This window comes from Rana temporaria, chromosome 3, assembly GCF_905171775.1.
Source record: "Rana temporaria chromosome 3, aRanTem1.1, whole genome shotgun sequence".
NCBI lineage: Eukaryota > Metazoa > Chordata > Amphibia > Anura > Ranidae > Rana > Rana temporaria.
The window spans coordinates 426,282,543-426,354,631 of NC_053491.1; the positions used below are offsets into that span (position 1 = coordinate 426,282,543).

Here is a 72,089-nt window from a genome sequence, read left to right on the forward strand (position 1 = left end):
GTCTTTTGGGGTGTGTCTCTACCAACCGTGTACTAGAGGTCAACCCCCCCTGCTTGCTCCTGTCACTCTACCACACACTTGATGTCCTCAGTACAGATGGCACTGGTTGGCTCTGGCAGTTGGCACTGGCACTGAATGGCAGGTGGAACTGATTGACACTGACAGGTGGCACTGGTTGGCACTGACAGATGGAACTCGTTGGCACTGGCAGGTTTCACACTGAGCCGATGGTGTAACTGTGTGTGAAACTGACATGTAACTGAATGCAGAGAGAGACCAGCTGTCAAAATTTAGCAGTGATGTCGGGGTGGGCGGGACCACCCAGCAGCTATCAAACACCAGCCAATGATTGGGCTGCTTAAGAAAGAGGGCAGGGCCACATACACGTAGTGGTCTTCCCAAATCCCATTGGCTGGTGTTTGATAGTTATTGGGTCCCGCCCCCACCCCAACATCAATGCTCAATTTTTGACAGCTCCTCTCTATCTCTGCATTGTTATATGTCAGTTTCACACACTCATCGGCTCTGACAAGCACCGCGCTGAGTGTGGAGAAGGGAGGAGGAACACTTGTGGATGTGGTCAGTGTTAAATATCGGCCTAATTTGGATAATAATCGGCCGATGAAAATGTATCAAAAATGGCCAAATATCGGCCGATATATCAGCCGACCTCTACTTTGTACATCTAGAATGAAATTTTTGCCCATTCTTTGCAAACTAGCTAAAGCTCTCAGATTGGACGTTCAAAGCTTGGGATGTTTTTATAACCTAACCCTGCTTTAAATTTCTCCACAACTTTATCCCTGACCTGTCTGGTTTGTTCCTTTTTGACCTTCATGTTGCTGTTTGTTCACTAAGGTTCTCTAACAAACCTCTGAGGGCTTCCCAAAACAGCTGTATTCATACTGAGATTAAATTACACAGGCATACTCTATTTTCTAATTAGGTGACTAATGGGTTCCACTAGATTTTAGTTGGGAGTATCAGAGTAAAGGAAGCTGAATACAAATGCATGCCACACATTTCAGATATTTGTAAAAGATTTGTAAAATCATTTATCATTTTCCTTCCACTTTACAATTATGTTCCACTTTGTGTTGGTCTATCACATAAAATCCCAATAAAATATGTTTACATTTTTGGTTGTAACATGACAAAATGTGGAAAATTTCAAGTAATTATACTTTTTTTTCAAGGCATTGTAGCTACTAATTGTTCACGTGGCATGTAGATATGCATTGTCTCATAATATGTACCTCATGCATTGTCTCATAATATGTACCTCATGCATTGTCTCATAATATGTACCTCATGGAGTATGGGAGAGGGAAAATCATAATACTGTAATGACCATTTTTGGACTCCTAGTCCGAATGATATAACTGAGGTAGACAGGATTTGTATTAGCCTTTGAGTTGTACTGATGTTTTGTGTTGATCGTCTGTTTTGCATACCCGGTTGTCAGACTGTTATATATTCACCTATTGTGAAAACCTTTTAAAAAAAAAAGCGCAGTAAGGATGTGGAACTTCCTTCCACAATTGGTGGTGTCAGTAGGGAGTGTAGATAAATTCAAAAATCTTTTTTTAGGCAAACGCAATGTCCAGGAATCTTGAAAATGGTAGTGACACACACACACACACACACACACACACACACACGCACACACCTGAATAGACTGTGGTCTTTATGCAATCTTACCAACTATGTAACCAATGGGTACACATTTTGCTAGTTTCAATAAAAAGGAGACCCAGGAGAGTTTATAATATATTTATTAGAAGACAGGACAGGGGTATGAAGACATGCCTAAAAACGTGTTCTAAATAACCACATACAGTATGATGATAGTAGATAACTGTTGATGTAATGCTGACATAAAGGCATATTTTTACTTTGAAATATTTTATGCTTTTAGAGAAGTCATTACAGAAGACCCTTCAGCTGGTCCATATGGAGGCTATGAATTATCTTGTCTTTATTTCCAGGGAAGCTACATTTTTTAGACCTGCCCACAAAGATGGCAGCCATTAAAGAGCTTATGACCACCTAAATGTTTCTGATTTTAATCGATTATTTTGCTGAAGATCAAGGCAAATTCTTCACACAATACATTCACATACCTCATTATTTCTGTGGACAATGAAATGGGAAGGGCTTTAAAGGGGTAGTTACCTATATTATACAAGAGTTGGGTGGGTTAGATTGGGTCCTAACCGTGTCCTGTTCTAGTACCTGGTGTCGTGAAACTATAAATTATAATTTGGTGCCACATATACTGACTGCAGTCGCCACGCAAGGACGTTCCCCAATATAATAAAACAACAAAAACATCTGATCGTCTTTAACATTAAATACAAAAATAAATTACTCAGCTTGATCATAAATATTAAATAAAATATAACAATATGGGAATAAATAGTATAAATAGAGTTCGGAAGTAAGGACAGGGCAGAATTTGTATCTGGGATAATGTTAGGAAAATCAGAAATATAATTTTATTTTTTGGGTCCCAGCTATTGTAAATCATTAGAGAATACTTTTCTGCAGGTTTGCACTTCTGTTTAACAGAAATCTGCCTTTTCGCCCATCTATGTAGTAGCATAGGGGTCCCATTTTCCCACAGTGCCAAGGATATAGGTTGTCTTGTTGGAGCCGGTTCACACGGGCAGCACGACTTGCCGAGCGACTCGGCAAGGCGATCTGCCCACGACTTCAGAGGCGACTTGCAAAATCACTTCTGTATTGAAGTCAATGCAAGTCGCCCTGAAGTCGTCCCAAAGTAGTATGGAACCTTTTTCTAAGGCGGAGCGACTTGGGTCGCTCCTATTAGAAAGGTTCCATTGTACAGAGCGGAGCGCAACTTGGCAACTAAGTCGCGCCTGTGTGAACCGGCTCTTAAAGTGGAAGTAAACCCATTGATTTTAACAGTTTAAAAAACATTACATTCCGGGAATGTAACTGCTCTCAACCAAACTGTCAAACCATCCAATGGCTGGTGTCATAACTGATCACATGTGCAGCATCATGGCAGTTGAACAAACAAAAGCCATGATGGCAGCTTCCTTGGCTGAAAACGATTGGAGGGTGTACTTCCACTTTTAAGCACAAGATTTTCTGATAGTAGAAAGTGCTCATTATTACCCAATAAAGAAGACCTTCGTTTTGCTATACATGGATTGGAGTGTGTATGGGGTACCCTACTAAGACTTGGATCTGCATCTAAAGATTCCCAATGCAACAACACCTCCTGGTTGAACTCCGTATTGCAGAGAAACAAAAAATATATAATCATCGTATCTGATTGGTTAAACGATCTGTAAGTAACAGGAGGGAAACATCTAGTTTCCTAAAGAGTCTGTGGGAACTTGGAACGCGTCTGTTCTAAGGTGATAATCTGATTGTAATTGTTAGTACAGCTTTTCTTGGTAACATTCAGGAATAAATTTAGGTTTTGAAAAATACTAATAAGGAAAAAAAATGTCAAAAGCTAAAAAGGATCTGGTCTTTATAATAAATATGCACAAAGTTAAACATTTATGAAAAATAGGAAATAATTTCCCAATGCTAGTATTCCTCCTCACTGAAGGGACTTGCAGTGTAGCGTAGCCAATGGCATACAATTCTTTTCTCAGCGATTTCTCTTTTGAATACATCTAGCCTTGCAGGGTAATAATAAGCGACCCCCCCCCCCCCTCACTGAATTAAATATTGGTATAATGTATTATAACAAAATAACATTTATAAAACTTGACTTTGGGGAGCGTCCTTGCATGTGGCAATGTATATGGCTTCTGTGGTCTCGCATGATCGCCAGTGACAAAATGGTTCATGAAACTGATCCTTGCTGTCTGTCATGCCTCATATATAGGATCTGGTACATTTGTACATAGACGGTAAGAAGGTCAATTTTAAATATAAATTGCAGGTTGTACAGGGGTAAGTTATATCTGTAATGTACCTTTTCATTTTTTAGGGGTGAAGGCTAAGAAAAATGTGTGTGGTTATAGCCAAGAGTGTCCTTGCTTGTCAGATATACAGGGAATTGGTAAATTTAGGAAATGGGTCACGCTTGCCCTTCCACCTTCTTTTTTTTTTTTTTCTTTTTTTTTTGGAAGAGGTATGGAAAAAACAGGAAATCACAAATAAAGACAGATGTATGATATATTTCCCATGAGCTATTAATATGTATGTGTTTTCACAATACACATTTTAATAATAGGCTAAATAAGCTGAACACCGAATTCATTTTGGGCCAGTATTACCTGGAAATATGATCATAAATGTGGAATATCTCTTCACTAGCATCTAGGTCCTTGGTTGCAATTTAAAATTTACACATTTGTTCTATTTTAAGTGTATGTGTTGTTTTTTGTTTTTTGCTTTTGACTATAGTAGGGAGGTTACCTGTTAGTTTATTGTATGCCGTGTCTCGTTGGGGAGATTTCCCTTCACGTCTTGTTGCATCTCATCTCTACAGAAATTACCCTCTTAGACAGTTGTCACCAGAATGTGTATCCTTGTTGGAAGATTTCTACTTATCTCCTTTTTTGGTGACAACTGTAACATTTTTGATTTCCCATTACTTTCTGTCTGAGTGACAATGGTCACCAGGACAAATAGAGGGTTAATCTAGTTGCAGAGATAGCATTAAAAGAATGACAGAGGTTCTAACTCTTCCAAAACAAACAAAATAAATGGCTGTACTTTAGGAGATTTGAGGCCCATTAAACCTGGGACTTTGGGTCAAATCTAATGACTTCTCCACATTTTATTTATGTTGAGCTTTTGTAGTGCTTTTTAATTGCCATAATTTGTAGCAAGAATATCAAGTACTATTTCTAGAACATGAAGCAAAACAGTTCGTTCTGGTAAGGTAGGTTGAAAAGATGTTCGATAAGGCATGTATAAGAACAGTAATTTGTAAAAACTACAATATAACTTTTTCTGATCATTAGGGCATAGCCCCTGGACTTGGCATAGTAATCATTTAAAAGAAAAATAGTTTGCTTAAGGAAATGCCCATAACTTATAGCAGATGGTGATCGAGGCTGTTGACAAAATTCTGAAAGGAGTCTTAAAATGACAGATGAATGGATGATGATTGTCCCAAGTCGATGAAGGGTGCTGTGTTAGCAGAGAGACACATTAGAGGACATGGCCACTCGACTCCGAAGATGTTTGGCAAAATCCACTTGTGTCTGGGAGAGAACCTGGTTGATGATAGACTTGGGTAACCACCCCTAGGAGAAAAATCAAACATGAAGTGGAGTTAGAATTTGAAGCAAGACCAAGCAAAGTATGTTATGGGTGTGAAGTAGCCCCTATTTGCAAAAGCATATCTTATTTTCATTAAAATCACTTTTGTCCCATTTCCCTATTTTCTTCAACCTGCCAATTACCCATCAAACCCTTATGGCCCCTTCATTTCTTGGATGAAAATTACAACTAATGTATGTTGTAGGATGAAGGTCACATGACCTGTAAACAGTAGCTGTTCCTATACAATACTGTGGCAAATATGTGCTACTGAGAACCCTGTATTTAATTTATAGGTTCAAACTCTTTAGGTTCTCTTTTCCTAATTTTGGTCTAGTAGTTCTCTTTGTCTAGTAGGTTTAAGTCCTGTGACGTCGTCATATTGAGTTGTTTACTATCCACTTATTATTCCACTATGCCAGTTACATGTTGATTTAGTAGCCACATTTAATGGTGCAGGCAGCAAATCTGGTTGTGTATGCTGCTATACCTTAAAAGTAGATGGGGCTAAGCTTTGTCTGTTTATTTTGTATTTAGCCCTGTTTGAGTGCTCCTATATATATGCAAATGTTTGCTTTTATAGTTGAGTTATCTTTGTTGGCTAGCATGATTAAGTGCTGGGGATTTTTTTTTATTGTTCACAGAAAATAGGTGCCCTTCTGCTGTTATGAACCATCTAGCACACACCTTCAGGTCAATACTGAGAAGCCAAGTTAGTTTAGTCTTTGATGGATCTTCAAGTACCGGATGTAGAACCATACATGTAGGTCCGTTCTCTGCCCTGGAATCAAACACATTATACATAAGTTAGATACTTTACTCCTTGTTTCATGAGTCTAATATGCTGCACATTATCAGTGTGCGTAGTGTTTTCATTACAAAAATAAATATACATAAATCCGACACACAGTTAAAGACTAGATGATTGGTTTCTATGGGTTTAGGTTACTATTCCTCATTGTTATTTGCCATGCATTAAATAAACCCTAAAGGGAGAAAAGTGTAGCATAATACACAATTATTTAAAATCAGTGAAAGATTTAAAGATTGGTTGCTTTGTGTTTCCTACAAATTGCAGATTTCTCTGCTGGGCATTCCTTCCTGAACGCATAGGGTCCTAAATGCAAGTACCAGTCATTATTCAGCCGCAGCCTGCCATAGACTTGGATGCTGCATCTGTCCCTACTGGGCGTACTAAAACCCCAGGAGGGATGCACTGTAGCTAGACTGCCCTGTGCGCAAATGGCCTTAGGGTGTTAAGGGTGATAGGTTAAACGATTGTCTACCAAGCCCTGTAAGTAACATTAAGGAAACATGTTATTTCTTAAAGAGTCTGTGGGAAGTTTAAATGCATCTGTTTTAAGGTGATAATCTTATTGTAATTGGTAGTACAGTTTTTCTTAGTAAAATTCAGGAATAAAAAGGTTTTGAAAAATACTAATACATAAAAAAAAGTAAAACCCCAGGAGGGATGCACTGTAGCTAGATGGCCCTGTGCACAAGGGGCATTAAAGGCAATAGCACTCCTGTTTATACTGTAAGATACGAGACAGCACTATTAGAATAAAAAGAAAAACAATGGGGCAAATTTACTAAAGCTGATTGGTTTCTATGCAGAGCTGCACCAGATTTTGCACTCTCCAATTTTAGTAAATAATCCCCAAAGTGTCCCAAAGGATTTCACCTATACCAGATCTATGAGTGTCAAGATTTTAGTACCAATGACCACTGGTTTTCATTATAGTAGCAGATAGCAAGGGCAATAATTCCACCCTGCAAAAGCTCAAGAATGAAAACCACAATGACTTGCGCTAGTAACGGCGCTTGGAATACAGCGCTCGCCCACTCACTGGTGAATGGGAAGGAAATATGTGTGTGTGTGTGTGTGTGTATGTGTGTATGTGTGTGTGTGTGTGTGTATATATATATATATATATATATATATATATATATATATATATAATATACACAATTATGTGTGTATATATATGTATGTATGTATGTATGTATGTATGTACATATACGGTATGTATGTGTGTATGTATGTATATATATATATATATATATATATATATATACACACTTTTTTTTTTTTTTTACACCAGAGTGGTTGTTGCACTGTCTCTCTCCCTCCTACCTGAAGAATTCCACCTTGCTTTGCTTACTAATATTTATACCTAACCTTCCTGTGTTGTGTACATTTATTAAAAATTTATTTTTATACTTTATTTTGGCAAAAATGAATTGTAATTTGACTATTTTATTAAATGCAAGTACACATTACCTGATGTAGCCTTTCTGTTCCGGCATTCCTCCAAACCTTGTTGACATGCCGGCCAATATGCAGGTGGAGCCTCTCCTCTTGTTGCACCGAACACTTACAAAATCACGAGGTCCAATGATATTCCCAGCAGTCTCTGCTGCTTTCTCGTGCGTTATCACTGTGTCGTTACCAATTCTTTGAAGAATCTGCACAGAGAAATAAAGTGTTTTAAACAGCAATCCTACTACTCATGATTTTTATGTTGAGAGGATAAATAGTACATTTTTTAGATAAAATATAATCTTTTTTTTATCTTCAATAAAAACTAAAAAATGTTATACCTGTAACTGTGAGCAAAAGATCATCAGATACTATACTTACTATAGAACGATTGAGGAAATATGTAAGCTGCCATTTCTAAAAATGCTAGTTTTTTGGCTGTCATGCTTATTCAATGTCTTCAGTGGTTTGAGTCACTGACCAGGAACAGGTTTGCATACTAGGAGTTATGACTGTACTCTAACTTTGTTAGGTGCTGCTTTCACTGGGTCAGTGGCTCAAAAATGCTTGAAAGCAGAGCCAGGTAACCTAGCATTTTCAGAAGGAGGTAAGTTGTGGAAGCCTCCATATTTTCCTCATTACAGGTTTTATTTAAAGCAGAACTCCAAGCAAAAGACAACACCTCTAGCATCTCAGTTATGTTTTCAACAAGTATGTCCTACTGTTAAGTATACTCCATGTGCCCAGCTCAATAACCTCTCTCTGAAAATTTGGGTCACCTAAATAGGTGACTAAGATATGACCGCTGATTTCTTCCTTGGAATATAAATCCCCATTTTGTGAGGAACAATGTACAGTGTTGGGGTACCCTTGAGTGTAAGGTGCAAATCTCTTATCTGTAGCCAGGGTTGGAGAGTTCCATTTATATTTTGGCTCTTGTGGCCTGAGCACAGTTCTAACTCAAGTACTAAACCAAGGTAGCTGTGAGTACTGTAGTTGTGATGCTATAAGTAATAGCATATTATGTCAACCACAAGTTTGAGAATTACTCGTAAATCAGAGCTTCAGCCAGAGAACTACATGCTAGCCAAAACCACTACATAATCTTAAAGCTGTAAAAAATTCTGTAAGTGGCAATATTCTTCCAGCAAGTTGTCACTTTATACAAACAGCACACATTACCCGCTGACTGGTAAAAATGCTGAGCCACTGTAAAGATATTGATGACTGAGATTAGAGCACATCAGACTCTAAGAATGTTCTTCTGTAGAAAATGAAGCAGATGCCAAGGCCATTGTGATAAAGGCTCAAGGAAATGCAGGATATCAGACTTGCTCCTTCAAAAATAACTAGCAGGGGGCTGCAATAATTTTCAGTATGTTGGAATTGGCATGATTAGGATAAGAGCCTCATTATGACAAATAGCTGTTTGAGGGTGGTTATGCAAAGGCCAGTTATATGCCAATTGGTGCCATCTAGTGCTTCCCCTTAGGAAGATCGGAAGTGCTTCCAACCATTAGAAGTGCTCATTGTAATACACACTACTTGTTTGCAAACTCCAAATGTCAAAGCCTTCCTTCTATATTTATGGAGGAAAGAGACGAATGTGCCAAACCGATATGCCACTACTTCATGTTGGGTGTTTTGCGCATATGATTTGGCATCTCACTGCTTTTGTTTTTGAATAATTATCTCCCAGTCCTAAAACTATGTATGGCTACTTTAAAATAATTTCCCAACAGAGACAGGAATTATTTTAGGATTATGATGGACCCTTGGGAATGAGTATTTTTTTTTTGAGAGAGGGCTGCAGTGGTCCTGAAGATACTGCAATATAAGGTTGATGCATGGAATTGACAGAGAAAGCTCCTCTAGCATATACCTGACCTAAAAATCTATTAATATGTATATAGTTCTTGATGTGATTAGTGAAAGCACTTTTCTAGAGAAGAATAAAGTGGAGATGGTCACTGCCGTGGTGGATAGGGTTGGATGGGCAATAGTAACTCGAGGGTCAACAGGATAGCGCCTTACCTAGAATTAACTAGAATGCATATGGCTCTCAACTCATCCTCCCTTTCATGGGTCTTTGTTTTCAATATGTCTTTCTGAATTCTGACATTTATTTTCAATTTCATGTTTTTCTTTCTCAGATCTAATGTCATGATGTGGCCGGCTACTTTATTTGCCCTTGATGTTTCCAACCATGGCCAATTTCATGCCTGTTCGACGACTGGCATCCTATTGTAGTTAGTTATTTACCACTAAGGTTTGTCAGATTGGTGTCAAAGTTGAGGGCAGTCAAGACCATGTCCTACCAGACCTCAGGTATCTGTAGACAAGTATTGTATGCAGGGTTCATATGTTTTATTGAATTTAGACTGTTTTTTAGAGATTGCGGGTCATCTTATCATTTCTTGACCACAGTGTCTAAAACACAGGGAAGAGGCTTGTGATTTCATCTTTGCAATCCTTGAGGAAGCCATATACCATCTCAATGGCGTCTTAAGCCTCGTACACACGACCGAGAAACTCGACGGGCGAAATACATCGTTTTCCTCGTCGAGTTCCTTGTTAGGCTGTCGAGGAACGCGACATTCCCGTCAAGGAAATAGAGAACATGCTCTCTTTTTGGCTCGTCGAGTTTCTCGACAGTTTCCTCGACGAAAATGTACACACGACCGGTTTCCTCTGCAAAAAAATATCTCCCAGCAAGTTTCTTGCTGTTTTTTGCCGAGAAACTTGGTCGTGTGTACGAGGTTTTATAGTTAGATTCCACAAAGTCTGCATTAATCAAAATCTTAGAAAGATTGATTGTGCTGTGCCATTCTGGGAGTTCCCAAGAAATGTGGAGGTCTTTTTCCCAGTGTTCCGTTTAGCGAAGCTTGTGTGCTGAGTCAGTCAGATAGCTGAAGAGCAGAAGAGCCTTTTACTGAGTTTCTAGTTTTAGAGCTCTCAAAGAATGACAATAATAGGGGTCGGTTAGTCTTGTTATGTTTGTCCTTCAAGTATAAAGTGATTTGGTTTATATCAAAATAATTTAAACAAAGGTAGTTGCAATGTGGATTTATAATAAAAATGTGGGCTTTTATCAGTCATTATGGGCAATAGCAAACATTCTTCTTTTGAGACAGATTTAGGTCAGTATTTTTTAATCATGATATTTTGGAGTCTCAAACCAATCCCACTGATTTAATTGAGCAGTACACATGGCAGGTCAGAGGCTGTTTGTCTGCTATACACTAATTTCTTTGAATGCAGCATGTCCTTATAAGGTGCTGGCAAAGCAGGCCAAATGCAGCTTTTCCTTGGTAAATACTTCTTTGCCATTCAAATGCATGCATTTGTGTTTATATAGCAAACTCAAAATGCCCATCGGCGTGATCCCTCTTCTGGTTCCGTTAGAACTGAATAGTCATATTTAGGCACACTGCTCAACTGCTAACAGGAAAGTGGAGGTAATGTTATGAACATAGAAGTAGTACCATGACTGTCTGACTGATTATCTATTTCTGTGACATCACACAGACTTATGAAGTTATAAAATACAACTGGAACACCATCTGTAGGCAGGGTGAGCACTATGAGCCGAAGCTGGGATCTTATTGGCCATACTAAAAGTTGTTTGTTTTGATGCATGGGGCCTACGGGTGGCCACTGGTGCTCCATGACATGTATAAGAGTAGCTGGTTTCCAATCAAAGTAGTAAATGGCCACTAAACATGAAGCAAAAAATATATTTCACAATAAGAAAACTATTCATAATTAGACCCCACCAGAAAAAACATCAGGTATTATCCTACCTTGATTTCTTTGACATTGGGATTCCACTCTCCCATGCTTTCCATGTTGTCCACCAGTTCTCCATAGACTCTATCCAGAGGCTTTCCCACAACCGCCTCAAGCTTAAAGACCTTTCCAATGTCTGGCAAGACCTTACTTAATACTTTATCTCCGTTTTCCTTTAAAAGGATAATAAACATTTAGTTGGTTGAAGTAAATACAAAGATTAGTTGGATAAAGGCTATGTCAGACGGAACACTTTGTACTCTATTAGATTGTAGGCCCTCTTAATACTCTTGTAATTTATTTGTATAATAACTGTATTGTCTCCCTTTTTATATTGTAAAGTGCTGCGTAAACTGTTGTCGCTCTATAAATCCTGTATAACAATAATAATGCTTTTTCTAAAGCATTACATAGTTTAAACACTTGCAAAGATGTCTTCATGCTGCAGTCTGGCTTATAAGCCAGACTTTTCTGGCGGGTCACAGCACTAACTTTTGCTCTCCTGTGACCCAGAATTAGCTGGCATCAGGATATAGCCCGCTGTCAGCTGACATCAGAGCCGCTCCAGGCTCTGGAAGGATCCTGACCATATATTTGAGATCCACCCAGCTGCCTGATTAACAGCTTGCTCTGGCTTCAGTATTTAAATCATTGACCTGGAGCAGGTAAGAATCAAATATGGTCAGAGTAAAGTCAGGTCAGTGACCCCCACAGTGTTGGATCCTGTAAATCGGCAAGAAATTCTAGCAAGGAGAATTTTAAGAAGTAGGTGAGCAATGACAGCTTACATGAAAATTTACAGACGGGTATCCTTAAATTTAGAGCATTTCCCTCCTACTTGCTGAAGTCTGTGTGAATCACATCTATATAGATAGGCTGCAGAGCCCACGTGAAATAAACAAAGTGAGTCAGAATCTCTGGCATACTTCTGTTTTCATTTTCTGTTCAACTGACACACTTTTCATAAATCCCCCTTTCCCAATAGTGTGTCCTTTTTAAAATTCTGTGCTTTTAATAAAAAAAAAATTGAGGATTACTGATGCCATTGCCAGGCTCCTACAGACTCTTCCTATACAGTACAGCTCTCTGTCCATACCGTCCTATGGACTTTCAGTTGGAGAGCTGGAGGAAACATCAATGGACTACAAGCGCACTGATTACCACACTTGTGTTCCATTGAGAACTACAAGTCCATCTGATCTCTGTGAATAAATGACACAGCTGTGGGGGAGTTTAATTTGAACCCTATCATGGTGCAAAAGGTGGAGTTAGCCTTAAAGTCCATGTAAAGCATCACATTTTTTACTCTAAGGCCCCGTACACACGACCGAACATGTCTGCTGAAACTGGTCCACGGACTGGTCGTCGCGGCGACGGCGCAAACACGTCACCGCGCTGTCTGTCCGCGCGGATTGTCTCTCATTTCTGTATGATGGTGTGTACAGCCATCATACAGAAATCTCCGGGCAGGCATGTCCGGGCGGGCATGTCCGCTGAAAACGGTCCGGCGGACCGTTTTCATCGTACATGTTTGCCCGTGTGTACGAGGCATGAGAGTAATGATTAGGCATTTTCAATTCAAGTTGGCATGTTAAATGTTTAAAAAAAATTAAATATAATTAATAATAATATTAATTTCTCCTGCACTTTGCTATCAGTGCTGGGGGGAAAGGGGAGGGGGTGCAAGACTGGGATTTCATATAATTTAACTAGCTGACAATCTACGGGGCCTGGTATGGCTATCCACTTACGGGGCTATCGAGAGTGCCAACAGTTGAGCAGCTACGGCAGCAAGGGTGTCACCCACTCAAAGAAAGTACCCATCCTATCCGGGTTTTTAGAAAACATTCCGTTAGTACTTGTAGGGGCAGCCTATAGTGCATATGCAATTTTACCATTAAGCTTAAGTGTGTAATTTTATATATTGTCCGAATGTTGGCCGATCCGAAAATATAAAACTCAGCTTACCGCCACAATCTCAACTTTCCATCCATCCTGCTCTCCAAGGATGCTCATTGACTTCTTTAATGCCTCCTGTCCCTGTTTGATGTAGGATATCTCTGCTTCATTAAAGACCTTTTCTTCAAGCCTTGAACCTGATGGAAATAAATATTCATAAATCCACAAACAACAATGCTTATGTTGATAAATGGATACTCAATAAAAGGTAATTCCAGCTCAAACACAAGAATACTTTCTATTCAGTCATTAATGATGGTAAACATAAAAGAGATTGATGGACTTACTCAGTAAGGAACTCCTTCTTCGAACTTGGTTTATCCATTGACTGGGCCCAGGTCCAACCAGAGCAAGTTTTTCCAGTTCATGTGAGAGAGCTACAGCGGCCGTCCTCCGTAGACCTACCAAATGAATGCAGCAAGCATACATTAATGGGATATAAACAATATTACTGAATCTAATCTGACATATCGAGATATACCTGCAGGAATACATATTTGTATTTAACCACTTCAATACAGGGCACTTATAGAAATTTCTCACATTTTGAATGACAATTGCGCAGCCATGCGACGCTGTACTCAAACAAATAACATTTTTATCATTTTTTTTCCACAAATAGAGCTTTCTTTTGGTGATCACGTCTGGGGTTTTTATTTATTTTTCTCCTTCACTGATGGGCACTGATGAGGTAGCACTTATATGCAGCACTGATGGGCACTGTTAGGTGGAACTGATATACAGCACTGATGGGCACTTATAGATGGCACTGGAGAGCATGTACAGAGGGCACTGGTGGGCACTGATGGGCTCCATTAATTCGAAGCACTGATCAGAGGCACTGGCAGGCATCACTGATGGGCACAGAGTGCCATCCCTAATGGTAAATGATTGCCATCCCTGGTGGGCTCTAGTGGGCTTACTTGGCGGGCATCCTTGCTGGCCATGGGTGGGCATTCCTGGTGGCCATGGATGGGCAGCAATGGTGGTCTTGGGGGGGCTGCACTGATAATCAGTGCAGACCCTCCGTCTGGAGAGCAGCCGATCGGCTCTCCTCGCGCGAATAGGGTTAAAGTCAATACATTGCTTTTCCTGTTTACACTGTGATCAGCTGTGATTGGACACATCTGATCATGTGGTAAAGAGCCTCCATCAGAGGCTCTTTACCTAGATCGGAGATGTAGTGTGTCAGACTGACACACCACCCCACCGATTGCCACGCTGCACACCCCGCGGGTGCAGCTTATCCTGCTGAACGTCATATGATGCCCAGTCAGGATAACTGAACCACTTCCCAGCCGTCATTCTGCTATAGGCCGGGTGGAAGTGGTTAATTATTGCTGCACTCCAGGCAAATAGCTTAATACACAGTCGCAATGCACATATGAGAGCTGTTTACTCTGTAAAATAATTTTTAAATCTTTTCATCCAGTCTTGTTATACAAGACAGCAACATTGGCAGAGAACAAGCCAGGTCCCTGACCCCATTGTTGATTATACTGTAGTAAAAACTCAAAGTGATATTAAAGGTAATTTTTTTTAAAATGACAAACCTGTTATACTAACCTACTCTGTGTAATGGTTTTGCACAGAGCACTCCTCTTCTTGGGTTCCCCATCAGCGCTCCTGGCTCCTCTTCTTCTCCCATTTTTTTTATGGGGGTACCTCATGCATGCTCGCTCCCAGGCCCACCTCGGGGCTCGGTTCCTCTCCTGACTCCCTCCTCACTGGCTGTGATTAACAGCGGTGGAAGCCAATGGTTCCCGCTGCTGTCTCTCAGCAAATGAGAAGACAGAGACCCAGGAGAGCAGCACCTTCAGGCATAGAAAGTAAAAAACCTACAACCTGGGCACATAAACTTTAATTTATAAATATTCCTTACTAGCTACAAAGGCTATCAATTCATGCTATGTGAACTAAATGCCTTTGGAAACCTTGTTATTACATTATTTGCAAACTTGGCAGCGGCATCTGCTGTTTACGTTCAGTTTTGAAGGACTACATATCCCATGGTACCTTTTTACCTACATGCAGTGATTCCTGTACTGACTCCGCCTCCTCTCAGAACCTCTGTAGCTCAGAAGTCAGGCTCTGTGAAATGTGTGACACAGCAGTGCCGACTCTCAGGGAATACCTTGACTCCGCCTCCACATTTAATGTTTGGGGCCTGCTGGGTCCCTCCCTCTGTTCTCTGCACAAGTTATGTACAACACAAAAAAACAACAACCCCTAGTCCGCTAAAGCAAGAAGAGGAAAACAATACAAATATTCTACAATCTACAAATTTCTCGCTGGTTCCAATCACCGTCGACATTACCAAAAACATCATCAGAAGCCTCCGAGACAGCACATCACCAGGTAATATCATTTCCACAAAACTACTGAAAGAATGTACCAATATTTTGGCACCCACCATAACACATTTTGTAAATCAATCTTTTTAAGAAGGTATTGTTCCGATCTCCCTTAAACAAGGCATAATAAAACCCCTCCTAAAAAAAAACAACCTTGACCCCAAAGACCCTAACCACCGTAGACCAATAACAAGCCTGAACACCTTCTCCAAAATCATGGAGAAAGCAGTAGTACAGCAGCTACAACTCCATTTGGACACCCACAAACTCCTTTACCCACTACAATCAGGCTTTCGCCCAGGCCATGGCACAGAAACGGCACTGCTCAAAATATGGGATGATGCCCTCGAAGCAGCAGATGATGGAGAGTCATGCCTACTGGTGCTACTGGACCTAAGTGCAGCATTCGACACAGTGGATCACAAAACTCTACTCATTCGCCTCAAAGAAGTAGCCGGAGTTACAGACACAGATCTACCCTGGTTCGCTTCCTTCCTAGGAAATCGGTCCCAAACAGTGAAACTAGGAGTCTTCACCTCGGAAACGCGCACCATTTCTTGGGGAGTCCCTCAAGGATCGGCCCTATCACCGGTGCTCTTCAACATCTACCTCCGCTCACTCCTTAAAATCATCAGTGAGCAAGATTTGTGCTACCACTCCTATGCGGATGACACTCAACTCTACTTTCGGATCACCAAAAAAAAAACGACTGATATCACGGATTAGAAAAATGCCTGTCATTGATCGACAAATGGATGACTGAGAGCTCCCTCAAACTCAACGGATCCAAAACAGAACTACTACTCCTCCATGCAAACCGAAAGACTACAGCTAGGACCTCATGGACACCACCCACCATCCTGGGACAGATCATCACCCCAAGTACCAAGATCAAAAGCCTGGGAGTAACCTTTGACTCAGAGATGTCGATGGATGCACAAATAGGATCAGTAGTCAGCGGATCCCATTACCTTCTCCGCCTACTACGTAGACTCATCCCCTTCATCCTGGAAGAGGATACAGCGGTAGTAGTAGGAACAATCATCAATTCTAGACTCGACTACGCAAACCCCCTCTACTTAAGACTACCTAAATACCAGATCTTGCGCCTACAAGTCATTCAGAACACAGCAGCCAGGTTGGTAACAGGAAAGAAACCCTGGGAATCCATCACCCCATCCCTGAGGGCCCTTCATTGGCTAACAGTAAAGGATCGGATCACATTCAAGACCCTCTGCCTCACCCACAAATGCACACAAGGAAAGGCTCCTCAATACTTATGCGAGAAAATAAAACACTTCTCCCCCCACCGCACTCTCCCATCATCAAACCAAAACCTCCTCTACATCCCCAAGTCCAATTACAAATCAAAGGGAGAACGAAGATTTGCAGTCCAAGGACCACGGCTATGGAACGATCTGCCAACGTACATCCGCATGGAAGAAAACCATCGGGCCTTCAGGAAAAAACTTAAGACCCACCTCTTCTGAAGGATAAGGAAGACAACGGATGGAATAAGCACCTTGAGGCAATTTAGTTTACATGTGTAGCGCTATACAAGTTATTCACTCACTCACTCGCAGGGATGATGTCACTGCTACTTCTAAATGGCACACAAAGTGGAATTATATATTCGGTGGCTATTAAAGCGGATGTTCACCCAAAAATCAACTTTCTGCCATTAGATCCAGCATACTGCTGACATCTGCAGTATGCTGTTTTTTTTTTTTTTGTACTTATCGTTTTATCAGCCGTTGTTATCCGGCTCCGAGCGGGGATTTCTACGGGGAATAGGCGTTCCTAAGCCAAGCGGATTTGATTGACGGGCTGCTAAAGCGCGTCACGCCTTCCGAAAATACCACAGTGACACTCGGGTGTTTACGGCGATATACGGCGCTTGCGCCTGCCGTGTAGAGCTGACTGCACAGGCACCGTAAACACCCGAGTGTAACTTTGGGTATTTTCGGAAGGCGTGACACGCTTTAGCAGCCCGTCAATCAACTCCGCTTGGCTTAGGAACGCCTATACCCGGAAGGAATCCCCGCTCGGAGCCGGATAACAACGGCTGATAAAACGATAAATATATAAAAAAAAAACAGCATACTGCAGATGTCAGCAGTATGCTGGATCTAATTGCAGAAAGTTAATTTTTGGGTGAACCTCCGCTTTAAGTAATTTTTTTCAAATGGAAATTTAACATTAGCTATAACTGTTGCTCTTTAATAAATAGCACAAAAAAGCCCAAAGCATTTGAAAGTGTTTTTCCAGCTTTGTTTTTGTTCTATTTCTGCATGTTTGACTGTTCCAGAGTTCCCCTCAATTCCTGTCTGGTGGAACGATTGTCAGCAGGACAAGAAGTGAGAATAAATCTCTTTAACACAGCCCCAGATAGCAGTAACAATCTGACAGGTAATCCTTCCAGATTTCATGCAAAACTAGAAAAGATGACTTTGGCTTGACATGCACTTTGAAGAAGTGCTACAACTCCCAGCATAATGTTACAAAACCATGACGATAATGATAATAGCATAGCATTATGGTCATGGATCCTGTATCTATATGCCTTTTTTCCTGCCCATTTTCTAAATGGGTGTGTCCAAATAAAGCTCACATAAGGGGTTGTTCCTGCCCCTAAGTATGAATACCCCCCTCCCCCCCACAATAAATGTATTTTTTAATTACAGCTGGGTATGTGCAGTAACTTAAATTTGGTTGGTGCTGTGATTCTGGGACATGGCCTAGGGCACAACATTGGCAGGACAGAGGGCCAAAATGCCACTAATACAGGAATATAGTTATACTGCTACAGGGTGGCACCTCTACATGGGATCACCCGCTGATCATCCAGCACAGAACTGCAATATGCATATGTAAACAAGGCAGATCACCGTTCTGACAGGAGGGGAGGCATGGCTCCTGTTTCTCTAAAAAGCAGAGACAAGGATCCATGTCTTCCCCTAGTGAAAGCACCTGTTTGCACCTTGCTAGGAACATAGTTTACCCTTTGATTGCCCCTGATATTAACCGCTTCCCAGCCAGTGTCATTAGTACAGTGACAGAGCATACTTTTTTTTAGCACTGATCACTGTATAAAGCTGTCCATACAATTATACAATTTCCTTTAGATACAAGGTCCTGCCTGATTGTATACAAGCTGAGTGTTTAGATTTGACCTCCATATTATATGGTTTTGGTAAATCTAAAGGACAATTGTACAATGTATGGCCAGCCTTAGTGTCACTGGTCCCCAAATTAGTGTCAGAATGTCTACTACAATATCGCAGTCCCGCTAGAATTTGCATTACTAGTAAAAATAAATAAACAAATAAAAATATCCCATAGTTTTTTACCAAATTTGTAGCAGAATACATATTGGCCTAAATCAGGGGGGCCCAACCAGTGGCCCACGGAGCCCTCCGATGTGGCCCACGACCTCCTGCTCTAGGATTGCAGGTTGGCATGCCCAGATTGTGGGTTGTCGACCCACCATCCCAGAGCATTAGAAGCAAGTGGCTGCAGAGCCACATAAGCTAATGCTTCCTGTAAAGCACCATCTCCTTTCATAGGCGGAGTGATATTAAATGCACTCTGCCTGGGACAGCAATAGGTGGCGATACCTGAATTAAAGACTGTTATTAAAGGTAGTGTTTATTACTAAACTCAGTGTGTATCTATGGGCATATCTCTTCTGCAGTGGTTACTGGGTTGCTTTCAAACTAATCCGCAGGTGTACTGCAGAACAACCGTGGGTTACCTGCACTTTGCTATAGGCTTCTATTATTACCTGCGGGTTTGGTGCACGTAAAAAAAAAAATGCACTACACCTGCAGGATATAATAAAAGTATTTGGCAAAGTGCAGCTAACCCACAGAAAAGCCACAGGTGCACTGCGCTGCACCCTTGGTGTGGGTAAACCACAGAGCATGAGTGTGAAAGCAGCCTTAGGCCTCTTTGACACGATCAGTCTGACTCAATCGGACCCACTGGTCACCTCTTTTGAGACACAGATGTAAACGGACTTGTGGCCATATACCCACTTACCTCCAATTCAATCTGCTAAAAAAAAAAAAAAAACAGAAGGGGGGATCCATCCCCTTCCATCTGGGCAGATCGGATCAGAGGGCCCATAGAGTAGAGTGGGCCATGTCCATGTCCACTCTACATAGGCAGAGTGGACATGGACCTGTCATCCGCCCGCTCCGCTCATTGTGGCCCGCAACCGGTTACCAAGTCACTTAAGTGGATTTTGCTCCTCAAAAGGTTGGGCACCCCTGGCCTTAATTGATGAAAGAATTCAATTTTTTTATTGAAAAATTGTAAACCATGGTAAAACAAAATTGACCCCCTGCAGGCTCATGTCATAATGTGTCATAATGTGCACGGCATACTAGCATATTATGAGAGACTTGCCTAAAAATGGATCCACCCAGCGACACGCTGTCACTGCTGACAGGGATTCCATTTTCACAAGGTCTTCCACCCAGGTTCATGGGCTCCGGCCATTTGTATGGCTGAGCCGTAATAATGTCACTAACGCACATGTGCGCAGCGCAGCTCTATCAATGGATGGCATGCCGTCCATTGAGAGCGCAGTGAGCATGCGCTGGTTCACGTTTAGAAGATATTCCTGTACCTACAGGTAAGCCTTATTATAGGTATTATATTAGGTATACCCAGAGCTTTTTTTCTCAGAAATAGGTGCAGGAACTCAACCACGAACCGTTCAGATTTCACAAACAGTAGAAGAGTCTTAAAGGGGCATTAAATAACAGGATTGCATTACATACAGAGTGCAGATTTCAGGGGGTTACACACAGAGTACAGAGCTGTCACTTGTAAACACAGAAACCAGACTTCTGTGTTTACAAGTGATTGTGGTGAGAAGGCATGAAAGGGTCTGAGCCAGAGGTGGTGGAACTGAGTTCCCCCAAGTTCCCCCTGAAAAAAAGCCCTGGGTATACCTATTACCTTATTATAAGGTATTGCCTTATTATAGGCTTACCTGTAGGCACAAGATAAAAAGCGGAGTTACAACCGATTGAAAGGAGATGCAGGAATTTCTGGCAAGTACTGGTTGTGAATCACATAAGACAGCAATCTCCCATATTCTTTATATGTCTGGTCTGTAGGGTAGAGTGGCGGGACTGAAGCCTTACAAGCCTGGCCAGGGCTGCTGTTAGAAATTACGAGGCATGGCCAGCCTGACAGGTACCCCCCAAAAAATATTAAAATTATATTTTCATTAAAAAAACACAAATCATTATTTGCAGGGGGAATCAAATCCTGGACAGGGAAGGTGATCCATGAAGCATGGGGGGGTGGGGGAATTACAGGAATCAATCCTCTGTGTGTTTCTCCCTGCAACAGCTTAAAGCCAATGGGAGGGAGAGAAAGAGAAGCCACTTTTAAGCTGCTGCAGGGAGAGACACCAGGGGGATCAGTTCCTCTAATTGCCCTCCCCACCTGCTTTAATGATCACCCCCTCTACTGCCTATATTGGATTCCCCTGCTGTCCAGCCCACCCCCTGCTGGCCTGGGCCCCGTACATAAAGGCTGGTGCTACCCCCTTATCAGCGGCCCTAAGCCTGGCTACATTTTGCAAAAACCCACATCAAGTCCGCATGTGTTATAGTCTGATGAGACCAAGATTGAACTTTTTTGCCACAATTTTAAAACGTTAGCGCAAAACCAAAACTGAGCATCACCAATAAAAACATCATACCCACAGTGAAGCATTGTCATGGCAGCATTATACTTTATAGGCTATTTTTCTTCGGCTGAACTGCTAAAAAGCTGAAAAAGCATACATACAAATCAACAAAGGAATGGCTTCACCAGAAGAAGATTAAAGTTTTGGAATGGCTTAGCCAGAGCCCAGACCTGAATCCAATTGAAAATCTGTGAGATGACCTGAAGATGGCTGTGCACAGGAAATGCACTCACAATTTGACAAAATTGAGCACTTTTGCAAGGAAGAGTTGGCAAAGATTCCCAAGGCAAGTTGTACCATGCTGAAAGACTTCTACCCGAAAAGACTGAATATTTTAAGTAAGACCCATTATGGAACCCGCTCTATAAGGTATAAAATGCTGAAAATCTCTCTAAGGGCTCTTTCACACGGAGCGGACTGTTTCCGGGTCCGCTCCGTGTGTCTCCGTCGGCTCAGCGGGGATCCCCGCTCAGCTGTCGGCGGATAGGGCGGTCCCCGCACACAGTGCAGGGACCGCCCTGTCTCTGCTCCGCTGTCCCCTATGAGGAACCTGATGCAGACGGACCGTCTGTCTGTCTGCATCAGTTCCGCTCCGCCGAACGGAAGAAAAATAGGGTTTCTTCCGTTCGGAAAAGCGGAACCCGACTGACGCGGACGCTAGCGGATGCTCCATCCGCTAATGGACGCGTCCCCATAGGGATTCATTACAAGTCCGTTAACGGACTTGTAATGAACGGACAAACGGAGCGGACGTCTGAAAGGGGCTTTACTTTTTGATAAGTCACTTGCCAATCAAAGCATGTATCAACACAAGAATAAAAATGTGTTGCAGCTTACCAGTCCTTAGTTGTGGTGACTGCATTCATTTTCTTTTTTATGCTTCATCTATTATTTTCACCTAGTGATCCTGCCAATAACACACTTCCCATCCTAGGGTGACAACATTCACTCCCTACTGTATCTGTAGAGCAGCAGATGTATCACTCTAGGACAGGACTACAGAACACCCTCTTTCCTCTGCATAGTGCAGGCAGAAACCACAGGAAGCTTTCAGCTTACAAGATTTCTGGCAGGATCAACAGGAATTGTCTTTCACTTCATTAAACAAATACACCATTTATCAAACGGATGTTAAAACCTTTAAAAAGCAAATAAGAAGTTCATTGTTGGAGGTCTATATAAACGTTAAATTAACCTCCTACAAAATATATATTTAACTAAGCCCAGATAGAGTAAAGCAGGCCATAGATGGATTGAAATTCAGCCGGTTCAGCAGGGACCATATGAACCCCGATGCATCTATGGTTCTTACTGCTAGAGAGAAGTTGATATAATGATCGGCTTCTTTCAAATGGAAATGTTGGACATTTTTCATTTGATCAGCAATGCAGCCAATCCCGCTGTCAATACAATAGAACAGCAGGGGGGGGATCCCTTAGTTTTTGATCAGCTGGCTATATGAAAAGAAGATCTATGGCCAGTTTAAGGTAGGGAGAGGTTCAGCATCTGGGTATTTTCCTCCTCGGGATCTGCTACGATATCCCTAAATTCGGTAAAAAAAAGTTCCCTACATTTTTACATTACCATGTTACACAAAGGACTTGTTACTCTAAAGCAATAAACAAAGCAATAAACTTTCAATATTCAGTCATGGTTCTAAACACAATAGAACAATACAACTACAGTAATACATTGGATTGCGAGCATAATTAGTTCCAGAAACATGCTTGTAATCCAAAGCACTTGTATATCAAAGCAAATTTCCCCATAAGAAATAATAGAAACTCAGATGATTCGTTCTACAACCATTTCTTCATAGGTCCTTAAGTCCAAACATGAGGTGGAGTTAGAATTCAAAACAAGACCAAACAAAGTATGTTATGGGTGTCAAGTAGTCCCTATTTGCAAATGCATACAGTAAAACCTTGGATTGCGAGCATAATTAGTTCCAGAAACATGCTTGTAATCCAAAGCACTTGTATATCAAAGCAAATTTCCCCATAAGAAATAAAGGAAACTCAAATGATTCGTTCCACAACCATTTATTCATAAATCCTTCAGTTTATAGTCCATATAAAAAAATTATAGCAATGTGATAGGTTGTGTAACCATAAAATGTCCATCCACAAATGGAAGCCTCCATAAGGGGATTAGAAGCAAAATCCAGCAGGTGTTACAGAGTTTAAAAGAGAAGAGAGGCGCCTCTAAGTGTAGCAATATGGTTACATTTAATGAAGGTACAACATTTAGCAACTCACATGGTTGATGATTAAAATAGGCACATCTAAGTATACAGGCATCCGGGGGAATGCTGTCCACATAGATCATCCTCAGCACCGCCGGCTCTCACCAATGTCAGTCTGCAATCGTGACCGGGAAGACTACCCTGCAGTAGAGCGATCTGAAAGCGAGGCTTGAAGCACTCGTGGAGCGCAGTGTGGAAGGGACGATGTTGATGGCGGTGGGAAGAACGGTCTATGTGGACAGCTTTACCCCGGATCCCTGCATACTTAGATGTGTCTCTTGTAATCATCAACCATGTGAGTTGCTAAATGTTGTACCTTCATCAAATGTAACCATATTGCTAAACTTAGAGGCGCCTCTCGTCTATTTTATACTCAGTTGTGACATGACGCTACTCTTATATCAAGACATTACTTATTTATCAAGTCAAAATTAATAAACAAAATTTGCTTGTCTTGCAAAACGCTAGTTACTCTCAATCCAAGGTTTTACTGTACATCAATAGTGTGTAAAATTGGTCTAAAGGGAAATCTTTATATTACCAGAACTGATTTTTTTTAAGTAATAATAAAAAAAAAAAAAAATTAAATTTAAAATGAAACCACACGATGGCAGATTAGTTGGCTAGTCCCTTTTGCAGGTTAGTTGACTGAGTTGTATGGCAATACATTACCTGTCATGTTGCGTAGATGTCGGTATGATATCCCAGCGCACAGCTTGAATGTAGCAGGTAGCATGTCTTTAATGATTGTAATATATGCCCAGTAGAGGAAGGTAGTGTGAGCTGGTGATCACCGGTTCTGTATTTGGTGTTGGTGGTTAGGCGGTATTTCCAGGCTCTCTGTAGATGGTCAGTATCTCCAAGCTCACACTGTATGGGCTGTTGGTCTAGGTGTGTAGGACCAGTGACAGGGTGAATGTCTAAGCCCTTGGTCGATGTGATCTGTACTGCTGGGGCATGCTCCGGAATTCTTTTTAAATCCTCCAGTGTGAAGGATGGCATGCTGTAATGACACAGATAAGGACAAAACATCATTTGGTGGAGGCCAGTGGGAGCAAGGACAAACGCTACACAAATATGTCAGCTGATGATTAAGACCTGATACAACACATCAAGGCAATGATGAAGCAACAGCCATTATGACATTAACCCTATCTAAGGCAATTCATTAAATACTGTACTATAACTGTGCAAAACATTACAAAAAATCTTTTAAAGTGGGGAAAGTTCTTCTTGTCTTATCATAAGGGACTAAAATGACTGATGTGTTTTCTTAAGAATAGTTATGTATTTGAAAAAAGTTAGAAAATTGGAAGAACTGGATTATGGTGAATGATAAACTCACCTGTACCCTCTATAACAGGGGTCTTCAAACTTTTCAAACAAAGGGCCACTTTATTGCCCTTCAGACTTTAGGAGGGCCGGATTGGGGCCAGTAAGGGAAGAAAATGTCACGGACCCGGAATAAGTGAGAACAAATATGGCCTTAGGGTTGGTGGTCAATAGGAAGAGGAGTATTCCCCCTATTAGTAGAAGGAATAGTTTCCCATCATTGGTATCAGTGGATAATATAGTGCCCTTTTGTTAGTGTCAATGGGAGGAATAGTGCCTCATGTCAGTGGAAGGAATTGTGCCCCAAGGGCTGGATAAAGGCTAGCAAAGGGCCACATCTGGCCCTCGGGCCGCAGGTTGGAGACCCCTACTCTATAATAACATCACAACATTTTACAACGTGTGGGACCCCTGGATTAGGAAAAATCTCCTCTGTGGACTGAGAGTGGACAGACCTTCTTATCACTACTGTGTCTACTGGCACACTCTATCTTCTCTTTCTTTTCTCTCCTCTTTTTTTCTAACGTCTTCTCCCTTTTCTGTTGGATTTGAGCCGACTATATCCTAATGGACATTGAGTGGTGCCTTATGCCTCGTACACACGGCCGGACTTTCCGAGAAAATAAGTCTGAGGGGCTTTTTTTCTAGGAAAGTCCGCCCGTGTGTATCCTCCATCGGACTTTTTTTCTCAGAAGTTCGACGGACCCTAGATAGAGAACCTGTTCTCTTTCTTTCCGTTGGACTTCCGACTGACTCACGACGGACTTTTGCATGGTCAAAAGTCCAACCGTGTGTACAAGGCATAAGGGGCACTTTTTTAAAGTATAGGAGCACCTATACCAGTGGTCTCCAAACTGTGTCCCAGGGCCAAATGTGGTCATTTGCTTGCATTTATTTGGCCCTTGGGGCAATATTTCATCCTCTGACACCAACAATAAGGCACTATTCCTCCCAATGACACCAACAATGAGGCATAGTTCCTTCCAATGACACCAACAATGGGGCATTGTTTCTCCCAATGACACCAACAATGGGGCATTGTTCCTCCCAATGACACTAATGATGGGACATGATTCTTCCCACCCAATGATACCAACGATGTGGCACAATTCCTCTCACTGACATCAAAAAAATGATAATTGTTTACTCCCACTGATGCTGGGACATTTTCTACTTTCAATGGCCACATTCCGGCCCCCCTAAAGTCTGAAGGACTGTGAACTGGCCCTTTGTTTTGAAAGTTTGGAGACCCCTGACCTATACTTTTATTATCATATGCATGGCACCAGTGGCGGCCAGTGGCACCACCCCCCTAATCCATGCGCCCCTAATTTTAATGCAGGGTGCCGGACGCATGGATTCCAATGGGAGTTTTATTGTTATATTTTTAAGAAGCACATGATTAGAGCCAGAGGATTCGCTATTGTCTTCCTGATTCTCCTCCCGGCTCAGGATTGCCCCCCCCCCCCAAAAAAAAATATACACCAGCCGTCAATTGATAAGTTCTAGTTTATACCTTGCACATGCTATATGATGGGTGCTTTTACTAATGTGATGTTTGACCTGCTCACATGGTGCGCTTTATAGGAAATAAAACTTGACAACTACATAACGCACCCTTCTCTATTCATAAGAGATGTTCACTTTTGCTCAGTAATATGTTCTTTGATCTCTTTGTAACCACAACATTTATGGAACATATGCTTTGTACTGTAAGTAAGTATAAAAAGTAAGTATAAATAAAACAAAAAGTTTGAACATTTGATACATGTTTTTTTTTTTTTAGGAAAAGCTCTAACCATAACATTTTAATTGACTTTGGCATAATAACCACTTCAGCTCCAGAAGATTTACCCCCCTTCATGACCAGGCTGTTTTTTGCGATACGGCACTGCGTTACTTTAACTGAAAATTGCACGGTCATGCGACACTGTACCCAAATAAAATGTATGTCCTTTTTCCCCCACTAATAGAACTTTCTTTTGGTGGCATTCGATCACCTCTGCGGTTTTCATTTTCGCACTATAAACAAAAAAAAGAGCGACAATTTTAAAGATAAAATTTATATTTTTTACTTTCTGCTATAAAACATCCAATAAAGAAATTGAAAAAATATTCAATTTATTCATCAATTTAGGCCAATATGTATTCTGCTACATATTTTTGGTAAAATAAATCCCAATAAGCGAATATAGATTGGTTTGCGCAAAACGTATAGCGTCTACAAACTTTTGGATATCTGTTTATTTATTTTTTACTAGTCGCAATCAGTGACTTATAGCGGGACTGCGATATTGCAGTAGACAAATTGGACACCTAACTGACACTTTTGACTCTTTTTGGGGACCAGTGACACTGATTCTGTGTATACAATGGAGCATGGAGCATGGGGGAGCTCGTGTCCATAATGGGGGTGGTAGTGACACAGCCCCAAATAATCTAGAATGGCTCAAAAGTGATATGGTCCAGAAATATTTAGACAAAATAAAGGTGAATAAAGCACCTGGACCAGATGGCATCCACCCACGGATCCTGAAAGAATTGAGCTCTGTAATTTCGAGGCTGTTGTTTCTAATATTTAGGGACTCATTAATAACTGGAATGTACCAATGGATTGGCGCAGGGTCAATGTGGTGCCCATATTTAAAAAGGGAACAAAGGGCCAGATTCAGGTAGAATCGCGGCGGCGTAACGTATCGTAGATACGTTACACCGCCGCAATTTTTCATCGCAAGTGCCTGATTCACCAAGCACTTGCGTGAAAAATTCCGCAGGCGGCCTCCGGGGTAAGCCCACGTAATTTAAAGGGGCGTGTGCCATTTAAATTAGGCGTGCTCCCGCGCCGGACCTACTGCGCATGTTCCATTTCGAAATTCCCGCCGTGCTTTGCGCGAACTGACGTCATTTTTTCGATCGGCGACGTGCGTAGCGTACTTCTGTATTCCCGGACGTCTTACGCAAACGACGTGAAATTTTAAAATTCGACGCGGGAACGACGGCCATACTTTATACAGCACATACGTGTGCTGTGTAAAGTTAAGGCACCAAAAACGATGACTAACTTTGCGACGGGAAACTAGACTAGCGGCGACGTAGCGAATGCGAAAATCCGTTGTGGAACGCCGTAACTCCTAATTTGCATACCCGACGCTGGTTTACGACGCAAACTCCCCCCAGCGGCGGCCGCGGTACTGCATCCTAAGATCCGAAAGTGTAAAACAATTACACCTGTCGGATCTTAGGGATATCTATGCGTAACTGATTCTATGAATCAGCCGCATAGATACTCTGAGAGATACGACGGAGTATCTGAGATACTCCGTCGTATCTCCGCTGTGAATCTGGCCCAAAGTCTTTGCCAAGTAACTATAGACCTGTTAGTTTAACTTCTATAGTTGGGAAGTTACTGGAGAGATTAATAAAAGACCACATGGATGAGTTCTTGCTGGAAAAAAAACTATTTAAGCAGCAGACAACATGGATTCATGAAAGACAGAAGTCGTCAGACAAACCTGATTTCCTTTTATGAAGAGGTAAGTAAAACCCTGGACAGAGGAGTGGCTGTGGACGTGATATATTTGGATTTTGCAAAAGCGCTTGACACAGTTCCCCACACACGGCCAATATGTAAGGTAAGGTCTACAGGATTGGATATATCAGTTTGTAAATGGATAGAAAAGACCAAATTCAGAGAGTCGTGGTTAATGATTCTTACTCTGAATGGTCCAAGGTTATCAATGGTGTACCCCAAGGTTCAGTGTTGGGACCCTTACTTTTTAATATCTTTATAAATGATATTGGGTCTGAGATCAAAAGTAACATTTCTGTCTTTGCAGATGACACCAAGCTATGTAGTGAAATAAATATATAAGGGGTCCATACAGTGAACTTGGTGTTGAGTTATTCACTTTGCGGTCAACACTGAGGACAAGAGGGCACTGAGGAAAAGAGATTTCATCTCCAAGTACGGAAAGGTTTCTTCACAGTAAGAGCTGTGAAAATGTGGAATAGTCTCCCTCCAGAGGTGGTTCTGGCCAGCTCAGTAGATTGCTTTAAGAAAGGCCTGGATTCTTTCCTAAATGTACAGAATATAATTGAGTACTAACATTTATAGGTAAAGTTGATCCAGGAAAAATCCGAATTGCCTCTCGGGGGATCAGGAAGGAATTTTTTCCCCTGCTGTAGCAAATTGGATCATGCTCTGCTGGGGGTTTTCACCTTCCTCTGGATCAACTGTGGGTATAGAATTGAGTATATGGGATTGTATGATGTATGATATTTATTTTATTTTATTTTTTATTTTTATGGTTGAACTATATGAACTTGTGTCTTTTTTCAACCTGACTAACTATGGGCCAGATTCACATAGGTGAGCGGCGGCGTAACGTATCTTAGATATCTTAGATACGTTACACCGCCGCAAGTTTTCATCGCAAGTGCCTGATTCACAAAGCACTTGCGATGAAAACTACGCTGGCAGCCTCCGGCGCAAGGCGGGCCAATTCAAATGGGCGTGTGCCATTTAAATTAGGCGCGCTCCCGCGCCGGACCTACTGCGCATGCTCCGTTTCGCAATTCCCGTCATGCTTTGCGCGCCGTGACGTCATTTTTTCGAACGGCGACGCGCGTGGCGTACTTCCGTATTCCCGGACATGTTAAGCAAACAAAGTAAAATTTTAAATTTAGACGCAGGAAAGACGGCCATACTTTAGACAGCAATACGATTGCTGCCTAAAGTTAGGGCACCCAAAACGGCGACTAAATTTGCGACGGGAAACTAGACTAGCGGCGGCGTAGCAAACGCGAAAATCCGTCGTGGATCGCCGTAACTCCTAATTTGCATACCCAACGCTGGTTTACGACGCAAACTCCCCCCAGCGGCGGCCGCGGTACTGCATCCTAAGATCCTGTCGGATCTTAGGGATATCTATGCGTAACTGATTCTATGAATCAGTCGCATAGATAGAAACAGAGATACGATGGAGTATCAGGAGATACGCCGTCGTATCCCTTTTGTGAATCTGGCCCTTAGTACCTAATTTAGTGATTAGTGCTAAAAACATATGCACTGTCACTGTACTAATGACACTGGCAGAGAAGGGGTTAACAGCAGGGGCAATAAAAGGGTTAACTGTGTTTTTTAGTAAGGGAAGGCATAGATCCGTGTAGGGGTAGTGATCTCTCTGTAGAGGTCCAACACAGCAACTAGTGAGTCAAAGCTAGAGCTCTCAAATTAGCAGGGAGCATGAGTTGTGCTGATTTTAGAGGTATACTTTATACTGTACATTGTAATGTGGTATTATATGCTACATTACAATGTATTTTTATCAAATTCTACCACCAGTTTGTATCACTTTTGCTGCAGTATTCTGACTGATAAGTAAAGCTTTGCTGATCTTCTTGTAGCCTTCACCTTTCTTGTGTAAAGAAATGATTTTCTTTCTCAGACCTTGTGGCATTTCTCCTCCATGCGGTGCCATTGCTGACAGTATGAAAAGGGAAAGGGTTTTCTTTGTTAACGATATGGCACTGCTTTGTTTTAACTGACAATTGCGCGGTCATGCGACGCTGTACACAAATAAAAATGATGTCCTTTTTTTTCCCCACAAATAGAGCTTTTTTTTCGTTGCATTTGATCACATTTCTGAGCGTTTTTTGCAGCTTAAAAACGGCTCTCCATGTTAGTCTATGGTCCCATGCGCATCATGACGTTTTTGAGCTGTAGATGGCTGAGCCGTTTTTAAGCTGCAAAAAAACCCCAGGACCAGTGCGTTCTGAAGCTCCAGCGTTAGGCCTGGTACACACGATAGGATTGATCCGCGGATACGGTCCGCCGGACCGTATCCGCAGATAAATCCTCTGGCGGATTTGGATCCGTTGGCATGTACTCACCATCGGATCCAAATCTGCGCGGAATTCAACCGCGGTGACGTGTCGCGCCGTCGCCGCGATGATGACGCGGCAACGTGCGGGACGCTGTCATATAAGGAAATCCACGCATGCGTCGAATCATTACGACGCATGCGAGGGACGGGTTCGGACGGATCGATCCGGTGAGTCTGTACAGACCACCGGATCGATCCGCTGGAGCCGATTCCAGTGGATAGATTTGTTAGCATGCTTACAAATTTTTATCTGCTGGAAATCGGAAATATCCGCGGATAAATATCCGCTGGAACGTACACACCAGGGGATCTATCCGCTGAAACCGATCCGCTGGGATTTTTCAGCGGATGGATCCTCTCGTGTGTACGGGGCCTCAGAGCTGTAAAAACGCCAGACGTTAAAAAACGCTCAAAAACGCCCAAAAACGCTCAAAAATAACATGGACAGGTGTTTTTAAGCTGTAAAAAAGGCTAAAAAAAAGTGGCTGTAAAAACGTCCATGGAAATGAAGCCTAATAATACTCTGTAAATCCTGCTGGATTTTGCTTCTAATCCCCTTGTGGAGGCTTCCATTTATAGATGGACATTTTATAGTTACACAACCAATCACATTGCTCTAATCTTTTTATATGGACTATAAACTGAAGGATTTATGAATACATGGTTATGGAACGAATCATTTGAGTTTCCATGATTTCTTATGGGGAAATTTGCTTTGATATACAAGTGCTTTGGTATACAAGTATGTTCCTGGAATGAATTATGCTTGCAATCCAAGGTTTTACTGTAAAGGTTTTCTGACAAATCTGTTGGGATGTACTCTGATGCTGAGCCCTGTAGATCAGGAATTAGACACAAACTGGGAGACTTTAAATAGCATCTTTATTGTTGATCTTAATAAAGATCAAAGCTTGTTTACCGTAGATAACGTTAGCAAGCAAGGCTAGGGACCATTGAAGAACCAGAAATATAACTGGATTCTACCAGCTCCACAGACAGTAAGATGATGTAAGCTCTCTGTTTTCTGCTGCCAAATTTCCATTAAATACATATGAAAATTAATCTTCTTGAACAGCAGTTATAATAGCTAATGTCTGCTATTTGTGTATTCCGATGCTTGGTTTTGTTAGTGCCTCCCATACTATTTAGCTGCCTTGATCTGAAAGTTGGACTCCAGGCATACAACTATGTGCAGCTATAAGTCGCTGATCACCGCCATTACTAGTAAAAAATAAATAAAAATATCCCATAGTTTGTAGACGCTTTGGGCCAGATCCTCAAAGAAGTTACACTGGCGTATCTATTGATACGCCGCGTAACTTCTATTTTGCTCCGGCGTATCTTTGTTTTGTATCCACAAAACAAGATACGCCTGAAGCTGTGCTAGATCCGACTGGCGTACATCTTAGTACGCCGTCGGATCTAAGGTGCATTTTTACGCTGGCCGCTAGGTGGCGTTTCCGTCGATTTCCCCGTCGAGTATGCAAATTAGCTAGATACGCGAATCCACAAATGTACGTCCGGCGCATTTTTTTACGTTGTTTCCGTAAGGCTTTTTTCGGCGTATAGTTACCCCTGCTATATGAGGCGTATCTTATGTTAAGTATGGCCATCGTTCCTGCGTCGAAATTTTAATTGTTTATGTCGTTTGCGTAAGTCGTTCGCGAATAGGGCTTTGCGTAGAATGATGTTCACGTCGTAAGCATTGGCATGTTGCGGGTTAATTTCGAGCATGTGCACTGGGATACCCCTACGGACGGCGCATGCGCCGTAAAAAAAAACGTCATTTACGTTGGGTCAAGACGTATTTACATAAAATACGCCCCCATCACATCCATTTGAATTGTGCGCCCTTACGCCGCCAAAGTTACACTACGCCGCCGTAACTTACGGCGTATATTCTTTGAGGATAAGGAAAATACGCTGAAAGTTACGGTGGCGTAGTGTATCAGAGATACGCTACGCCGGACGCAACAATGCGCCAGGCTACGTGAATATGGCCCTTTAACTTTTGCGCAAACCCATCCATATACACTTATTGGGATATTCTTTTACCAAAAATATGCAGAACAATACATATTGACCTAAATTGATGAAGAAATTAGATTTTTTTTTTTTTTTATTGGATGTGTTTTATAGCAGAAAGTTAAAACATTTAAGTTTTTTTTTCACAATTGTTTTTTTTTTGTTTATAGCTCAACATAAAAAACAGTGATGATCAAATACCACCAAAAGAAAGCTCAATTTGTGGGGGGAAAAAAGGACCAAAATTGTATTTGGGTACAGAGTTGCACGACTGCACAATTGTCCGTTAAAGTAACACAATGTCGTATCGCAAATCAATAGGGACCTCAGGTGGCTAACGACTGGCCCTCCCTCTCCCTGCGGCTGCACAGCATGTAGTAGTATAGCTGCATGTAAAGTAAAACATTATTAAAGCAGAGTTCCACCCAAAAATGGAACTTCCGCTTTAAGTGCAGGTGACCCCCTAACATGCCACATTTGGCACGTCATGATATTGCGTGTGGAGCGGATACCCTCTTTTTAGTGGGATCCAGCTCACACTTCCGGGGGACCGTAAGGAAGATCACCTCTCCCCCCCTCCCTCTCAGCAATCATCTGGGACACGTCACAGGTCCCAGAAGATTGCCCGGCCAGTCACAGTGCGGCTCTTTGTGGTGATATTGGGTTATTTATCCCCATACACACTTTGGGCCAGATTCACAAAGAGATACGACGGTGTATCTACAGATACACCATCGTATCTCTGACTTACACTGGTCCTATCTATGCGCCTGATTCATAGAATCAGATATGCATAGATAGGACTAAGATCTGACAGTGTTACACTGTGTTACACTGTCGGATCTTTTTTTCAATTTAAAAATGGCGCCGGGGGCGTTCCCGCTGATTTTTGATAAATAATTTGTAAATCAGCGAGATACGCAAATTCACGAACGTATGCGGACCCGTCGCAGTGTTCTTACGTCGTTTCCGTAGCGGTTTTCCCGTCGTATACTTACCCCTGTTTTTAGCAGGCGCAGCCAATGTTAAGTATAGCTGGCGTTCCCGCGTCGAATTTGAATTCTCCAACGTCGTTTGCGTACGCCGATTCACGAACACGCGCGTCGCAAGTCCCACTCACGTCGAAATCACTGACGTCCTAGTGACGTCAGTGGGAGCAATGCACGCCGGGAAATTCCCCGGACGGCGCATGCGCATTTAAATCGGCGCGGGAACGCGCCTGATTTAAATAGTACACTCCCCTAGCTGCGGAATTTGAATTCCGCCGGGGGATTTAGGATCCGCCGTCGCAAGTTTGGAGGTAAGTGGTTTGTGAATTAGCCACTTGCCTCCTAAACTTGCGGGAGCGGATCTTAATTCACGTAGATCGAGCAGATCTATAGATCCGCTGAGCTACGTGAATCTGGCCCTTTCAGTCAAGCCCAATGGTAAGTCCGGCCCAGTACATCTATATTAATTAGACCAAAATGAGGGACAAATGAGGAGGAATGAGGGACATTGCTCCAAATCAGGGACAGTTGGGAGGGAACTATGCTCTTTACGCAAGTGGCCATGGGGCTGTAAAAACAGGAAGTTGATCTGCGGTTTTTACTGCCTACTGACCGCTAATAATATTGCGCCTACAACGGGCTGCGGCTGCAACCGAACATATAATGAATGGGATCACACCGCCACCACGCAGCTACCACGTATAAAGCATGCCGTTGTTTGGCTGGCTTTATTGGATAAAACAGGCCTCCAGGAGGTGACATATAAACCACCTGTCAGCTGCCTCAGAAAAGTGATCCACCATTTATCAATTTTCAGAGGGGCAGCAAATACTACTGTACAATGCATTAATGTTTAAAAATAGTCGATTCCATATAAAGTAGAGGTGATTAGTTGCTATGGCTACAGAAATCATGGCCTATTTGTCACATGCTGTCATTTACAATATGTATTTTTTTTTTTTTGCAGAAACTGTGTAAGGTTCCATTTGCATCTCATTGGCGGCACAGATCATGCCATATGAAGTGTGAATATAAACACAAACACTCTCGAAAGAAAAGAGGAGCATCTATTACTTTCAATGTGGTTAGTCTTAGTTATTCTCTTTTGGTCTGGTAAATATACAACTAGAAGTGTTTTGTTATACATTTGTAATAATTGCAAAACGTATCTGTAGGTCCTGCCAAACATCTTATCAGCTAAGTAGCTGCTCACTGCCTGGGCTGCACTCATCAGTTACATTGTTCTCAGCTATCTCTGAGGACTACAGAACCACACCCCTCTATTTTATGGGGAAGAGGAGAGGGGGTGAGGTTTCAAGTCTTAATGCCGCGTACACATGGTCGTTTTTTGTGATGAAATAAAACAAAGTTTTAAATCATGAAACAAAACAACATTTTTCAAACTTCATTTTACAAAACGACGTTGTCTACACACCATAATTTTTTCAAAATGCTCTAGCAAAGCGCGGTTACGTTCAGCACGTACGACGGCACTCTGTTCCATTCAAGCTCGCGTCATAACTTGCTTCTGAGCATGCGCGGGTTTAAAAACGTTGTTTTAAACGTCGTTTTAAACGTCGTTTTAAACGTCGTTTTAAACATCGTTTTACCCACACACTACTATTTTAAATGACACAAAAAACGATGTTTTGAAAAACGACTTAAAAAATTGAAGCATGCTCGAATTTTTTTTTGTCGTTTTTCAGAAGTCATAAAACAACGTTTTCCCCACACATGGTCATTTTAAATGACGTTTTTAAAAATGTCGTTTTTTTTCATCACAAAAAACAACCGTGTGTACGCGGCATAATACACTTCTTTTCCTAATGTGACAACGCTGTTCCTTCATGGATACAGTACAGCTGGTGAGCGATGACACTCCAGAACAGGAGTGGGCAACTGCAGCCCTTCAGCTGTTATGAAACTGCAAGTCCTATCATGCCTCTGGGAGTAACTATCAGTCTTCCCATCATGCCTCTGCTTCTAGAAGTAACTGTCAGTCTTCCCATCATGCCTCTGCTTCTGGGAGTAACTGTCAGTCTTCCCATCATGCCTCTAGGAGTAACTGTCAGTCTTCCCATCATGCCTCTGCTTCTGGGAGTAACTGTCAGTCTTCCCATCATGCCTCTAGGAGTATCTGTCAGTCTTCCCATCATGCCTCTGCTTCTAGAAGTAACTGTCAGTCTTCCCATCATGCCTCTGCTTCTGGGAGTAACTATCAGTCTTCCCATCATGCCTCTGCCTATGGGAGTAACTGTCAGTCTTCCCATCATGCCTCTGCTTCAGGGAGTAACTGTCAGTCTTCCCATCATGCCTCTAGGAGTATCTGTCAGTCTTCCCATCATGCCTCTGCTTCTAGAAGTAACTGTCAGTCTTCCCATCATGCCTCTGCTTCTGGGAGTAACTGTCAGTCTTCCCATCATGCCTCTAGGAGTATCTGTCAGTCTTCCCATCATGCCTCTGCTTCTAGAAGTAACTGTCAGTCTTCCCATCATGCCTCTGCTTCTGGGAGTAACTGTCAGTCTTCCCATCATGCCTCTAGGAGTATCTGTCAGTCTTCCCATCATGCCTCTGCTTCTAGAAGTAACTGTCAGTCTTCCCATCATGCCTCTGCTTCTGGGAGTAACTATCAGTCTTCCCATCATGCCTCTGCCTATGGGAGTAACTGTCAGTCTTCCCATCATGCCTCTGCTTCTGGGAGTAACTGTCAGTCTTCCCATCATGCCTCTGCTTGTGGGAGTAACTGTCAGTCTTCCCATCATGCCTCTGCTTCTGGGAGTAACTGTCAGTCTTCCCATCATGCCTCTGCTTCTGGGAGTAACTGTCAGTCTTCCCATCATGCCTCTGCCTCTGGGAGTAACTGTCAGTCTTCCCATCATGCCTCTGCTTCTGGAAGTAACTGTCAGTCTTCCCATCATGCCTCTGCTTCTGGAAGTAAATATCAGTCTTCCCATCATGCCTCTGGAAGTAACTGTCAGTCTTCCCATCGTGCCTCTGCTTCTGGGAGTAACTGTCAGTCTTCCCATCATGCCTCTGCCTCTGGGAGTAACTGTCAGTCTTCCCATCATGCCTCTGCTTCTAGAAGTAACTGTCAGTCTTCCCATCATGCCTCTGCCTCTGGGAGTAACTGTCAGTCTTCCCATCATGCCTCTGCTTCTAGAAGTAACTGTCAGTCTTCCCATCATGCCTCTGCTTCTAGAAGTAACTGTCAGTCTTCCCATCATGCCTCTGCTTCTAGAAGTAACTGTCAGTCTTCCCATCATGCCTCTGCTTCTAGAAGTAACTGTCAGTCTTCCCATCATGCCTCTGGGAGTATAAATAAATGGTGATTCTGCGCAACATATCACACTAATGGAATAGTGATATCACATAAGCAAGATAAATGTAAGAGCTGACAAATAATCAGCATATAGTATTAAATGCAAGGAGAATAGTGAGTCCAAATATAAATATATATATACTCAAATAGTGAATAGTGAGTCCAAAATATATAATACTCATAAGGCGAATGTGCAAAAATATATAAAGAATATTGTGCAAAAAAACCGGAATGGAAGTTCAATCCCAATAGTAAACACAAATCAGCTGTCAGGGCAGATATTCTGAATGCACTGGATGAAGGTGAGCACCAGCTCTATGGTGTGAGTGCACGGCCGTGCGATAGAAGATAAACCAGATCCCTGGCTGAGCTCCCGGGACTCTTACCTCTCAGCCCTCCTAAATGGGCATTGGTGTACAGGTCACTCGCAGCCTTCTATGGGTGGTCCCTGATGTTTCCTCTCTTGATCTGATGGATCCTTCCTTAATTGGGACAGATGCTCCTCAAAACCAGATGGATGATGTGGGTTAGAAGAGAGAGAGAGGGGACTCCCATAGTGAGGTAACGTTTGGTGCAGGTAAAATATGTTTATTGAGGAAAAACCTGCGCTTACATTAAAAGAAAAATAAAAGTGCAACGAGGAAACAAACAAGCGGCGTTTGAATCGCCAGCTTACGTCACTCCGGGATTGGAGGACGTACACCCGGAGTGACGTAAGCTGGCGATTCAAACGCCGCTTGTTTGTTTCCTCGTTGCACTTTTATTTTTCTTTTAATGTAAGTGCAGGTTTTTCCTCAATAAACATATTTTACCTGCACCAAACAATACCTCACTATGGGAGTCCCCTCTCTCTCTCTTATAACCCACATCATCCATCTGGTTTTGAGGAGCATCTGTCCCAATTAATGAAGGATCCATCAGATCAAGAGAGGAAACATCAGGGACCACCCATAGAAGGCTGCGAGTGACCTGTACATCAATGCCCATTTAGGAGGGCTGAGAGGTAAGAGTCCCGGGAGCTCAGCCAGGGATCTGGTTTATCTTCTATCGCACGGCCGTGCACTCACACCATAGAGCTGGTGCTCACCTTCATCCAGTGCATTCAGAATATCTGCCCTGACAGCTGATTTGTGTTTACTATTGGGATTGAACTTCCATTCCGTTTTTTTTGCACAATATTCTTTATATATTTTTGCACATTCGCCTTATGAGTATTATATATTTTGGACTCACTATTCACTATTTGAGTATATATATATTTATATTTGGACTCACTATTCTCTTTGCATTTAATACTATATGCTGATTATTTGTCAGCTCTTACATTTATCTTGCTTATGTGATATCACTATTCCATTAGTGTGATATGTTGCGCAGCATCACCATTTATTTATATTCCTGTTTTATGTCATGTAAACATAATTAGGTTTTGCTGCACTATATATTTTTGGTGGATTCACTCATTTAGGATCCATTTTAGCGCAAAAGCACTTGTCACTTTATGCCTCTGGGAGTAACTGTCAGTCTTCCCATCATGCCTCTGCTTCTGGAAGTAACTATCAGTCTTCCCATCATGCCTCTGGGAGTAACTGTCAGTCTTCCCATCATGCCTCTGCTTCTGGGAGTAACTGTCAGTCTTCCCATCATGCCTCTGCCTCTGGGAGTAACTGTCAGTCTTCCCATCATGCCTCTTCTTCTGGAAGTAACTATCAGTCTTCCCATCATGCCTCTGCCTCTGGGAGTAACTGTCAGTCTCCCCATCATGCCTCTGCTTCTGGCAGTAACTGTCAGTCTTCCCATCATGCCTCTGCCTCTGGGAGTAACTGTGAGGCCCCGTACACACGACAGAGTTTCTCGGCAGAATTCACCGAGAAACTCGGTCAAAACCCGGATTCTGCCGAGAAACTCTGTCGTCTGTACAGTTTTGGCTCGATGGAGCCGCCGAGGAGCTCGACGAGAAAATAGAGAACATGTTCTCTATTTTCTCGTTGTTCTATGGGAGAAGGCGTCCCGCCGAGCTCCTCGGCGGCTTCATCCCAGAACTCGACGAGGAACTCGACGTGCCAAGCACGTCGAGTTCCTCGGCCGTGTGTACGGGGCCTCAGTCTTCCCATCATGCCTCTGCTTCTGGAAGTAACTGTCAGTCTTCCCATCATGCCTCTGGGAGTAACTGTCAGTCTTCCCATCATGCCTCTGCTTCTGGAAGTAACTGTCAGTCTTCCCATCATGCCTCTGCTTCTAGAAGTAACTGTCAGTCTTCCCATCATGCCTCTGGGAGTAACTGTCAGTCTTCCCATCATGCCTCTGCTTCTGGAAGTAACTGTCAGTCTTCCCATCATGCCTCTGGGAGTAACTGTCAGTCTTCCCATCATGCCTCTGCTTCTGTAAGTAACTGTCAGTCTTCCCATCATGCCTCTGCTTCTGGAAGTAACTATCAGTCTTCCCATCATGCCTCTGCCTCTGGGAGTAACTGTCAGTCTTCCCATCATGCCTCTGCTTCTGGGAGTAACTGTCAGTCTTCCCATCATGCCTCTGCTTCTGGGAGTAACTGTCAGTCTTCCCATCATGCCTCTGCTTCTAGAAGTAACTGTCAGTCTTCCCATCATGCCTCTGCTTCTGAAAGTAACTGTCAGTCTTCCCATCATGCCTCTGCCTCTGGAAGTAATCCCAGGTTCACACTGGGCTGCGGGAATGAAGCTGTGCAAGTTCAGCTGAACTCGCACGATTTCACTCCCGCTTGTCAGTCCCGATTTCGGCCGCGATTACAGAGACATCTGTGCAGGTTTCTGTCAATGTAAATCGCGGCATGAAATTGCAAGTAGTACAGAAACTACTTTTTGAAATTGATGCAGCACTGCAGATGCAGCCTTGCACCGATTAGGACGGTGTCATTGCTGGCAAATGCCATCGATTTGACATGTTATGTCTCAAAACATATACAGTGGAACCTCGGATTGCGAGTAACGCGGTTAACGAGCGTTTCGCAATACGAGCACTGTATTTTTAAAAAACGTAACTCGGTTTGCGAGTGTTGTCTCGCAAAAAAAGAGCACAATTAAGGCCAAAGCGGTGTGCAGTACCACGTTTGGCCACAGGTGGGGGGTGCCAGAGCTGAGCAGAGCCGAACATCGCCATTCGCAAATGCACAGAAAGGCCCTGAGGACAGCTTGGCTGACCTCGGCAAATCTCGGGGAACAAAGTCTTCCCGAGGTTTGCCAAGGTAAGCCGAAGTGTCCTCTGGGCCTTTTCCAAGGCTCTCCAGTGCCCCCGCCTCTGGTTGCATGCGGTATTGCATGCCATTGAAGTCAATGCGGAACAAATTATTTTCGTTTCCTTTGACTTCATTGGGGAAACTCGCTTTGATATGCGAGTGCTTTGGATTACGAGCATTCTCCTGGAAAAGATTATGCTCGTAATCCGAGGTTCCACTGTAGACCTCTCTGCAGAAAAGACACATACTGGGAGATTGTAGCAAAAAAAATGCATACATGTAATATATTATTTTAGCAGCAGCAGACTTAGAAAAAAAAAGTCCGCAGAGGAGGCCATTGCAACACAGGGGGCAAGTCAAGTGTCTTCTCTTACGACTCCGGGGGGGGGGGCAATTTCCCCTCTTGCCCTATGGAGTGGACGCCCATGAACACTTCTATTTCTGAAAGCATTCTTGATTTACAGCATTTTTTCACATCTGCCTAAAACTTTTGCACATTACTGTATATATAGGGTTGTGGATGCCTAACTAAATATAGTTCAGTGTTTTGTAGATAATAATATTAAAGAGATGAGTACATCCACAACACAATTTATAGCTGGGATCTACCTAAAAAGGTCTTCACCGTACTTGGAAATGTCCCTTCTCATTATATATGATCACCAATGCCACGTACACACGACCGCTTTTTTTTTAATTACATTAAAAACAATTGTGTGTGGGCTTCAGAGCATTTTTCGGGTTGTAAAAAATGGGCAATTTTTTTTTCGAACATGCTCTATTTTTTCACAACGTTTTTAACATTGTCGTTTTTAGAGTTGTAAAAAATGGTCGTGTGTGGGCTTTAATGACGTGAAAAATCTGCGCATGCTCAGAAGCAAGTTATGAGACGGGAGCGCTTGTTCTGGTAAAACTAGCGTTCGTAATGAAGTAAGCACATTCATCACACTGTAACATACAGAAAAGCGCGAATCGTCTTTTACTAACACAAAATCAGATAAAGCAGCCCAAAGGGTGGCGTCATCCGAATGGAACTTCCCCTTTATAGTGCCGTCGTACGTGTTGTACGTCACCGCGCTTTGCTAGAGCATTTTTTTTTTCACGATCGTGTGTAGGCAAGGCCGTTTTAATGATCGGGTTGAAAAAAATGTTGTTTTTTCTAGACCATTAAAAACATCATTTTTTAGAACCAGAAACACGGTCGTGTGTACGCGGCATAACTTGTCTCTTCCATATGAGTTCATAGAATTAGTACTAATGTAAGGATTGGCCCATAAAGACATTTTTTTGTAGTTACATAATATGCATATTCATACAGATCTACAGATCGGGCAAAACAGAGGAATAGTAAAAAGAGGGCTTTAGCGCCAAAGGAAGGTCTATCTCTCTACAATAGGATCTATATGCTTCTTGTACGCAGTTCAGCTGCCCAGTAAAGAGAAAGCAGCTGAAGTAACATTGTGTGACATGAGTCAAGGATAAAATAATAATATTTGGGTGATGAGTTACGGCTTACAGAGCATGTACATCACCACCAACCTCCATGACGTCAGCACTTGCCATCATATCGACCTTAACCAGCTTCTCCAGGGGTCACAAGTGTGGCAGGCCGACTGGAAAATACCAGACTTTGTTATTTTAATCTTTTCTGCTATGGAAAATGAATCCCTTCCAGAGACTATTTTAAGAAGCGCGCTGTCACAAATGATAGATTTAACCCTATGGCAGGTTTTTCTTATGGAACAAACTGGAACCAAGGGATCTTATTGGCTTAAGCTACTGACAATCCCCTCAAAGGAGAGAAATATATTACGGCATAATCATAAGGCATACTGAAGACTAAGATTCTATTTACTACTCAAAAAAAGAGACTTGAGAATAAAAGAAAAATCTTGGAGTTCAAAATATGTTTGTAAAGCTTCTATACCGCATGACATTCAGTATAAGGGGATGTTATTTTCTTTTAATTAATTATTTCATTAATCCATTCATTAACCACCTAGGGGCCGGGCCTATTTTTCAAATTTGTTGTTTACAAGTTATTCACTTCAATACCTGTGTATAGACATGTGACGTCCACAAGGTGGCTCTGCCATCCTGGGTGGACGTCGTATGACGTCCTCGGGCCTCCCGGCCGCCAGGGGGAGCACGTGCCCCACCGCGTCCCGCGGGTGCCGATGCTCGTGCCTGGCGGCCGCGATGTCCGCCACATACCCGCGATCGGCAGTTACAGAGCCTGGGACGTGGATCTCTGTGTGTAAACACACAGAGATCCACGTCCTGTCAGGGAGAGGAGACCGATGGTATGTCCCTTGTACATCGGGTCACCGATCGGTCACCTCCCCCAGTCAGTCCCCTCCCCCCACAGTAAGAATCACTCCCTAGGGAACACTTTTAACCCCTTGATCGGCCCTTTGGGCCCTTTCACACCAGCGGACAAACGGTCCACCTTTCATAAGTCCGTTTACGGACTTACAATGGTTCCCTATGGGATCACGGCCATTAGCGGATGGAGCATCCGCTAACGTCCGTAATCACCCGCCTCCGTCAGGATCCGTTTTTCCAGACGAAGAAAACCCTATTTTTCTTCCATCTGACGGATCGGATGAATACGGACAGACAGTCCGTATTCATCTGATTCCCCATAGGGGAGAGCGGAGGAGAGACAGGGCGGTCTCTGCCCTGTGTGCGGGGACCGCCCTGTCAGCCGACAGCTCAGCGGGGATTAACGGAGGAATCCCCGCTGAGCCAAACTGGCTAACGGAGTGGATCAATACGGATCCGCTCCGTGTGAAAGAGCCCCTAGTGTTAACCCATTCCCTGCCAGTCACATTTATACAGTAATCAGTGCATATTTATAGCACTGTTCGCTGTATAAATATGAATGGTCCCAAAATGTTGTTAAAAGTGTCCGAACTGTCCGCTGCAATATCGCAGTCCTGACCAAAAATCGCAGACCGCTGCCATTACTAGTAAAAAAAATTAGAATTAAAAAAGTCATAAATCTATCCCCTATTTTGTAGTGGCTATAACTTTTGCGCAAACCAATCAATATACGCTTATTGCGTTTTTTTTTACCAAAAATATGTAAAAGAATACGTATCGGCCTAAATGAGAAAAAAATTATTTTTTTTAAAACAAAATTGGGATATTTATTATAGCAAAAAGTAAAAAATATTGTGTTTTTTTTTTTTTTTTAATTGTCAGTCTTTTTTTGTTTATAGTGCAAAAAAATAAAAAACGCAGAGATGATCAAATATCACAAAAGAAAGCTCTATTTGTGGGAAAAAAAAGGTTGACAATCTTGTTTGGGAGCCACGTCGCACGACAGCGCAATTTGTAATTCAAAGCGTGACAGTGCTGAAAGCTGAAAATTGGCCTGGGCAGGAAGGGGGTGAAAATGCTCGGTATGTGGTTAAGTGGTAAGTGGTTAAAATATATATTTTTTTTTGCTAGAAAATTACTTAGAACCCCCAAACATTTTATAATTTTTTTTTCAGACACCCTAGAGAATAAAATGGCAGTCGTTGCAATACTTTATCTCACACCATATTTGCGCAGCGGTCTTACAAATGCAATTTGTTTGGAAAAAATACACTTTTTTGAATTAAAGAATAAGAAAACTGTGAAGTTAACTTAATTTATTTTTATATTGTGAAAGATAATGTTAGGCCGAGTCAACTGATATCAAACATGTCACGCTTCAAAATTGCGCCCATTCGTGTAATGGCGACAAACTTTGACCCTTAAAAATCTCCATAGGCGACGTTTAAAAATGTCTACAGGTTACTCGTTTTGAGTTACAGAGGAGGGGCCAGATCCACAGAACAATTACGCCGGCGTATCTATTGATACGCCGCGTAATTTCAAATTTTGCGCGTTGTATCTTTGTTTTGTATCTACAAAACAAGATACGACGGCATCTCGAATGGATCCGACAGGCGTACGTCTTAGTACGCCGTCGGATCTTAGGTGCAATTTTTCAGCGGCCGCTAGGTGGCGTTTCCGTCGAATTCCGCGTCAAGTATGCAAATTAGCTAGTTACGGCGATCCACGAACGTACGTCCGGCCGGCGCATTTTTTTTACGTCGTTTGCGTTCGGCTTTTTCCGGCGTATAGTTAAACCTGCTATTATGAGGCGTACTCAATGTTAAGTATGGCCGTCGTTCCCGCCTCGCATTTTGAATTTCTTACGTCGTTTGCGTAAGTCGTTCGCGAATAGGGATTTGCGTAGAATGATGTCACCGTCTTAAACATTGGCTTGTTCCGGTTTCATTTCGAGCATGCGCACTGGGATCCACGGACGGCGCATGCGCAGTTAAAAAAAAAACGTTGTTTACGTCGGGTCACGACGTATTTACATAAAACATGCCCCCATCACAGATATTTGAATGGCGCGCCATTACGCCGCCAAAGATACACTACGCCGCCGTAACTTACGGCGCACATTCTTTGTGGATTTGAAAAAAATAAAAATAAGTTACGGCGACGTAGTGTATCTTAGATACGCTGCGCCTGGCGGAGAGAAGCGCCGAGGTACGTGGATCTGGCCCGAGGTCTTTTGCTCGAATTATTGCTCTCACTCTAACGATCTTAACAATACCTCACATGTGTGATTTAAATACTGTTTACATGCGGGCGCGACTTAGGTATGCGTTCGTTTCTGCGCGTGAGCACGGAGGGACGGGGTGCTTTAAAGCAAATTAATGTGTTGGAATGGCCCAGTCAAAGTCCAGACCTAAATCCAATTGAGAATCTGTGGCAAGACTTGAAAATTGCTGTTCACAGACGCTCTCCATCCAATCTGACAGATATTGAGCTATTTTGCAAGGAAGATTGGGCAAAAATGTCACTCTCTAGATGTGTAAAGCTGGTAGAGACATCCCCAAAAAGACTTGCAGCTGTAATTGCAGGGAAAGGTGATTCTACAAAGTATTGACTCAGGGGGGCTGAATACAAATGCACACCACACTTTTCACAAATTTATTTGTAAAAAAAATTAAAAACCATTTATCATTTTCCTTCCACTTCACATTGTTTTCAATGGGAAGGAGCGGTGAAGGAGCGGTATACATGCCGCTCCTCTCACCGCTCCAAAGATGCTGCTGACAGGAGATTTTTTTGTCTCCCGCCAGCGCATCTCCTCAGTGTGAAAGCCCTCGGGCTTTCACATTGAGTCTGCAGTGAAGGAGTTTTTCAGGCGGGATAGCAACGCTATTTTTAGCGCTGTACCGCCTGAAAAACTCCTCAATGTGAAAGGGGTCTAAGTGTTGGTCTATCACATAAAATCCCAATAAAATACATTTACATTTTTGGTTGTAACATGACAAAATGTGGAAAATTTCAAGGGGTATGAATACTTTTTCAAGGCACTGTACTTGATATTGTGTTCTGTGTCGAGCTATGCCTGAATATCACTGTATGATCTGTAATATAATGACAATACATTTTGTATGAGGGGGACGCTCTGGATTTTAGGGTGTTTCCTCGGCTGCAATAGCATGGTGTTAATCATCACTCCTTGGGTACCAGAAGACTCCTGTATTTTCTGTAAGAGATATTTTAAACATTTTTTCCTTCTCTTTAGCGCTGCAGCCCAGAGGTGAGGTGCGTTTCCAAAGCAACCACAATCATGAACGTCCCTCTCCCCCCCTCCTCCTTTTCCTGCCTCTGTAAATTCTGCACAGAAACCGAGCTCCATATAGATGCAGAAATGCACCAGAATCCTCATCCTGCCGTTACCCAGCGCTGACCTCGCCGCCTCTGACACGCCGCAGGTAATTAAAACACAAAACTCATTTTTCCACCCATTGTTAATAGCAGACCCCTGACTGGGTCATGACAATCCATTTGCAATCGCAATGAGAGAAATTTCCCGCAAAACGCATGTGACAGACAGGCAGCCGTGGTGACTTAGCGCACAATTGTTCTCATTTTCTAAAATGAACTGATGGTCACAAAGTATTCATTTGACAGGAAGTGCTGACATCAGCAAGGTACTCTGCGAGACCTGGCACCACTTCTGAGGGAAATAGGGAACAGGCGGGGAACGGCATTTCCACACAGCCTTTGTATGACAGGACGGTCACAGGGCTATTTATTGTGGTTTGCCCCTCCAAGTCAGATGTTGCCCCGTGACCCAATACCAGGGTTGGGAGAGAAAGCAGTCACTGCCATACACAGTGCTCTGGCATTCGTCCACCAATGTTTACCTCCATCCTCTTAGTGCCATAGAATGTGTTCTAATAGCAAGACCTTCTTTACTTTGTTATATGGTGGAAGGAATTTATACACAGCAGTTTTTTGTTTTGTTTTTAAATGTTAAAGGGATTGTAAAGGTTCGTTTTTTTTTTTTCTAAATAGGTTCCTTTAACCACTTTCATACCAGGCACTTACGAGCCCAAGCCAATTTTCAGCTTTTAGCGCTGTCGCACTTTGAATGACAATTGCGCGGTAATGCTACACTGTACCCAAACAATTTTTTATCATTTTGTTCCAACAAATAGAGCTTTATTTTGGTGGTATTTGATCACCTCTGCGATTTTTATTTTTTGCGCAACAACTAAAAAAAGACAGATTTTTTTTTTTATTTAGTTTTTTTTTCTGTTAATTTTTTGGGTAAATAAGTACGTTTTCTACTTCGATTATGGGCACGGATAAGGTGGCACTGATGGGCACCGATGAGGTGGCACTGATGGGCACTGGTGAGGCGGCACTGTTGGACGCTGATAGGTGGCACTGATAGACGGCACTGATGGGCACTCATAGGCAGCACTGATGGGCACTCATAGGCAGCACTTATGGGTGTCACAGATGGGCACTGATAGGTGGGTACTGGGCATAGATGGGCACTGAGGGGTGGCACTGGTGGACACTGAGGGGTGGCGCTGATGGCATTGCTGGGCATCACTTGTTTATCCCAGTGCCAGTGTCAGTCCCATGTTGTCAGTCAGTGCCCCATGGGCACTGATTGGCATCTATTCTCTTTTTTTTTTATACTGGCCTTTTTTTTTTTTTTACTGCCCTTCCCTAGTGGTCCAGTGTGGGCTTTCCTGGTGGTCCGAGGGGGGGGGGGGGGCTGCGCTGATAAACAATCAGCGAGAACCCCCCTCTGTTAGACACGAGTGAGGAAGAGCCATCAACGGCTCTTCCTGTTTACATTGTGATCAGCCGTGATTGGACATGGCTGATCACGTGGTAAAAAGCCTCCGCCGGAGGCTTTTTAGCGAGATTGGAGATGCAGGGTGTCAGACTGACACCCCGCATCACCAATCGCCACGCTGCACGTCCCCGTCGGCATGAAATCCTGCAGGACGTCCAGTCAGGATTTCACAACCACTTCCTGGACGTCAATTGTCCATTGACCGTGCGGGAAGTGGTTAAAGGGGTTGTAAAGTTGTAAAGTGTTCCATCTCCATCTACTATCACATGAGCAGGTCTAGCACAGGCAGTACAGCCGAACACAGACCCAGCTCTCACACACAGCGAGAGATGCCCGGTGTCATACACGCAGGAGAGAGGGGGAGCGCTGCAGTCAGCTACAGCTCAAAGCAGCCTCAGGACAGGCAGCCTACCGGGCTGCGCCAGATCGGCCCTGGTGATGACAGAGAGAGAGTGAGAGACTTGGCAGCGGCAGCTGCAGGCACTGCAAAGCAGTTTTAAAAAAAAAAATATTACATTTTTTTTTTTAAAGCCAATGTGACATGATTGTCTCGGGGGGGGGGGGGGGGGGGCAATTGCCCTGTTGCCCCCCCATGGATCCGCCGTTGGTCGAGGGACCCCAGAAGAGGATGTTCAGGGCCACTCTGTGCAAAACAAGCTGTACAATGGAGGTAAGTATGACATGTTTGTTATTAAAAAAAAAGAAAAAAAACGAGCCTTTACAATCACTTTAAGCTACTTATGTATTCAGTGCTAGTGTACAGAATAATGATGATGTTCCAGGTGCAGAAACCCAATTCCAATTTGCTGGAGTCAAAGTTTTTTTTTTTTTTTTTCTGTGTTGTGGACTTTCAATTCTACGCTACTTGAATTGTATTTATTTTAAATTGAGACATAAGTACCGTATTTATCGGCGTATACCGCACACTTTTTTGCCCTGAAAAATCATGGGTGCGCGATATGCGCCGATACCCGCTTTCCTGCGCTGAGTTTGAACACTGCGCCGGCATATACTGAGCGCAGTACACTCGTGTATAGTCGGGCAGGCTCGGCTCCTCTCGCGCTCACGTCCTGGACATACAGGACGTGAGCGGGAGAGTAGCCGAGCCTGCCCGACTATACACGAGTGTACTGCGCTCGGTATATGCCGGCGCAGTATTTAAATTCGGCGTGGGAAAGCGGGGATCGAGCGAGGAGGACGCCGCAGAAGGACGCCGGACCCGACGAAGAGGACACCCGAAGCCGCAGACGGACCCGACGAGGCCGCCGATGGACACCAAAACTGTAAGTACTAAAATGTTTTTTTACAGGAATGTCGGGTCCACTTTAGGGGTGCGCGCTATACGTCGGAGCGCGCAATACCCCGATAAATACGGTAGTTTATAGAGTACAGAGAATTTATTTTAACAGTCTTCCCCAAATGAGCTTACAATCTAATGTTCTAGGTGCAAAAGACGTCCCCTCCAAAAAAAAAAAAATCATGGGCAGGGAATTGAAGCAGAGACTCCAGTGCTCCACCGCCATGCTGCTGCTTTTTTTTTTTTTTTTTTTGCATTGTCTTGCTAAATACCTTAAATTGAAGTTTTATATGACTTTTTATGGAGAATTCCTATTTGTGTGTTATACGGAGCTCTGTCCTTTTCCCCCTCGGAAGATGACATGAAAACCCAAACAACACATTGTTATCAGCTCCATGCAGCCACACTTAATTAGTTCCTTGCGTTTTCGCAGAACTGAACTTTATTCAGAACATTCCTCACATTGCAGAGCACCCTTAGATCACGTTGTCTGGCAGCTATGGAGAGGATTGCTTTAACCCCTTCCATACAGAGCATTTTCACCCTCTTCCTGCCCAGACCAATTTTTAGTTTTCAGCGCTGCTGCACTTTGAATGACAATTGCGCGGTCATGCAACACTGTACCCAAATTAAATCTTTATGTTCCCCCCCCCACAAATAGAGCTTTTGTTTGGTGGTATTTGATCATCTCTGCGTTTTTTATTTTTTGCGCTATAAACAAAAGAACAATATTTTTTACTTTTTGATTTAATAAATATCCCAATTTAAAAAAATAAATAAAATTTTTCCCTCAGTTTAGACTGATACGTATTCTTCTACATATTTTTGGTAAAAAAAATAACAATAGGTGTATATTGATTGGTTTGCGCAAAAGTTATAGCATCTACAAAATAGGGGATAGATTTATGGCATTTTTATTTAATTTTACTAGTAATGTCATCGATCTGCAATTTTTATTGTGACCGTGACATTGCAGCCGACATATCGGACACTTTGACACGTTTTTGGGACCATTCACATGTGTGGCCCCATAATCTATTGCCTGGGGGGCCCATAATCTCCTATTGCCTGGGGGCCCCATGAGTTGTCAGTCCACCCCTGACTAGCTTATTATGTAATACTCACCTGGGATCGAAGCCCTCGTTGTGGTGCCCGTACACAGCACCAGCCAGCGACATATCGTCCCGGAGTTACCCCTGGGTATCGCGGCTCCGGCGCTGTGATTGGCCGGAGCCGTGATGACGTCACTTCCACGTAACGGTACACTCACTGAAAGCAACGGTACGTACGTGCCGTTGCTTCAGTGTGCATGTGCCGATTACATTCAGGTTTAGGAGATATCCGGGGTAGCTACAGGTAAGCCTTATTATAGGCTTACCTGTAGCAAAAAGTGTGTTGTAAGGGTTTACAACCACTTTATCAAGCCCTTAGTTGTTTTTTTGTTTAGGGGACACACAGAAAAGTGTGGTGTTGTCAGGGACAGGAGCTCCACACCAAACACACAGAAGATTAATGTGTCCGAATTTTTGGTGCCGGTGTTCTGCCAATGAGTGTCCCCCTGGCAGATAATGCCCCCCCTGTACTAGGCAAGCGCAGCGCTTGCCTCTGAAAATAGCCGAACATGTAGAACTGAGAGTCAGCTCTAGACAGTGCCTGCGTCGACCTCGCTGTAAGTGGCCAGTCGGCTTCGCTCGCTCCACCTCCTGACTAATTTTTTAACATCTTCCATGTCCACGGGGATGGTAAGGAATGAGCCTGGATGTCAGAAGTGTAGCACAATTTGGTGTGCGCAGGCGCCGTCTAGAGCCGACTCTCAGCTCTACATGTTCGGAGGCAAGCGCCGCGCCTGCGCAGTACGGAGGGGCGCATAATCCGCCGGGGACCTTTTTTGGCAAGACACCAGCGTTTGAGCAGCAGTGTATGAGTGGATGTCTCCAAACATTGCGACGCCTGACAGCTTTATACAAAAGGTTCCTGCAAAGTCTGCCACCTATGATTAGACTTCCAATTATTCCATTATACTAATTATCCTTCCCTCTATAAATAATCATAGGTATGATTGCTGCTTAAAGGGAAAATTTGCTCGCTGCAAACAGCATGCGTTGGTTGCTGAAGTAAGACGTTTCCTTACCTCACAGACCTTTTGTCACCATAAAATCAATGAAGATCACTGAAGAGCTTTGGGGTTCATTCACAAATCACAGCTCTGAAGGTGTTGAAAATCAAATCTTGTTATGCAACAACCAGGACTAATTAAGTGTCATTTTTCTAGGATGGATCGCTAGGGAAGAAGGCCTCGGCTCAGTGTCTGGTCACCACGGCAACATGAATTACTCTCCCATCAATATTGTAGCCAGGGGGAACCTAACGCTCAGGGAGCTGGAAGACGCGGTGGATGCCGGGCTGTGGGAGCCTCAGACCATCATTATTGTGGTCATCTTCGGACTGGTGTGTTTCCTCCATCTGACGGCCTTTCTGTATACGGTCTGTTTGCAGAGCTATGTTCATGCTGGCGCTCAGACCTTTGTACGACCTGTCCCTCGCGTAAAAATAAATGGAGAAGGCAAAAAATGTTTCCACTTCATATCCCAGTGGCTGAATGATAACTGTCACCCACCACAACGAGAGAAAGACCCCATCATGATCGACATGTGAAAGATGAAAAACAACAATGGCGACTATGACAAGATTTAAAAAGAGAAAGAAATGACTTGCTATGTGGCCCACGGGTACGGCTCATTCCACACTTTAAATTGTGGAGCAAAGAATGGTAGAAAATGATGATGTCTGTTCTGTACACGTCTTATCAGGGTCAAGTGTGGCCAAGTTAGTGAGCAAAAGATTTTGGGAGAAGAAATCTACTAAGTATTTAGAGAAGATGTGTGAGCAGTGTAAAGTGTAGAATATGCTAATAAAACATGCTGTTACAATAAATAAATGTGTGGACTGGCAACTTTTATTTTGGGATCATTCCATTTAACCAGATCCTGGAGAACGATATGAGAAGAAACCTCTGATGGCTATAGGTACCAAAGGATTAGGGTAAGTTCAGTCAGAAATACTGTACACTATATTGTCAAAAGTATTGGGAGACCTGCCTTTACACGCACATGTAGGTAGATTCAGAGAGATTGGATTAACTTTAGGGCGGCCTAGCCTGTTTAGGCTACATTGCCGTAAATTAACTAGGCTAGTAGTGATTTTTAATCTACTCACCTGCTAATTTACAGCGGCATAGCCTCAAACGAGCGGGCGTAAGGGCGCCTAATTCAAATTGGTTGGAGGGGGGCGTGTTGTATGGAAATGAGGCTTGACCTCACGTTTGACGTTTTTTTCTACTGCGCATGCGCCGGGCGCCTACATTTCCCAGTGCGCATTGCGGCTAAGTACGCCGTACGGGCCGTGGACGTAAATGACGTAAATCCCAATTCGCGGACGACTTACGCAAACGACGTAAAAATTTTGAATTTCGCGGCGGCCATACTTAACATTACTATTCCACTAGCATAGCTCTAACTTTAGGCGGCCTATCCCTTATGGAAACAACGTAATTCGACTGCGTCGGCCTGGCGTATGTTCGTGAATCGGCGTATCCCCTCATTTACATAATCTACGACGGCCACAATGGAAGCGCCATCTAGCGGCCACCAGAAACATTGCAAGCTAAGATAGAACGGCGCAAGCCGTCCTATCTTAGCTTTGTTTAAGCGTATCTCTGTTTGAGCATACGCTTAAACATAGGGCGGCATAGATTCAGAGTTAGGCCGACTTATCTGTAGATAAGTCGGCCTAACTCTTTCTGAATCTACCTAATGATCTTTAATGGCATCCCAGTCTTAGTCTGTAGGGTTCAATATTGAGTTGGCCCACCCTTTGCATCTATAACAGCTTCAACTCTTCTGGAAAGGAGTGTGTCTATGGGAATGTTTGCGCATTCTTCCAGAAGCGCATTTGTAAGGTCAGACACTGATGTGGACCAGAAGGCCTGGCTTGCAATCCCTTTCTAATTCATCCCAAAAGTGTTCTATCGGGTTGAGGTCAGGACTTGCTCATCTATGGTATTTATGGTCCTTTCTTTGTGCACTGGTCCAAATCATTTGGTGGAGGGAGGGTTATGGTGAGGGATTGTTTTTCAGGGGCCCCTTGGTTCCAGTGAAAGGAATTCTTAAGGAATCAGCATACCAAGACATTTTGGACAATTTCATGCTCCCAACTTTGTGAGAACAATTTGGGGATGGCCCCTTCCTGTTCTAACATGACTGCGCATCAGTGCACAAAGCAAGGTCCATAAAGACATGGATGAGCGAGTTTGGGGTGGAGGAACTTGACTGGCCTGCAGAGTCCTGACCTCAACTCGATAGAACACCTTTGGGATGAATTAGAGTGGAGACTGCGAGCCAGGCTTTCTTGTCCAACCAGTAGTGTATTCAGGTTTTGTGCTGCCCTAGGCCTGACTAAACTCATGCACCCCTTAATTCAAATAAGGCACACCCCTTCCTGTCAAGGCCACACCCCTTTCAGTTTAAGATCCACCCTAAAATTTTCAAGTGGAGAAACTAGTTCTGAGGGCCTTGGGGGGGGGGGGGGATGGATTCCCTTAATTTGCATAGATTTCCTCTCACTTCCTATTTGGCTATGGGGCAGGAAGTGAAGGGAAATCTCTGCAATGGGACAGGGATGGTAAAAAAACAAACAAAAAAAAAACAAAAACCGACAGGGGCTATAACCCTCCCTCACTCTATCCAAAATGATAAACAAAAGTGTTGCCTATAGTTCTACTTTAAGCACAAATTTCTGAAAATGTATGGAGAGGTCTAGGAAGATATAACCATTCCAATGGTGCAGCAGAAAACATATAGCCCAGTGAGGAAGGTCCTGGATAATAGGACAGTCAAAATTAGAAGCAGACACACACACACACTATGCCAGCCACCCGCATACTGGAAGCAGCATTACCGCTTTATGGGGGCGCTAGACTAATTTTCCTCTCAGCCCAGTCCACTTTATGGGGGCGCTGGACTAATTTGCCTCTCAGCCCAGTCCACTTTATGGGGGCGCTAGACTAATTTGCCTCTCAGCCCAGTCCACCCCATAAGACTGGTGCTACACTAACAGTGTAGCACAAGCCGGCGGGAACTCTTTTCATGCTGCCCCCCCCCTGCAAAATGCTGCCCTAGGCCAGGATACAGCATTGTGTCCAACATCAGTGTCTGACCTCACAAATGCACTTCTGGGAAAAATGGTCAAAAATTCCCATAGACACACTACTAAACCTTGCGGACAGCCTTCCCAGACGAGTTGAAGCTGTTAAAGTGGCAAATGATGGGCCAACTCAATATTGACCCTTACAGACTAAGGCTGCATTCACACCTCCGCGACAAGTAACGCCGCGTACGCAGTGTATTTTGCTGCGATTCGTGTAACTTTTTTTTTTTTTTTTTAACAAATCTTTCCCATTGCTTTCTATGGCCGAACACCAATGCCGCCTGAAAAAAAGGGTACGGGACTTGTTTTCAGACGGCAGGCGTACGGCGTCTGAGATGTGAACCATCTCATAGACAGCAATAGGAACTCTCCCCTCCAGCGGCACGAGCGTCCGACGTTTTGTCGCCAAGGTGTCAATGGAGCCTAAGACTAGGATGCCATTAAAGTGTATGTGCGTGTAAAGGCAGGCGTCACACTATATTGTATGTGTTAACACACATTGCGGTCTATTTGTCCAAAATTTGATAGGCATGGCATCTGATATTCAACAAAATTCTTTGATGTACATTCACCCTGGGAGATAAAGACAAAATTTGTGGAAATTTGCTGACAATTGACCCAGGTAAAGTAACCCAAATAAGGCAGTCCCACCACTTATGACATCACTGCTCATATTTAGACTAATATTAAGTTTATTTGAATGGAGTGGGGAAGGATTAGACCCTCTGTCAAGTTTTTATTACCACATCCCTGATAGGGAGATTTATCCCAATTAACTTCCAACTTCAAATTGTATAATTACACTGACAAAAAAAAAAACTGGAAGCCAATTGGTTACTATGCAGATTTGCACCCGATTTTGCACTCTCCAGTTTTAGTAAATCAAACCCTGTGTTTCCTTAGCAATGCTCAATACACTTAAGAGGTCAAATTATAAATATTTCACATCAGTAACTCAACCTTCACCCAGGATTCACATTTTTCCCTATTGACTCCAACTAGAAAAACAAATTAATTTTAGCTGTATTAAAATATCTGATAACAAATCCATTAAAATGTATCTAAACCTAAAAATAAAATCTTAATATTTTGCAGATTACCATTCCTTAGCTGCAGTGGTTGCATTAGTTTTCTTTACACTTTTTCTCCCTTTAGTATAAGCTGGTGATTCTGCCAGGGACACAGTTCCTGTCCTAGGGTGACAATCACACACCCTACTTTTTTTTTTTCCCTCTTTGTCTGAATTTCTCACTTCCTGTTCTTCCTCAGTAAGCTTGCCCCCATCAACCAAGCTCTTCTGGCTGGGGGTTAGTCAACATGCTCGCACAGCATCTCCCTGCAGGGATGTAGTCCCAATAGAGGGGGTGAGTATGCCAACTAACCCCCAGCCAGAACAGCTTGGATGATGGGGGCAAGCTTACCGAGGAGGAACAGGAAGTGAGAAATTCAGACAAGGGGGGGGGGGGGGGAAACATTTAGAAGTGAAATCGAAGGAAAAGGTAAGTGAACCAACAATGCACTAGCTTAACCACTTCCTTACTGGGCACTTAAACCCCCTTTCCTGCCCAGAGGACTTTTTGCGATTCGGCACTGCGTCGCTTTAACTGACAATTGCGCGGTCGTGCGACGTGGCTCCCAAACAAAATTGACGTCCTTTTTTCCCCACAAATGGAGCTTTCTTTTGGTGGTATTTGATCACCTCTGCGGTTTTTATTTTTTGCGCTAAACAAAAATAGAGCGACAATTTAAAAAAAGAAAAAAAAAATGTTTACTTGTTGCTGTAATAAATGGCTCAATTTTTTAAAAAAAAACATTTTTTATCCTCAGTCTAGGCCGATACGTATTCTACATATTTTTAGCAAAAAAAAAAATCGCAATAAGCGACTGGTTTGCGCAAAAGTTATAGCGCCTACAAAATAAGGGACAGAATTTTTTTTTTATTATTTTTTTTTTTACTAGTAATGGTGGCGATCTGCGATTTTTATTGCGACTGCGACGTTATGGCGGACACATCGGACACTTTTGACACATTTTTGGCGCCATTCACATTTATACTGCAATCAGTGCTATAAATATGCACTAATTACTGTATAAATGTGACTGGCAGGGAAGGGGTTAACACTAGGGGGTGAGGAAGGGGTTAAATGTGTACCCTAATTAGTGTTCTAACTGTGGGGGAAGGGGGGTGACTGCTGGAGGTGACCGATCTGTGTCTCTATGTACAAGAGACACAGATCCGTCTCCTCTCTCCCTGACAGCACCGCTGTCTGCGAGAGCTGGCAATGAGAGATGATCTCATATGTAAACAAATGAGATCATCTCTCATTGGCCGCACAGATCGCCTAGGAAACGGCCGCTCCGATTGGCCGTTTACGGCGATCTGTGACTGGCTGTGTCCGAGGGACACGGCCAGCACAGCAGTTCCCCGATGCGCGCTCGGGAGCGCGCGCGGGGAACGAGCAAAGGGGCGGACGTCTATTGACGGCGCCTCAGAGAATTAGAACCACCCCGCGGCCATCAATAGTCGTACGGCCGTCGGGAAGTGGTTAAAAGAACCTATTTAGAAAATTAAAAACAAACCTTTACAACCCCTTTAACGCTTTTAGAGCAATATTCAGCCCCAGCTGTAAATGTTGAACACAGATGCTAATGGAAGTGTTGATTGCCACTTTAGCCAGGTTGCTATCAGGCTTCAGCAGGCTTTCAACAAGCTTCAAGAAATGATAAAGCCTGTTTAAAGTGGCAATCGGCACTCCCATTAGGATCGGTGTTTCCCTTCAGGCCTGGACTAAACTGAACCTTTCCAGATTATTTCACTTGACAACCTCTTCTTCACGAACAATACAATCTGCCTAGCTTAGAAGCCCCCAAGTTAGGCTCCTTTCACACAGGACTCCATCAAGCCTGCTCAACATGGAATCTGTCTGCCAAGCAGGTGGATGCCAGGTCTATGCAGAGCAGACATGGACACAGCCCATTGTTCTCTATGGGGAGGTCAAATGGAAACGGACCGCCTGTCCATTTCCATCCGACTGTCATGCAATCCGATCCGCTAGAGATGGATGGGGAATGGAACCCCATCTGTCTGTTTTTGTTGAATTGGAGGTCAGTGGACACATATCCTCTAAACCTCCATTGCCCTCTATGGAGCGCCAGATGTCAGATAATGTCCGCCTGAAAAATGGACCGTTCAGAACATCCTTGTGAAAGGAGCCTTAAACATTTGAATCTCTCTCTCATACCGAGGACCCACACGGCACAGGCTCTAGACTTTATTCACTAATGATCTTGCAACATCCTCTTGGACATGGATAGGCAAGTTTGGGGTGGAAACACTTGACTGGCCTGCACAGAGTCCAGGCCTTCTCGTCCAACATCAGCGCCTGACCTCATAAATGCGCTTCTGGAAGAATGGTCAAACATTCCCATAGACACTTCTAAATCTTGTGGACAGCCTTCCCGGAAGAGTTGACGCTGCAAAGGGTGAGCCAACTCAATATTAAACCCTATGAACTAAGACTGGGATGCCATTAAAATTCATGTGGGTGTAAAGGTAGGCGGCACAATACTTTTGGTACCACAGTGTATATCTGGTGGACCTGTTCTGCAGTTGGCATGTGTTGGTTAGACACCTTTGTCATGCTATCAAAAAGAGGAACTGAGGCCATGTGGACTTTAATGGTACTGCCATAGACACCACAGCAAATGGGTATCCTTCCAACATTTTTGATATATATATATATATATATATATATATACACACACACACACACACACACACACACACACACACACACACTTTGCTATAATATAGTTATGCTCATAAGTTTACAGACCCTGGCAAAATTTATGATTTCTTGGCCATTCTTCAGAGAATATGAATGATATGGTACCAGTGATAACAACCGAGCGGCTTTTAGCCGCATTGGTTATGTCGGAGGCGCAGGAGGGACATCCCTCCCGCCGCCTTCTGCCGCTCTGACCGAACTTCCCGTCCCACTGAGAGACCCGATCCGCTACTTTCAGCGGCTAGAGACAGACTGGAACAAAGCGTCCAGTCTGAATGCAAACATGGAAGCGACGTCACTTCCGCTTTACTCGGCTGCCAATGGCACCAGTTTTAAAAAATAAAAATGACAGTATTCAGAATCGCCATTTTCGGTAAAATATATATATTTTTTAAAGCGCCCCTGTTCCCTGCAAGCTCACGCAGCAAAGAAAACACATACTCATGCCGCTCCCCCCCCATATGTAAACGGTGTTCAAATCACACATGTCTGTAACTAACCCGTTAACCGTTTTTTTTTTTTTTAAAGCATCGCCTATGGAGAATTTTAGGTACCGTAGTTTGTCACCATTCCACAAGTGTGCACAGAAAGACACTCCCCCTGTCCCACAATCCAGCGACGTGGCCACCCGAACCCTCTTTCTCCCCCACCTGTCCACAGTGCTGGCAATAGTACTGTAGGCATACGTCTCACTGCACTGTCCTGCATAGCCGGGAAGTCTTCTGGGACCTGTGATGTGTCCCAGAAAATCACAGGGAGGAAGGGACGCCTAGGCGGCCCAAGCAGAAGTGGTAGCTCGTCGGTAATCATGATGCATTGCGGAATTAAATCGCTTACCAGATAATCGTAATCGAATCACGAGACCAGTGAAGAGGCACACCCCTAATTACAGTGTAGCTTTCATCTTTTGTAAAGACTCTAACTAAAAAAAAAAAAAAAAAAAAAAAAAAAAAAAAATACGCCTGAAGGAGATAGAACTCACAAACACAAACATGTTGACAAACTTCTCGTTATAGACGATCATTTATTTTATGGTATTAATATGTACTGACCAAGTTACGAGAGAGCTTCAAGTGCCTTTTTGTTGTAAAGCAATACTTTTTTAAACCCATTTGTTGTAGTCTATTGCAGTACCATTAAAGTCCACATGGCCTCAATTACACTTTTTAAAACTTTGAGCACTTTGATTCCTTACTTCTAAAGCCCTGACCTGTCCCCTTCTTGGGAATCACCACCCCTTTCAACCTACACTGTTGATTCCTAGAATTCTCATCCACCCCCTTCCCCCTATAACGCGCATGATCCCAATGACTAAGCTTGTTGAAGGTGTGGCCTGGCTGAGGTTGCCACTCTAAAGCCACGTACACACGATTGGACTTCCAACCAACTTTTCAATTGATGAACAGCCAACTTTTGTTGTCATCAATTCAGCCAACAATTGTCTGATGGAGCATACACATGGTCGGATTATCTGACACAACACGTCCATCAGACACTTATGGCCATAAAGTTGGATCGTGTGTACGAGGCTTTACAAGGATTTATACCTTGTGCACGATCAGTGTTCATTTCGTCTACTAAAATATTTTGGCCAACTAAATTAATACCGATTTAGTCTACTAAAAACTGCATTTTAGTCAAGACTAAAATACAACAAACTAAAATAACATTTTAGTTAAAAGACTGACAAACTAAATTAAAATTTCACATCAAAATTAACACTATACTACCACATAAGAATATGTAGTTGGCATCTACTAAATAGAGAAATTATAAAAAAAAGCTTTTGTATTCCCCCCCCCCTTCATATTTAATGTTGGTAATATAGTTCAGATAATATGTGCAATGGCATTACAGCCAATAAGGTTTACAGTTTATATTTTCAAGTTGTACGTCTGCTTGTAAAAAAAAAAAAAGCAATATATGTTTGCTTGTTTCTGAAACTTGTTTTTTATTGATAAAGACATTATAGATCACAAGGGCTAAATCTGTACTGCATGTTAAAACCAGAAATAATAACCTCTCAGATTTTTACTCCATGAGTAAATAAATGAGTTTGGCAATTCGAGAAATGCTTAAATCATGCATTTAAACTTAACTAAACCCATTCGATTTTAGATGACTAAAATCTGGAGATTTTACTCAACTAAAACTAAAATGGCATTTTAGTCAAAAGTCTATAACTAAACCAAAATTTGATGTCAAAGTTACACTGTGCACAAGATATACCCGGACATCCTTAATTTTGTTTTGTATAAAACAATTGCACCGATTTGTACTTTAAAGGGTCACTAAAGCAATTTTTTTTTTTTTTTAGCTAAATAAGCTTCCTTTACCTTACTGCAGTCCTGGTTTCATGTCCTTATTTTTTCTTTTTTGCTCTGATGTTGCTGTAATTCCTCTCTGTTCTGGACACTTCCTGGTTGTCTGTTTCCTGATCACCACAGAGATTTCTCACTGTGGTGACTAATCAAAGATGTGTGTCTAAAACCCCTCAGCACCAATCCAGTTTCGTTTTGCAAAACCTTCACTGCTCTATTGGCTCTCTGGCTCTGTACATCAGAGAACCAGGAAACAACAGCAAAAACTAAACTGTAGGTACATTATATCAGGGCTCGACAAATCCCGGTCGCCATGGCGACTAGAAATAGTGTCCTGGCAACTTGGCTTGGAAGGTGAGCGAAAAAAAAAGTTTTTTTTGTGAGCTGGCGCCATCTGGTGGTGAGCCGTTGGTATTACAAGTTACCACCAGATGTGTGAGCTGGCTCCATCTGGTGGTGGCCGTTGGTATTACAAGTTAAACAGCAATTCTAATGTTATTTTACACTATTTTCACTGCCATCTTCTTCCCTCTAATTAGAACCCCCAAACATTATATATATTTTTTATCCTAACACCCTAGAGCGGGGATATGCAATTAGCGGACCTCCAGATGTTGCAGAACTACAAATCCCATGAGGCATAGCAAGACTCTGACAGCCACAAGCATAACATTCGAGGCAAAAGCATGATGGGACTTGTAGTTTTGTAACAGCTGGAGGTCCGCTAATTGCATATCCCTGCCCTAGAGAATAAAATGGCGATCGTTGCAATACTTTGTCATGCCGTATTTGCGCAGCGGTCTTACAAGCGCACTTTTTTGGGGAAAAATTACACTTTTTTTTATTAAAAAATAAAACCGTAAAGTTATCCCCATTTTTTTTTATATTATGAAAGATAATGTTACGTAAATTCATACCCAACATGTCAAAATTGCGTCCACTCGTGGAATGCCGACAAACTTTAACCTTTTAAAATCTTCATAGGCGACGTTTAAAAAAATCTACAGGTTGCATGTTTTGAGTTACAGAGGAGGTCTAGGGCTAGAATTATTGCACTCGCTCTACCAATCGCGGCGATACCTCACATGTGTGGTTTTGAACACCATTTACATATGCGTGCGCTGCTCACGTATGTGTTCGCTTCTGCGTGCAAGCTCGTCGGGACGGGGTGCGTTTTCTGGCGCCTAACTTTTTTAGCTGGCTCCTAGATTCCAAGCAAATTTGTCAAACCCTGCATTATATGATTGGTTTTTATCTATTTTTAAAAGGAATCAGTTAACTATTATGTCTCTATACCCTGTAAACAGTATTTTCAGCAAAACATTTTTTCCTTTAGTGACCCTTTTAATTACCTTTCCTCTATTAAACCTTTTCAATAAACAATTTTTTAACAAGAAGATCAATATGATCATTAAGACTAGGTTCACATCTATGCAGGTTGTGGTTGATGCATTTTTGAACCACGCTTTGCTTATTTTTTGGGGCCAAATAAGACAATTTTGTTAATGGGTGTGACGTTACACTCTCTGGCACTCAAGTCGCATCAAAGTAATTAAGGAACCTTGGTGTGTCCAAAGCCACATGTTGGTGTTAATTGTTAGGGTTGAGGCCCGTACACACGATCGGATATTCTGACAATTGTGCGATGGAAGGGTTTTGTCGGATAAACCAACCGTCTGTATTCTCCATCGGCCAATTGTTGTTGGAATTTCTGACAACAAATGTTGGATAGCATGCGCTCAAACTGTCCGACAACAAAAGTGTTCCATCGGATTATCTGATCGTGTGTACACAAGTCCGTTGGACTAAAATCCAAAGTACAAACACGCCTGCTTTGAACCAATGCGAACCATAAGACGACATTAGCAGTAGTTGCCCAAAGGGTGGCACTAAAGGCGGAAAAACCATGCAGTTTCATGAATGTTGGCTGAAAAAGTTCTGCCGTCTGTATGCAAAACAAGTTCACGGCCAACGCCATTCGGACAAAATTCCACGGATTTGTCCGATGGAAATCCGATTGTGTGTATGAGGCTTTAGAGATAGAGGTAAACAATAGGGTTATGGTTAGCGTTCCAACAACAAAAGAGATTTTAAGGTCAACTTACCGACCAGCCTGTTAACCAATAGAATTGTCCCAACAGTATGCGTTGAAAACAGGGGTTTAGTTTGCACACATTTGCAAATTACATGCATGAGCTACAGAGCTCCGTCAAGGCACCCCAGTATTTTCTGTAGCCCCAACTCGAAATTTTGGGATCCAACACACAGTGGAAGCACATGCATTATAATGGATAGGGAGAGGGCAGGCGAGCCTGGCGGGAGCCCACCCCTCCTTAAAAAGATAAGGGACACCCCACCAAAATATTTTAGGACTACAGAAAAGGCTGGGGTGCCTTGACAGTGCTCTGTCAAGTTGCCCTTCCATGTGCTCCTTGCTGCAAAGGCCAGTTATAGGTGAGGGAAGTAGCCATTTGTTTGTCCCAGCAATTATAGCCAACCCTAGCCCTTAACCCAGGAGTAGGAAAAACTGGGGCATGCCAGCTGTTGTGGAACTACATTTCCCCAGAAGGCATTGCAAGGCTGGCAGTTACAATTACTCCCAGAGGCATGATGGAACTTCTAGTTCTGCAACAGCTGGAGGGCCCCAGGTTGCCTACCCCTGCCTTAACCCTAACTTGCGAGTTTGACCACAAAGATTCCTGAACTAGTTTGATGCAACTAGAGTGCCAGAGTGTGTAAAGTTGCACTCCATAAAGAGGACCGTCATACTTTCCTATTGGCCAAAAAGAAAAAAACCTGCAAAAAGCATAAAAAAACAAAAACACAACCGTTGCATTTTTGGGGCAGGTTAATTGAAGTCTATTACACGCAAAACACAATCTGCTGGTCCCTGACAATTTCCAAACACAGCACAGGCTCAAAAAAAGGTACAGACGTAAACTAGCAAAAAAAAAAAAAAACACACACACACGTTAAATGGACTGCAGTGGGTTTCTGCAAAATACATAGGTGTGAACCAGGGGGTAAGTGTATGGTACATTGAACATTTTTTTTGATCTTCCAAATATAAATTTTCTCCCAGACAGTAAATCGATAGATTTTTTTTTTATACGATCGGATTGTCATTCTGTCTAAGGCCACAATGAGTTCCACACAAACCTGCGCAACGCCACACAGAACCACAAGCCTAACCCATTCTCACAGCCTCCATCTGTTTTGTGTGCTACTTAAAAGGGGAAACACTTTTTATGAAAGAAAAAAAAATTATAAAAAAAACCACGACAAATCAAAAGGGAGATTGCAGGTTGTATTTGATCTCCAGGTTTCCTATATGTAAAAATGTCATTTTGAGGAGAACTGTCCTATATCACAAAAATATGTAAACCGTTTATTTTCTATTCAAATATCATGAAATCACAATGCCACATAATGTAGTTTTTCCCTTGATATTGCTAAAAGTACAGAAGTCTGACAACGGTAGCGTAACGGCGATTGTTCTGGCAGCCGAGTTGCCATTGTGCAGCACACCGCTATGAAAGACGAGGCGTGAGGTAAAAAGGAGGGAATGAAGAACTCGGTTTTGTCAGGCACAAGTAATGATCAATATTCAGCCATGGTTTCATCTGCATTACACAGGCCCCCCCAACTGAAAATTTGCTTTTCCACACTGGACATGTTTCTGAAACAGAATGTTGCCCAAAACAGACAGGTTCCATCTTTCATTTTCCAGTGTCTGTTAGTAAAATTAAAACTAGAATTTGATTGACTGCATTCTTTTCACAAACAGTACTCCACGCAAACTGACACACAGTTTACATACATATTAAATATGCAAATGTTTTTTACCTAGCACATTATTTGTAATTCTGTTCTCTCAGTCTTTTTCACATACCCCTACCACACTGTGCAGCCAGAACAGAGACATTGCCATCTACTACCATAGTTTGTTGCATCATGTAAGCTACCTAAAACCTCTCTCTCCCCAGCTCCTAGTGCCTGAAAACAGGTTGGGCAGGCCATAGACTGCTGGAATTGAATCTGATTCTTGCTCAACTGGCTGAAACTGGAGCTGTGGGTGGCCCTGCAATCAAAAGTTGATTCAGCCGAGGGGAAAACTATAGTCTGAACTATGACTGCATGCCAATGTGGTTACTGTTCTGCAGTGCCATCGTATTCAGAGTGGGTCTCTATCTTTCAGTGAAGTTTAAACCAAGCTGGTCCATACAAACTATGACCTTCACAACCAGATGCGCCCGCTGTATGAACTGTATTGCAGCCTCAGCTACATACAATATATGGCACTGTGTTCTGTCAGCAGGACAGAAAGTCCCAACCCTGCTCCCAGAACAAAATGGAGTTGGGCTGTTTTCTGCTCAGCCATTCACAGGGAGCTTTGCAGTCTATAAATAATTACAAAGCTTCCTCTGAAGGGCAGAGTCAAAAATTGTGATGTCATAAGACCGCCTCAGCCAATCAGAGGCAGCTTTGTATTTATTCACACACTACAAAGCTCCCTGTGAATTGCTGAGCAGCGCTCAATCCAGCAGCTGATTTGTGACTGCATGCAGACGTGGTTACTTCATCTTTTAGTGAAGTTTTGTTTGGACCAAACTATTACCTTCACTTCTAGATGTCCCCGCTGTATGAAGCCTCAGCTACATACAGTATATGGCCCAGTGTTCTGGCAGCAGGACAGAAAGTTCCAGTCCCGCACCCAGAACAAAATGGAGTTGGGCTGAGTACTGCCGAGCCATTCACATGGAGCTTTGTAGTCTATGAATTAATACAAAGCTTCCTCTGGAGTGAGATTGTGAGGTCATCAGACCCTCTCGGCCAATTAGAGGCAGCTTTGTATTCATTCGTAGAATACAAAGCTCCCTCTGAATTGCTGAGCAGCGTTCAGCGCGACTCAATTGTGCTGGGAGCAAGAATTTCCCGTCCTCTGCCGGAATACAGACCTGTGCAGTGTATGTAGCCAAGGCGCCCACAGTGGGCACATCTAGTAGTGAAGGTGAAAGTTTGTTTGGACCAGTTTCACCAAAAGATGAAGCAGCTACGGGTTCTGCGGCACCCCAAATTAAAAAGCCAGCAGAGGAGATTCCTTCATCAATGCTGAACAGGAGAAAATCCAGCCATGTGTGGCCATCTTAGGAATGGCAGCAATGTGCACTTCAATAGAGCCAGACTTTTCACAGGACTACTCAGTGTTATTTCTACAGTTCTGGAGGAAAGGGTGAGGCAATAACATAAGGAAAGATTTCAGGATGTAAAATAAAATACGTTTAAAAGGATAATTGCATTTTTAAAAAACACATCAACACTTTTAAATATACCCAGGAATGTCAAGGAACTTTGCAGATACAAATTTACATCTTTGCTTTTCTGTGCTTTTCAGGTATGGATATTGTAACTATGGAGGGAAACCAAATGGAATTTTTTGGTTCCCGAAACTGGAAATTCCAGATGCATTTTGTTAAAACTTACAGTAAAAAAAAACATTACAAAATGACTGTTACTATGTACAGCTGCACCAAATTTTGCACACTACAGCTTTAGAAAATCAACCCCACAGACCTGAGCCTATGAGAACATTGAGTGAGTGACTTATATAGCGCTACAAATGCGAACTGAATCGCCTCAAAGCACAGTGAAAGAAAAGGTGGAAGAGATTATAACTGCAAAGTTGCTTGTGAATAGATAATGAGAGTAAAAAGTATTTTAATATTTGCATGGAGTTTCGTATTTAACATGAGGCCTACGGTGCCGTAAAAAAAAAAAAAAAAAAAAAAGCAATAAAATTTTAAATTGGTACTCCAGACAAATTCAAACCAAGTCAAATAAAAGTGATCAATGCACTGGCAATTAAACAGGGCTTATGAGAACATAAACATGTGACATTAGACTACAAAGTTAAAAAAAATGGTCTATCCTGAATGCCAGAACAATGGTATTTTCATGCACCTATAAGAACCATGCAGTATTGACAGCACACATGTTATGGCACGGGATCCTAGGGAACTCATGAAATGAATTCTCAGCTACAACATAGCTGCCGATAGTGCATATGAAGGGTTTCCAGAGTAATTAAACACTAAAATCTGCTTGAGACTTACCGTATTTATCGGCGTATACCACGCACTTTTTTGCCCTGAAAATCAGGGCAAAATCGTGGGTGCGCGATATACGCCGATACCCGCGCTGTGTTTGAACACCACGATGGCCGCCGGACCGGACGAGGCCGCCGATAGACGGGCAGGACGCAATGGACGACGGGCAAGACACTGACGAGGGGCATCCAAACCAAGTATTTTTTTTTTTTCAGGCATTTTCCTTCAAGTTCGGTTTGTGCGCGCTATACGCCGGGGCGCGTTACAGCAAGATAAATACGGTACACAGGAAGACCTCCATCTCCCAAAGTAAAAAGGAAAGCCTGTCCCCCAACCAACCAATCACAGTGGTTCTAAGATTTGATGCAAAAGATGTCAGCAGCAACTGATGCCTTGGGGGATATCTGGAATGATATATCTCTATGGCATTTAGGGAGGAGGTCTCTCTGCATAATGACCTGAAGGGGACCCAAGCGGACAGGTGATTTCAAATTAAACTGGAAACCCCCCTTTAGCAGTCTGATGATAAAACACGAACAAAACAGCACATGAAAAGGAAACAATAGTTGTGTTGCAATATTAATGCCTCAAGAATTAAAAAAGGAAAAAAAAATGTAAAAAAAAAAAAAAAAGTTTTTTTAAAATATACTTTGAACAGATCCCCTGTCAGGGGAAACTGGGATGAAACCTAATGTTTTCCGATCAATCCTGATTTTTTTTTTATATATAAGATGCATTACCAGGTCATAAAAAAAATGATACAGAACAAAAAAAAAAAAAAAAAAAAAACACAGCTTGTATATTTCCATGAGCTTAGCATAAAACATTTTCCAGCAGCGATCTGCTTACAGTTTAAAAGAAAAAAAAAAAGAAAAAATAAACATAATTTTTGAAATCTCATCACCGCTGGAAGTCGTCTCCCGGCAGTTCTATAAATTTCCCATGAGTCCTTTTGGTCTTGAAGACCTAAAATATATTTATATATATATTTATATTTTTCCTGTAAAAAGTTTGCACAGAGTTCAAGGCTAGACCTGAGAGAACGGGAGGGACGGAGGAGGGTTCTTGGGACGGTTTATGGTAAAAGTGAAGGCCAGCTTGGGGGCCGATTACAAAATATTCCGTCAAGACGATGCATTGGCTGTTGCCGTCCTGCTTTGGAAGTGGTGGTTTGTGGTGTTGGCGGTGGAGTGGGAGTCGTCGTTTGACGTGATCCCGTAATCAGCCGGCTGAAGAAAAAAAAAAAAAACGACATTTGTTACAGTTATAAGAGTGCATCCAATCTTTACATAGGAATTAAACCTCATCAGTAACCAGCTTCTGAAATCTTCTTGCACCCACAACCCAACCTGAGCACAAAAGCCCAAGACCTTTTATTGATTGCATGTAATATTCTAATTTTCTGAGATTGTGGATTTGGGGTTTTCATGAGCTGTAAGCCATAATCATCACAATTATGACAAATCACGGCTTGAACTATCTTGCATGCAATGAGTCCATCTCATATATTAGTTTCACCTTTTAAGTTGCATTAGTGAAATAAATAAACTTTTGCACAATATTCACATTTTTTGAGTATCACACATTGTATGTATGTATGTATGTATGTATGTATGTATGTATGTATGTATACACACACACATATAGTCTATGCGGTCGTAATACAAGATACGTTTGTGTGATCATAATCATAAAAAAAATTATATATATATATATATATATATATATATATATATATATATATATATATATATATATATATATATATATATATATATATATATATATATATATATATATATATATATATATATATATATATATACATATACACACACACACAAACGTATCTTGTATTACGAGCAAAATCTGTTCCAGGACAATGCTCGTAATCCAAAGTACTCGCATATCAAAGCGAGTTTCCCCATTGAAGTCAATGGAGATGAAAAATAATTTTTTCCACATAGACTTAAATGGCATGCAATACCGCATGTGGCCAGAGGTGGGGGCACCAGAGAGCCTTGGAATCACTCGGAAAGGCCTGCGGACACCTCTGCTGAACTCGGAAAGGCTTGGGAACTGTGTATTTTTGAGATTTTCCAAGCGGCTCCGACCTCAGGCCAAACATGGTATTGCACACCGCTTTGAGGCTCCCCTACCTCAGGCCAAACGTGGTATTGCACACCGCTTTGCCTTGAATCCTGTTCATTTTGCGAGACAACTTTCGCAAACCAAGTTAGGATTTTTTAAAATTCAGTGCTCGCATTGCGAAACGCTTGTGAACCACGTTACTTGCAATCAGAGGTTCCACTGTATATATGAATATATTATTTTTTTGCATTTTGAAAAAAAAAATAAAAATACAATTATTATTTGTGTTGGCATCAGGACGTCACTCTGGTCCTCCCAGGCCATAAAGATGAGTGGCGGCCATCCTGGCCTCACTTGGACTTTCTGCCCAACACAAATGGCTCCCGGGCGTTACCGATGGCTCCGGCAAACCCGTGAAGCGGTGGGAGGGGATAAAAGTTTTAAAAGTTTAAACAAAAATGAACATGACAGTTTCTGAATAATAATAAAAAATGGGGGGGTAAAAAACAAACAAAAAACTATAAACATAAAATGGGTACTCCTAACTGCTGCTGCCAATCTCTTCATGCTGGAAAATGGCCAGACAGGATCTTGTGTGACATGTGAGATCTCTACAGGACGTCTGCGTCTACCTTCTACACAGACCAGGGCTCAAGTCCTGCGGGAACGGAGTTCCTGCACTTTTTTCACAGCAGGAACGCAGTTCCCTTTGCAGGGCTAGAGCAGCCGAGCCGCCTGAGCCAATCCTTCACTAAGCGGCGATGCCCAGCTCGAGTCCCTGTCAGGGGCAGGCGAACCTTAGTAATCCTTTATGTTACAGGCCGCTTCCTGTATATGGATTCATCAGGTAGTGTGCGGGTATTCCGTCACTTCCTCGATGCCGCAATGTCTCCTGGGAGCTTTTGTCATTGTTCCCAGGAGACATTGCGGAGGTCTGCCGCGAGTTATCACGGGATTTAGAAAGAACTTGCAGTGGATCGGAAAAAAAAAAAACATGCGGTTTAGTAATTATGCATACGAGCGTATCATTTTTTTTTTTTGGTGGGGGAGTGGATCTTGGGTGGGAGTTCTCACACTTTTTTCCCCAGGACTTGACCCCTGACACAGACAGGACAACAGATACCCCGGCCTCCACATCCACTCACTTGTCTTCTGAAGATCCTTTGGAGCAAGCTACGTTTTGGCGGTTCGGGAAGTTGTCTCCAATCTAAATCTGGAGAGCGAGTTCCATTTGGTCCGAAGAGGTTGAGGTCCTTGAAACATTCTGTCTCAATCATCTATGGATGTAAAAAAAATAAACATGGTATGTCCTCTTGACACAGAACTACACATGTATGTAACTATTATAGAGTAACATTTTGCAAGTTGTTTACTTCATTCAAATGTGGAAATTCCCCATAACATCCTCAATGCAAAACCAAGGGGCTTCTACCTCTATGGAGCACTGGAGCACTAGCCAATGTATACTAGTGTTGACGCTGTGCAGGTTATGGCATGGAGTGTGCAGCGCCCCATAGGAGTCACTACAGAGAGCACTTTGTGATTGGAAGACAGGACAGTCACATGACTGACAGGTGAGGTCACTGAGCTGTCCTCCAGAAATTTTTCTCATTTATTAGACTGAATGAAGCTTTGTTTGTTCTGGAGCTCAGCTGCACTTCATAAATATGCTGATGTTTTATAAGGTAAGGGCTGCTGCTTTACAAATGAGGTCCTATGTGTTTGGAAGGACAGAGGTTTACAAATGAGGTCCTATGTGTTTGGCAGGACAGAAGTTTACAAATGAGGTCCTATGTGTTTGGAAGGACAGAAGTTTACAAATGAGGTCCTATGTGTTTGAAAGGACAGACGTTTACAAATGAGGTCCTATGTGTTTGGAAGGACAGAAGTTTACAAATGAGGTCCTATGTGTTTGGAAGGACAGAAGTTTACAAGTGAGGTCCTATGTGTTTGGAAGGACAGAAGTTTACAAATGAGGTCCTATGTGTTTGGAAGGACAGAAGTTTACAAGTGAGGTCCTATGTGTTTGGCAGGACAGAAGTTTACAAATGAGGTCCTATGTGTTTGGAAGGACAGAAGTTTACAAATGAGGTCCTATGTGTTTGAAAGGACAGACGTTTACAAATGAGGTCCTACGTGTTTGGAAGGACAGAAGTTTACACTAGAAGACTACAGAGCAAAATCACAACCATAAAAAAAAAAAAAACGTTTACAGAATCACAGATTATTATTTTACACAATCACATGAAACAAGAGAAATTATCTTTTTTTAGGTAAATCCAGAAACTGGGACATGTTATATTAACACATGGATGTGCATTATCAGAATTGTTTTCCTTTTTAGAGCCAGACCTCATCCAATTTTTTTTTTTTTTTTTTTTATATCTCAATCTGAACAAAGTAAGGGTTAATATTTATTTTACATTTTTCTAGTTTGTGCGCTCAAAGGGAAGACCAAGGCCTCCTTCACATGGGCATCATTACCCGTACAGCATGAATCCACCATTTAAGAGGCTGGATGCACATGCTCCGATTTCGTGGCTGCTCACCCTCCCCTGCACGCCTGTCAAATTAAGACCCGCAGCTGCTGCATCCCCCATAGGAGCTGCATACGCTCCCTTGCACACAGCTCCACAATAAAAAAAAATTAATAATATGGTTTTCACTTAGTTCTTTGACGCATTGTCTATGCGTGCAATGAGTTAAATGGTTAGAAAAAAAATAAAAATTCTGCAGGAAAACAGCAGTGCAGAAAAGCATGGGAAGGAGTTAATGAGGACAGATTATATGATCTCCAACTATTAAGGGCTCTTTCACACTGAGCGCCCGTACAGGTCCGACTGTCAGGTTTTTTGCGGACCTGTACGGGCGCTCCGTGCTCCTCTATGGAGCCGCGGATGTCAGCGGTGACATGCACGCTGACATCCGACCAGCTCCGATCCGCCAACGTGTGACGGAGGAAAAACCTACTATTCCTTTCGTCTGGCGGATCGGGTGAACACGGACAATTTTTTTTTCCCGTTCAAGAAGCAGGTTGAATGAAAAAAACGCGTTTCCACTATCCACACACCGTACCACGGGGGTAATGATCAAGATACAATTTTCTACTGACAATCAGCTGAGCACCAGGAGCCACGCTCATATGGGTACAATCAGGCAGATTATTTTATGGAACGCAGACAATTATTATAATGATGCAGGGAGGATGGGAGCATTTAATAGAAGATAGAGAGGAGAGGGAGGAGAGAAAGACACAGACAGCAGGCTGCGGCTGATGGAATCACGCAAACTGACCACGGTGTCAGGGCAAAGCAGCCATGATTTTCGTGATCAGTTTGCAGAGGGGAGAGCATAGCTAGGCAGGATCAGACAGGTATTTAAGGTGATATGAGGGTCCAAATGACACAGAACAAGCACTGTGCTGTATAACATGCTTTAACAGGAACAGGACCTTTATTTTATTATTTGGGTTAACAAACACTTAAAGTACAAGGAGTATAGAACTGTATGGGGACAGTTGCTTGCAGTGGACTGTGGTGGTTTCCATTGAGCACAATATACTGTACATTTTAATGCTAAAAAAACTTTGCCGGCTCCTTGAAGGGCCATTTTAAAATGTTCTGTTTGCTACACACTCACCTCATTCTGCCAGGGGATTGATACACATCCAGTTGCAAATTTAACGTAGAAATCATTGTCTGTTTTGTCCAAATTTACACCTTTAACCGTCGAAAACTGCTCAATGTCCAGCACGTCCTTACAATACACCGCCCGGGGC

General features: G+C 42.7%; 2 protein-coding genes and 1 long non-coding RNA gene across 3 annotated transcripts in view; 1 reads left to right on the forward strand and 2 right to left on the reverse strand.

The window, feature by feature from the left end:
* Positions 1 to 4,088: 4,088 nt before the first annotated feature.
* Positions 4,089 to 24,552, reverse strand: STAR (steroidogenic acute regulatory protein). Its single transcript, XM_040346251.1, has 7 exons — positions 24,252 to 24,552; positions 13,558 to 13,671; positions 13,280 to 13,407; positions 11,326 to 11,484; positions 7,544 to 7,728; positions 5,947 to 6,040; positions 4,089 to 5,243 (listed from the first exon to the last, which is right to left on the reverse strand). Exons 1-7 carry the CDS (start codon positions 24,313 to 24,315, stop codon positions 5,133 to 5,135), a joined length of 855 nt encoding a protein of 284 aa, XP_040202185.1. The 5' UTR covers positions 24,316 to 24,552; the 3' UTR covers positions 4,089 to 5,132.
* Positions 24,553 to 45,978: 21,426 nt separating this feature from the next.
* Positions 45,979 to 51,733, forward strand: LOC120933189. The gene is made up of 2 exons (XR_005748070.1): positions 45,979 to 46,117; positions 51,072 to 51,733. It is a non-coding gene; the product is annotated as an uncharacterized LOC120933189 (long non-coding RNA).
* A 15,273-nt stretch (positions 51,734 to 67,006) lies between these two features.
* LOC120933190 (G protein-coupled receptor kinase 5-like) overlaps positions 67,007 to 72,089 on the reverse strand; it is a 106,567-nt gene continuing 101,484 nt past the window's right edge. Inside the window, exons 14-16 of the mRNA XM_040346252.1 lie at positions 71,951 to 72,088; positions 69,457 to 69,588; positions 67,007 to 67,449 (exon numbers count right to left, since the gene is read on the reverse strand). Coding sequence (XP_040202186.1) covers positions 67,345 to 67,449; positions 69,457 to 69,588; positions 71,951 to 72,088 — 375 coding nt within the window. The 3' untranslated portion in view covers positions 67,007 to 67,344. The remainder of the gene's footprint in view (positions 67,450 to 69,456; positions 69,589 to 71,950; position 72,089) is intronic.

Excerpts from the sequence above, each read along its gene's own strand:
- STAR (XM_040346251.1), bottom strand. The coding sequence starts at position 24,315 with ATGCTACCTGCTACATTCAAGCTGTGCGCTGGGATATCATACCGACAT. Across the intron at positions 6,041-7,543 it reads GAACAGAAAGGCTACATCAG|GGCAGAGAACGGACCTACAT; the intron begins GTAATGTGTACT and ends GTTTGATTCCAG. Across the intron at positions 5,244-5,946 it reads TTCTCAGTATTGACCTGAAG|GGGTGGTTACCCAAGTCTAT; the intron begins GTGTGTGCTAGA and ends TTTTTCTCCTAG.